The sequence below is a fragment of the Lolium perenne genome, chromosome 4 (genome assembly GCF_019359855.2).
Source record: "Lolium perenne isolate Kyuss_39 chromosome 4, Kyuss_2.0, whole genome shotgun sequence".
NCBI classification, from domain to species: domain Eukaryota; kingdom Viridiplantae; phylum Streptophyta; class Magnoliopsida; order Poales; family Poaceae; genus Lolium; species Lolium perenne.
Window position 1 is genome coordinate 160,754,067 of NC_067247.2, and position 72,089 is coordinate 160,826,155.

A 72,089-nucleotide genomic window follows, 5' to 3' on the forward strand; every position below is an offset into this window, starting at 1 on the left:
GATACTTATATTGTTGAGTTTGTTCATGATGCCTCTGAAAATTATTATGAGAGAGGAAAATATGGTTGTAGAAATTTTCATGTTACTAAAACACCTCTCTATGTGCTGAAATTTTTGAAGCTACACTTGTTTTATCTTCCTATGCTTGTTACTTTGCTCTTCATGAACTTGTTTACTTACAAGATTCCTTTGCATAGGAAGCATGTTAGACTTAAATGTGTTTTGGATTTGCCTCTTGATGCTCTCTTTTGCTTCAACTACTATTTCTTGCGAGTGCATCATTAAAACTGCTGAGCCCATCTTAACGGCTATAAAGAAAGAACTTCTTGGGAGATAACCCATGTGTTATTTTGCTACAGTATTTTGTTTTATATTTGTGTCTTGGAAGTTGTTTACTACTGTAGCAACCTCTCCTTATCTTAGTTTAGTGTTTTATTGTGCCAAGTAAAGTCGTTGATAGAAAAGTTCATACTAGATTTGGATTACTGCGCAGTTTCAGATTTCTTTGCTGTCACGAATTCCGACCTGCCTCTCTGTAGGTAGCTCAGAAAAATATGCCAATTTACGTGCGTGATCCTTAGATATGTACGCAACTTTCATTCAATTTGGGCATTTTCATTTGAGCAAGTCTGGTGCCATTTTAAAATTCGTCAATACGAACTGTTCTGTTTTGACAGATTCTGCCTTTTATTTCGCATTGCCTCTTTTGCTATGTTGGATGAATTTCTTTGATCCATTAATGTCCAGTAGCTTTATGCAATATCCAGAAGTGTTAAGAATGATTGTGTCACCTCTGAACATGTTAATTTTTATTGTGCACTAACCCTCTAATGAGTTGTTTCGAGTTTGGTGTGGAGGAAGTTTTCAAGGGTCAAGAGAGGAGGATGATATACTATGATCAAGAAGAGTGAAAAGTCTAAGCTTGGGGATGCCCCGGTAGTTCACCCCTGCATATATCAAGAAGACTCAAGCGTCTAAGCTTGGGGATGCCCAAGGCATCCCCTTCTTCATCGACAAATTATCAGGTTCCTTCTCTTAAAACTATATTTTTATTCGGTCACATCTTATGTACTTTACTTGGAGCGTCTGTGTGCTTTTGTTTTTGTTTTTGTTTGAATAAATGCTTGTGTGGGAGAGAGACACGCTCCGCTGGTTCGTATGAACACATGTGTTCTTAGCTTTTAATTTTCCTGGCGAAGGTTGAAACTGCTTAGTTAATTGTTATATGGTTGGAATTGGAAAATGCTACATGTAGTAATTGCTATAATGTCTTGGGTAATGTGATACTTGGCAATTGTTGTGCTCATGTTTAAGCTCTTGCATCATATACTTTGCACCTATTAGTGAAGAAATACATAGAGCATGCTAAAATTTGGTTTGCATAATTGGTCTCTCTAAGGTCTAGATAATTTCTAGTAAGGTGTTTGAACAACAAGGAAGACGATGTATAGTCTTATAATGCTTGTAATATGTCTCTTATGTAAGTTTTGCTGTACTAGTTCATACTTGTGTTTGTTTCAAACAACCTTGCTAGCCTAAACCTTGTATCGAGAGGGAATACTTCTCATGCATCCAAATACTTGAGCCAACCACTATGCCATTTGTGTCCACCATACCTACCTACTACATGGTATTTCCTGCCATTCCAAAGTAAATTGCTTGAGTGCTACCTTTAAACAATTCAAAATTTATCACCTCTGATTTGTGTCAATGTTTTATAGCTCATGAGGAAGTATGTGGTGTTTATCTTTCAATCTTGTTGGGCAACTTTCACCAATGGACTAGTGGCTTCATCCGCTTATCCAATAATTTTGCAAAAAGAGCTGGCAATGGGATTCCCAGTCCCAAATTAATTAACAAAAATAGACACTCCTCCATGGTATGTGATTGTTGGACGGCACCCGAAGGATTCGGTTAGCCATGGCTTGTGTAAGCAAAGGTTGGGAGGAGTATCATGATGTCTACGTTCCCCCTCCTTTCCTGTAGACAGTGTTGGGCCTCCAAGAGCAGAGGTTTGTAGAACAGCAGCAAGTTTTCCCTTAAGTGGATCACCCAAGGTTTATCGAACTCAGGGAGGAAGAGGTCAAAGATATCCCTCTCATGCAACCCTGCAACCACAAAGCAAGAAGTCTCTTGTGTCCCCAACACACCAAATAGGTGCACTAGTTCGGCGAAGAGATAGTGAAATACAGGTGGTATAAATATATATGAGCAGTAGCAACGGTGCCAGAAAATAGCTTGCTGGCGTGTAGTTGATGGTGGTAGTATTGCAGCAGTAGTAACGCAGTAAAACAGTAAACAAGCAGTAGTAACGCAGTATTTAGGAACAAGGCCTAGGGATTAGACTTTCACTAGTGGACACTCTCAACATTGATCACATAACAGAACAGATAAATGCATACTCTACACTCTTGTTGGATGATGAACGCATTGCGTAGGATTACACGAACCCTCAATGCCGGAGTTAACAAGCTCCACAATTTGTTCATATTTAAGTAACCTTATAGTGTAAGATAGATCAAAAGACTAAACCAAGTACTAACATAGCATGCACACTGTCACCTTCATGCATATGTAGGAGGAATAGATCACATCAATATTATCATAGCAATAGTTAACTTCGCAATCTACAAGAGATCATGATCATAGCATAAACCAAGTACTAACACGGTGCACACACTGTCACCTTTACACACGTGCAGGAGGAATAGAACTACTTTAATAACATTGCTAGAGTAGCACATAGATAGTAGTGATACAAAACTCATATGAATCTCAATCATGTAAAGCAGCTCATGAGATCATTGTATTGAAGTACATAGGAGAGAGATTAACCACATAGCTACCGGTACAGCCCCGAGCCTCGATGGAGAACTACTCCCTCCTCATGGGAGCAGCAGCGGTGATGAAGATGGCGGTGGAGATGGCAGCGGTGTCGATGGAGGAGCCTTCCGGGGGCACTTCCCCGCTCCGGCAGCGTGCCGGAACAGAGACTCCTGTCCCCCAGATCTTGGCCTCGCGATGGCGGCGGCTCTGGAAGGTTTCTGTGGTTTTCGTCGAACGTATCAGGGTTTTCAATCCAGGGGCTTTAAATAGGCGAAGAGGCGGCGCAGGAGGGTCGAAGGGGCGACGAAACCATAGGGCAGCGCGGCCAGGGCCTGGGCCGCGCCGGCCTATGGTCTGGGGGCCCAGTGCCCCCCCTCTGGTCCTTCCCGGGTGTTCTGGATGCTTCCGGTGAAAATAGGAACTTGGGCGTTGATTTCGTCCGATTCCGAGAATATTTCGTTACTAGGATTTCTGAAACCAAAAACAGCAGAAAACAGGAACTGGCAATTCGGCATCTTGTTAATAGGTTAGTTCCAGAAAATGCACGAATATGACATAAAGTGTGCATAAAACATGTAGATAACATCAATAATGTGGCATGGAACATAAGAAATTATCGATACGTCGGAGACGTATCAACATCCCCAAGCTTAGTTCTGCTCGTCCCGAGCAGGTAAAACGATAACACAGATAATTTCTGGAGTGACATGCCATCATAACCTTGATCGTACTATTTGTAAAGCATATGTAGTGAATGCAGCGATCAAAACAATGTATATGACATGAGTAAACAAGTGAATCATAAAGCAAAGACTTTTCATGAATAGTACTTAAAGACAAGCATCAATAAGTCTTGCATAAGAGTTAACTCATAAAGCAATAATTTAAAGTAAAGACATTGAAGCAACACAAAAGAAGACTAAGTTTCAGCGGTTGCTTTCAACTTGTAACATGTATATCTCATGGATATTGTCAACATAGAGTAATATAATAAGTGCAATAAGCAAATATGTAGGAATCAATGCACAGTTCACACAAGTGTTTGCTTCTTGAGGTGGAGAGAAATAGGTGAACTGACTCAACAATGAAAGTAAAAGAATGGTCCTCCATAGAGGAAAAGCATCGATTGCTATATTTGTGCTAGAGCTTTGATTTTGAAAACATGAAACAATTTTGTCAACGGTAGTAATAAAGCATATGTATCATGTAAATTATATCTTACAAGTTGCAAGCCTCATGCATAGTATACTAATAGTGCCCACACCTTGTCCTAATTAGCTTGGACTACCGGATCATCACAATGCACATGTTTTAACCAAGTGTCACAAAGGGGTACCTCTATGCCGCCTGTACAAAGGTCTAAGGAGAAAGCTTGCATTGGATTTCTCGCTATTGATTATTCTTCAACTTAGACATCCATACCGGGACAACATAGATAACAGATAATGGACTCCTCTTTTATGCATAAGCATGTAACAACAATTAATAATTTTCTCATTTGAGATTGAGGATATATGTCCAAAACTGAAACTTCCACCATGGATCATGGCTTTAGTTAGCGGCCCAATGTTCTTCTCTAACAATATGCATGCTTAACCATAAGGTGGTAGATCTCTCTTACTTCAGACAAGACGGACATGCATAGCAACTCACATGAAATTCAACAATGAATAGTTGATGGCGTCCCCAGTGAACATGGTTATCGCACAACAAGCAACTTAATAAGAGATAAAGTGCATAAGTACATATTCAATACCACAATAGTTTTTAAGCTATTTGTCCCATGAGCTATATATTGCAAAGGTGAATGATGGAATTTTAAAGGTAGCACTCAAGCAATTTACTTTGGAATGGCAGGAAATACCATGTAGTAGGTAGGTATGGTGGACACAAATGGCATAGTGGTTGGCTCAAGTATTTTGGATGCATGAGAAGTATTCCCTCTCGATACAAGGTTTAGGCTAGCAAGGCTTATTTGAAACAAACACAAGGATGAACCGGTGCAGCAAAACTCACATAAAAGACATATTGAAAACATTATAAGACTCTACACCGTCTTCCTTGTTGTTCAAACTCAATACTAGAAATTATCTAGACCTTAGAGAGACCAATTATGCAAACCAAATTTTAGCATGCTCTATGTATTTCTTCATTAATGGGTGCAAAGTATATGATGCAAGAGCTTAAACATGAGCACAACAATTGCCAAGTATCACATTACCCAAGACATTTTAGCAATTACTACATGTATTATTTTCCAATTCCAACCATATAACAATTTAACGAAGCAGTTTCAACCTTCGCCATGAAAATTAAAAGCTAAGAACACATGTGTTCATACGAACCAGCGGAGCGTGTCTCTCTCCCACACAAGCATTTATTCAAACAAGAACAAAAACAAAAACAAACTGACGCTCCAAGAAAAAGCACATAAGATGTGATGGAATAAAAATATAGTTTCAGGGGAGGAACCTGATAATGTTGTCGATGAAGAAGGGGATGCCTTGGGCATCCCCAAGCTTAGACGCTTGAGTCTTCTTGATATATGCAGGGGTGAACCACCGGGGCATCCCCAAGCTTAGAGCTTTCACTCTCCTTGATCATGTTGCATCATACTCCTCTCTTGATCCTTGAAAACTTCCTCCACACCAAACTCGAAACAACTCATTAGAGGGTTAGTGCACAATAAAAATTAACATATTCAGAGGTGACACAATCATTCTTAACACTTCTGGACATTGCATAATGCTACTGGACATTAGTGGATCAAAGAAATTCATCCATCATAGCAAAAGAGGCAATGCGAAATAAAAGGCAGAATCTGTCAAAACAGAACAGTTCGTATTGATGAATTTTAAAATGGCACCAGACTTGCTCAAATGAAAATGCTCAAATTGAATGAAAGTTGCGTACATATCTGAGGATCATGCACGTAAATTGGCTTAATTTTCTGAGCTACCTACAGGGAGGTGGACCCAGATTCGTGACAGCAAAGAAATCTGGAACTGTGCAGTAATCCAAATCTAGTACTTACTTTACTATCAAAGACTTTACTTGGCACAACAAAACACTAAACTAAGATAAGGAGAGGTTGCTACAGTAGTAAACAACTTCCAAGACACAAATATAAAACAAAGTACTGTAGCAAAATAACACATGGGTTATCTCCCAAGAAGTTCTTTCTTTATAGCCATTAAGATGGGCTCAGTAGTTTTAATAATCCATTCGCGGGAAATAGTATTTGAAGCAAAAGAGAGCTTCAAGAGGCAAATTCAAAACAAATTTAAGTCTAACATGCTTCCTATGAAGAGGAATCTTGTACACAAATGAATTCATGAAGAACAAAGTGACAAGCATAAGAGGATAAAACACGAGTAACTTCAAGATTCTCAACATAAAGAGGGGAAACTTAATATTATTAAGATGCATATAACCATATTTCCCTCTCTCATAATAACTTTCAGTAGCATCATTGATGAAATCCACAATATACCCATCACTTAAAACATTCTTATCATGGTTCATATGCATAGAAGTATCATTAATTTTGGCATAAGAAGAGTTATTCTCATTATTAGTAATTGGAGCAAGATTATTATCAAGAATTTGAACATGGTAAACAAGTTGCATATTAAAAGAATTGTTTTTGGTAATCCAATCATGACTATGACAAGTTTCATAAGGATAATTATAACCTATATCATAGCATTCTTTATAATAATCATCAAAGATCGGAGGCACAGTGTCATCATAAGAAATAGAATAGTTATCTTTCACAGTCGGTTTATCTATAACCATACCATCATTGTTATTAGAAGGAGATGTATCAAACACATAATGATCAGTAGCAAAAGGATTTTCAAACACCTCTTCCCCAAGCTTACAGCTTTCTATATTATTATGGGAGGAAGCATGGATAGCATCGACACTATGGCAATTATTATCATCATTTTCAGAATTAGTTTCCCAGTAGATTTGCAATATCAAAAGTAGTGTGTTCATTCAAATCATGATTGCTAATGTATGTAAAGGGCATAGGAAGATCATCGTATTCAGATTCATTATCACAATAATCATTAGGAGCAACATACTTACGGTTACCTAGCGTTATCTCATTCACGCGGGGATACGCCGTTACCTCTTTCTTTTTATTCTCCTTCTTCTTCTTCTCCGTTCCCTTCTTCTTCTTCTTCTCTTCCTTCTCCTCGTTCCCTTCTTTAGGAGGAAGAGGCTTGAAGGGTGGCTCGTCCGCATAACCTGATTTACTTTCAGAAACAATAGAAGAAACTTGGGAGGATCCCTCCTTTTCATTAATTAGTTGAAAACACACAACGGTCCTATCATATTTTGGCAAGGTGTCATCTTCTAAAATATTTTGTATGTAAGTATTTGTATGGCTATTATCAATGCAATAAGAAAAACACCCATGCAGGGACATCATCAATATCAAGATCACTCATATGTAACAAAGAGATTTTTCTCGACAATTCTTCACACCCCAAAAATAAAGTAAGTTCATCATGCTGATTAGGAGTAATTTCATCATCACAATACAAATTTGCAGCACTCATTGGGTTCAAATTATCATTGGAGGAGCATTGAAAATTAAAATGACCCACTTCATGGCAAACTTCACAAATAAAAGGATAGAGGGCACAAACTTTTTTACCAAGATCATCTAGAGCCCTAAACCACTTTCTAGTTTTTTCATTAATATGATGGATGCAATATTCATCTTTGACTTGATTAATTCCGCAAGGCCTATGCATTCCACAAAAATTAACATGCTTATAAGAAATAGCATTTTTAGGAGTTTGAGCATGCTTATTGCAATAATTAACAACAATTTCATTCTTCATGCAAGCCTCTTTAAAAGGTTCATGATACTTATCAAAATTATTTTTAGGCAATTCAAAATGAGAAGCAAAGGCTTTATAAAGATTTGCAGCAACTTGAGAGTCAAGACCATAAGTAGCACTCATATTTCGAAATTTATCGGTATCCATAAAAGCTTCAATGCATTCATAATCATAATTTATACCTGACTCTTTACCTTTGTCGTTCTCCCATCCTTCAGCGTTGTCCTCAATCCGATCAAGAAGATCCCACCTAGCTTCAACCTCTTTGCTTGTGAAAGATCCTTCCGAACACGCGTCCAGATAGTCCTTGTGTTGTCCTGAAAGCCTCGCATAAAAATTATTAACAATAACATTACGGGAGCTCATGAATGGGACATTTGAGCATTAGTGACTTCAATCTCCCCCACGCTTGAGAAATACTCTCTCCATCACGAGGATAAAAGTTATAAATATAATTCCTATCAATATGCACTTCATGAGGAGGATAAAATTTAGAATAAAAGAGAGATGCAATTTCCTCCCAACCAAGAGAATGTCTATTCTCCAACAATTTATACCAATGTGCCGCTTTACCAGACAGCGAAATGGAGAATAGCTTCTTCTTCACTTCATCCATAGAGATACCTGCACACTTGAATAACCCGCATAATTCGTGCAAAAACAGTAAATGATCTCTAGGATGGACAGTTCCATCCCCTTTATAGTGGTTGTCCATAACACGTTCAATAATTTTCATAGGTATTTTATACTGAATACTTTCAGCAGGTGGATTCAAAATATCAGAAGCATCATTAGAGTTATCGCATATGGGAGATAAAGCATTATCAGAACAAATTTTCTCCCCTAAAGATGGGAAGCTAAAAAGATCACAAAAACTAGCTTCCCCAAGCTTAGACTTCTCCATAGCATTAGCAGTAATTGCATTCATACTAATAACATCACTACTAGCATGCAAATAAGGTTCCATAGGTTTTTTAATTTTTGCATCAAACAATTCTAAATCAGGAAAAAGACTAAAAAGCTCACCAATTTTTTTGTTGTTTTCCATTATGCCTAACTAGTGTAAACAAGAAACAAAAAGTTGCAATTGCAGGATCTAAAGGAAATAGCTTCGAGTACTTACAATGGCGGAAAATAGCTTGGTAGCCGAGGTTCGGAGTGTGAGTACCTTTTACCTTTCCTCCCCGGCAACGGCGCCAGAAAAGTGCTTGATGTCTACGTTCCCCCTCCTTTCCTGTAGACAGTGTTGGGCCTCCAAGAGCAGAGGTTTGTAGAACAGCAGCAAGTTTTCCCTTAAGTGGATCACCCAAGGTTTATCGAACTCAGGGAGGAAGAGGTCAAAGATATCCCTCTCATGCAACCCTGCAACCACAAAGCAAGAAGTCTCTTGTGTCCCCAACACACCAAATAGGTGCACTAGTTCGGCGAAGAGATAGTGAAATACAGGTGGTATAAATATATATGAGCAGTAGCAACGGTGCCAGAAAATAGCTTGCTGGCGTGTAGTTGATGGTGGTAGTATTGCAGCAGTAGTAACGCAGTAAAACAGTAAACAAGCAGTAGTAACGCAGTATTTAGGAACAAGGCCTAGGGATTAGACTTTCACTAGTGGACACTCTCAACATTGATCACATAACAGAACAGATAAATGCATACTCTACACTCTTGTTGGATGATGAACGCATTGCGTAGGATTACACGAACCCTCAATGCCGGAGTTAACAAGCTCCACAATTTGTTCATATTTAAGTAACCTTATAGTGTAAGATAGATCAAAAGACTAAACCAAGTACTAACATAGCATGCACACTGTCACCTTCATGCATATGTAGGAGGAATAGATCACATCAATATTATCATAGCAATAGTTAACTTCGCAATCTACAAGAGATCATGATCATAGCATAAACCAAGTACTAACACGGTGCACACACTGTCACCTTTACACACGTGCAGGAGGAATAGAACTACTTTAATAACATTGCTAGAGTAGCACATAGATAGTAGTGATACAAAACTCATATGAATCTCAATCATGTAAAGCAGCTCATGAGATCATTGTATTGAAGTACATAGGAGAGAGATTAACCACATAGCTACCGGTACAGCCCCGAGCCTCGATGGAGAACTACTCCCTCCTCATGGGAGCAGCAGCGGTGATGAAGATGGCGGTGGAGATGGCAGCGGTGTCGATGGAGGAGCCTTCCGGGGGCACTTCCCCGCTCCGGCAGCGTGCCGGAACAGAGACTCCTGTCCCCCAGATCTTGGCCTCGCGATGGCGGCGGCTCTGGAAGGTTTCTGTGGTTTTCGTCGAACGTATCAGGGTTTTCAATCCAGGGGCTTTAAATAGGCGAAGAGGCGGCGCAGGAGGGTCGAAGGGGCGATGAAACCATAGGGCGGCGCGGCCAGGGCCTGGGCCGCGCCGGCCTATGGTCTGGGGGCCCAGTGCCCCCCCTCTGGTCCTTCCCGGGTGTTCTGGATGCTTCCGGTGAAAATAGGAACTTGGGCGTTGATTTCGTCCGATTCCGAGAATATTTCGTTACTAGGATTTACGAAACCAAAAACAGCAGAAACAGAGGCGGCACTTCGGCATCTTGTTAATAGGTTAGTTCCAGAAAATGCACGAATATGACATAAAGTGTGCATAAAACATGTAGATAACATCAATAATGTGGCATGGAACATAAGAAATTATCGATACGTCGGAGACGTATCATATCATCATAATAAAACTAAAATAAAAAGGCACTCCTTCATGGTATGAGATTGTTGGCAGGCACCCGAGGATTCGGTTAGCCATGGTTTGTGAAAGAAAGGTTGGAAGGAGTGCCACACAAAAATAAAATAAAATGGGAGCCGCTCTTTGAAGGTTTGTCTGGCAAGGGGGTTAGAGTACCCACTACCATTCGTTGACAACAACAAACACCTCTCAAAATTTTACTTTTATTGCTCTCTATATGTTTTCAAAATCAAAGCTCTAGCACAAATATAGCAATCGATGCTTTCCTCTTTGAAGGACCATTCTTTTACTTTTATTGTTGAGTCAGTTCACCTATTTCTCTCCACCTCAAGAAGCAAACACTTGTGTGAACTGTGCATTGATTCTTACATACTTGCTTATTGCATTTGTTATATTGCTTTGCATTGACAACTATCCATGAGATATACATGTTACAAGTTGAAAGCAACCGCTGAAACTTAATCTTCCTTTGTGTTGCTTCAATGCCTTTACTTTGAATTATTGCTTTATGAGTTAACTCTTATGCAAGACTCATTGATGCTTGTCTTGAAGTACTATTCATGAAAAGTTTTTGCTATATGATTCAGTTGTTTACTCATGTCATTTACCATTGTTTTGATCGCTGCATTCATTACATATGCTTACAATAGTATGATCAAGTTTATGATGGCATGTCACTCCAGAAATTATCTTTGTTATCGTTTTACCTGCTCGGGACGAGCAGAACTAAGCTTGGGGATGCTGATACGTCTCCGACGTATCGATAATTTCTTATGTTCCATGCCACATTATTGATGATATCTACATGTTTTATGCACACTTTATGTCATATTCGTGCATTTTCTGGAACTAACCTATTAACAAGATGCCGAAGTGCCAGTTCCTGTTTTCTGCTGTTTTTGGTTTCAGAAATCCTAGTAACGAAATATTCTCGGAATCGGACGAAATCAACGCCCAGGTTCCTATTTTTCCCGGAACCATCCAGAACACCCGAGAGCCGCCAGAGGGAAGCCACGGGGCCCCACACCACACCCTGGCGCGGCCAGAGGGGGGCCGCGCCGCCCTATGGTGTGGTGGCCCCAGGCCCCCTCCGAGGCTGCCCTTCCGCCTATTTAAAGCCTCCGTCGCGAAAACCCTATCACGTTCGACGAAACCCACAGAAACCTTCCAGAGCCGCCGCCATCGCGAAGCCAAGATCTGGGGGACAGGAGTCTCTGTTCCGGCACGCCGCCGGAACGGGGAAGTGCCCCCGGAAGGCTTCTCCATCGACACCACCGCCATCTTCATCACCGCTGCTGTCTCCCATGAGGAGGGAGTAGTTCTCCATCGAGGCTCGGGGCTGTACCGGTAGCTATGTGGTTCATCTCTCTCCCATGTACCTCAATACAATAATCTCATGAGCTGCTTTACATGATTGAGATTCATATGAGTTTTGTATCACAATTTATCTATGTGCTACTCTAGTGATGTTATTAAAGTAGTTTTATTCCTCCTGCACGGTGTAATGGTGACAGTGTGTGCATCCGTGTTAGTACTTGGTTTATGCTATGATTGTGATCTCTTGTAGATTATGAAGTTAACTATTGCTATGATAGTATTGATGTGTACTATTCCTCCTACATAAGCATGAAGGTGACAGTGTGCATGCTATGTTAGTACTTGGTTTAGTCGAATTGATCTTTCTTACACTCTAAGGTTATTTAAATATGAACATTGAATTGTGGAGCTTGTTAACTCCGGCATTGAGGGTTCGTGTAATCCTACGCAATGTGTTCATCATCCAACAAGAGTGTAGAGTATGCATTTATCTATTCTGTTATGTGATCAATGTTGAGAGTGTCCACTAGTGAAAGTGTAATCCCTAGGCCTTGTTCCTAAATACTGCTATTACTGCTTGTTTACTGTTTCTTTGCGTTACTCACTGCAATACTACCACCATCAACTACACGCCAGCAAGCTATTTTCTGGCACCGTTGCTACTGCTCATATATATTCATACCACCTGTATTTCACTATCTCTTCGCCGAACTAGTGCACCTATTTGGTGTGTTGGGGACACGAGAGACTTCTTGCTTTGTGGTTGTAGGGTTGCATGAGAGGGATATCTTTGACCTCTTCCTCCCTGAGTTCGATAAACCTTGGGTGATCCACTTAAGGGAAAACTTGCTGCTGTTCTACAAACCTCTGCTCTTGGAGGCCCAACACTGTCTACAGGAAAAGGAGGGGGAAGTAGACATCAATGTCCAAAATTGAAAGTGGTCGGAAAATTCTGAAAAAATCAAAGTAATTCTAATATACCAGAAGACCCCGGGAGCCAGAAGGAGAGCCGGAGGGGGGGGGCTACAGGCCGCCCATACAAGGCCCAGGCGCGGCCATCCCTAGCCCGCGCCTGGGGGTTGTATGGCCGCCTCGTGCACCCCCTCGCGTCGCATCTTCGCCTATAAGACCCTCTGACCTAAAAACTCCGCAACATATCACCCTCCGTCCACGAAAAGTTCCGTAGCCGCTGTCATCGCCGAAACCAAGTTTCAGGGGACAGAAGTCTCTGTTCCGGCACCCTGCCGGGACGGGGAAGTGCCCCCGGAGCCATCGCCATTGACTCCACCGCCTCCACTTCGACTCCATGATGGTTTGTGAGTAGTTCCTGCAGGGACTATGGGTTCTTCGCTGTAGCTAGATGGTACTCTCTCCCATGTGCTTCAATACAATGATCTCATGAGCTTCCTTACATGATTGAGATCCATATGATGTAATCGGTGTTGTATTTGTTGGGATCCGATGGATTGATCATTATGTTCAGTATATCTTATAATTTTGTGAAGTATTTGTTGCTGCAATATTGTTATGTTTAATGTTTGTCACTAGTGCACGAGTGGCATGATCTTAGATCTAGGATCTATAATTATTGCTTAGATTGTATCTACAAATTGTATGCACATGTCTTTGTCCAGAACCCGAGGCCCCAAAGTGATCTCGAATTGGGATAACCAGAGGGGATGGCTTTGATACGAGGATCACATGTTTTCTCCAAGTGTTAAAGCTTTGCTCCGGTGCTCTATTAAAAGGAGTACCTTAATTACCAGTAGTTTCCCTTGAGGCCCCGCTGCAAACGGGCTGGTAGGATAAAAGATGTTATGCAAGTTTCTTATTGTGAGCACATATGACTATATATGGAAAACATGCCTACGATATTAATAGACTGAATATTTTGTCTTAATGCTAAATTAATTTCTGTCAATTGCCCAGCTGTAATTTGTTCACCCAACACTTGTTATCTCGAGAGTTACCACTAGTGTAGATCGCCGGGAACCCCGGTCCTTTACTTCATCATCATTGCTTTTCAATCAACTGCGCGCTGGGATATTTTCCAGTGCCATCGCCTCTGTGCTACTGCTACTGCTGTGTTACTATTGCTCTCATATTACTGCCGCATCACATTTCCCTATCAACACGCCATCAAAGTAGTACCAACTATTTTTTGGCGCCGCATCATATTACCACTGCTTTCACATCACCCTGTTGCTAGTGCTTTTCCAGGTGCAGCTGAATTGACAACTTCGCTGTCAAGGATTATAAGTATTCTTTGGCTCCCCTTGTGTCGAATCAATAAATTTGGGTTTTACTTCCCTCGAAGACTATTGCGATCCCCTATACTTGTGGGTCATCAGCGGGCAACCTTGGCCGACCCTAGCTCCTATATAAAGTGGGGAGAGGGCAGGGAGTCGCACACATCCTTTCCCAAACCCTAGCCTCCCCTCTCTCCCTCATCTTTCCTCCTGCGCCGGCTTGGCGAAGCCCTGCAGGAATTCTCCTCCATAACCACCACCACGCCGTCGTGCTGCTGGGATTCCGAGGGGATCTACTAAATCCGCTGCCCCACTGGAACGGAGAGAGGGCATGATCATCGACATCGTACGTGTGACCGAGTACGGAAGTGTTGCCCGATCGCAACACTGGAAAGGACTGCAACACGGACCGGAGTTCGTCAAGTGTAGATCTACATCAACCATGAGATCTGATCTTGTTTATACTTGGGATCTACGAGGGTTAGTTTCTCATCTATCTCATTGCATAGATCTCATAGATTGGATATTGGCTTTTTCATAGATTGGATCTTGGTTTTATTCGTTCTTGTAGTAACTTTTTTTTGTTTTCTATGCTATGAACCCTACAGTGGTATCAGAGCCGTGTTTATGTGTAGATCTGTTGCACGAGTAGAACACAATGGTTTTGTGGGTGTTGATGCTTTTGTTGTCATTTTCTTTTCGTGTACTTTGCATCTTGCGGGATGGTGGGATGAAGCGGCCCGGACTAACCTTACATGTCCGCGCACATGAAACCTGCTCCACGCTTGACGTGCAACTTGCATAGCACAAGTGGCATTGCGGGCAACATAGTAAGATCCAATTTACAATCTGCAATTGACAACAATTGTATCAACATAGTGGTTCTTTTTTGTAGGTAAGAACGGTTCTTATTTTAAATCCCCAAGCCACGTAAAATATGCAAAGAAAATTAAAGGCGTATAACTTGTTTTTGCAGGGGGCATGTGATGTGATATGGCCATTATGTAATTATGTTTATATTTTATGTATGAGATGATACTTATTGTAATATGGAAACCGACACGAGCCTAATGGTTGTATTTATTGTTTCATGACATGCGTGTCTATCACCATGTAATAGCTTTATTTCATTATTATGAGTTAGTAGTTGTAATAGTTGCTATGGATGGTGGACAACAACGAAGCGGTGTCATGGACCTTGACGCAATGCTCGTGATGATGGAGATCATGCTCATGTGCTTTGGAGATGGAGATCAAAGGCACAAGAAGAAAAGGCCATATCATATCACATTATCCATGCATGTGATGTTTATCCTTTTATGCATCTTATTTTGCTTAGATCGCGATGGTAGCATTATAAGATGATCCATCACATTAATATCAAGATAATAAAGTGTTCTCCCTTCGTATGCAATGTTGCAAAAGTTCGTCATTTTGAAGCATCGTGTGATGATCGGATGTGATAGACTCTACGTTCACATTCAACGGGTGTAAGACATGTTGCACACACGGAAATACTTGGGTTTGTTTGACGAGCCTATCATGTACATACATGGCCTCGGAACATGGGAAATTGGAAGGTTGAACACGACATATGGATGATATGATCAACATGTTGATGTTCACCATTGAAGCTACATCATCTCACGTGATGATCGGACTTGATGTAGTGAATTTGGATCGTGTGCCACTAAACAACTATGAGGGATGTTGAATTAATTGGGAGTTGATTAGTAATTTGATTAAAACTTGAACTAATTATCCTCAACATAGTCTAAATTGTATTTGAATTAAATTTTGTAGAATTGGCATCCTTTTTCTACCTTGCGCTAGGCTCGTAATTGAGATAGAAACACTGCTGACAAGTAACTTTACGGACTGGCAATGGTTTCAATTAGTATCTAAAATTATGTTATCTCCATGAAACTTGTTTTTCAAATCGTTTGAAAATTAAGGAGCTGAAAAGTTTGTTTTTAGAAATAAACGATGTGTGAGATATATGTGATATCTAAGGCCTTATTACAAGATGATAGAATATAATTTAGTGAGACTACATAAACTCATAAGTTTTACGAGAATGTACGAAGGTTGAAGACGCTAGGCATCCTGATCCTCCAACTAGTTGGGCACTAATGTTATTCACATATGCACATATGAGCCATAGTGGCTTCATCATGAATTTGTCATGATTTGATGGATAATAATATGAGTAAAATTGTTCATCACATTAAAAGATTATTAATAGTGAAATCTGGAACACTTGTCATGTGATGATTGATATGCGTACAGCACGCGTCCGTTGGGAACCCCAAGAGGAAGGTGTGATGCGTACAGCGGCAAGTTTTCCCTCAGTAAGAAACCAAGGTTTATCAAACCAGTAGGAGCCAAGAAGCACGTTGAAGGTTGATGGCGGCGAAGTGTAGTGCGGCGCAACACCAGGGATTCCGGCGCCAACGTGGAACCTGCACAACACAACCAAGATACTTTGTCCCAACGTAACAGTGAGGTTGTCAATCTCACCGGCTTGCTGTAACAAAGGATTAGATGTATAGTGTGGATGATGATTGTCGTTGCAGAAAACAGTAGAACGAGTATTGCAGTTGATTGTATTCGATGTAAAAGAATGGACCGGGGTCCGCAGTTTACTAGTGGTGTCTCTCCGATAAGAATAAGCATGTTGGGTGAACAAATTACAGTTGGGCAATTGACAAATAAAGAGGGCATGACCATGCACATACATGTTATGATGAGTATTGTGAGATTTAATTGGGCATTACGACAAAGTACATAGACCGCTATCCAGCATGCATCTATGCCTAAAAAGTCCACCTTCAGGTTATCATCCGAACCCCCTCCAGTATTAAGTTGCGAACAACAGACAATTGCATTAAGTATGGTGCGTAATGTAATCAACGAATATATCCTTAGACATAGCATTGGTGTTTTATCCCTAGTGGCAACAGCACATCCACAACCTTAGAGGTTTCTGTCACTCCCCCAGATTTAATGGAGACATGAACCCACTATCGAGCATAAATACTCCCTCTTGGAGTTACAAGCAAAAACTTGGCCAGAGCCTCTACTAGCAACGGAGAGCATGCAAGATCATAGACAACACATAGATGATATTGATAATCAACATAACATAGCATTCACTTATTCATCAGATCCCAACAAACACAACATGTAGCATTACAGATAGATGATCTTGATCATGTTAGACAGCTCACAAGATCCAACAATGATAGCACAATTAGGAGAAGACAACCATCTAGCTACTGCTATGGACCCATAGTCCAGGGGTGAACTACTCACTCATCACTCTGGAGGCGACCATGGCGGTGAAGAGTCCTCCGGGAGATGATTCCCCTCTCCGGCAGGGTGCCGGAGGCGATCTCCTGAATCCCCCGAGATGGGATTGGCGGCGGCGTCTCTGGAAGGTTTTCCGTATCGTGGCTCTCGGTACTGGAGTTATTCTCGACGAAGGCTTAAGTAGGCGGAAGGGTAGGTCAGGGGGCGCCACGAGGGGCCCACACCACAGGCCGGCGTGGCCAGGGCTTGGGCCGCGCCGCCCTGGTGTGGCGTCGCCTCGTCGCCCCACTTCGTATCTCCCCCGGTGCTCTGGAAGCTTCGTGGAAAAATAAGATCCTGGGAGTTGATTTCGTCCGATTCCGAGAATATTTCCTTACTAGGATTTCTGAAACCAAAAACAGCAGAAAACAGCAACTGGCTCTTCGGCATCTCGTTAATAGGTTAGTGCCGGAAAATGCATAAATATGACATAAAGTATGTATAAAACATGTTGATATCATCAATAAAGTAGCATGGAACATAAGAAATTATCGATACGTTGGAGACGTATCAGCATCCCCAAGCTTAGTTCCTGCTCGTCCCGAGTAGGTAAACGATAACAAAGATAATTTCTGAAGTGACATGCCATCATAATCTTGATCATACTATTGTAAGCACATGTAATGAATGCAGCGATTCGAAGCAATGGTAATGCAATGAGTAAACAATTGAATCATATAGCAAAGACTTTTCATGAATAGTACTTTCAAGACAAGCATCAATAAGTCTTGCATAAGAGTTAACTCATAAAGCAATAAATTCATAGTAGAGGTATTGAAGCAACACAAAGGAAGATTAAGTTTCATCGGTTGCTTTCAACTTGTAATATGTATATCTCATGGATATTGTCAATGTAAAGTAATATAACAAGTGCAATATGCAAGTATGTAGGAATCAATGCACAGTTCACACAAGTGTTTGTTTCTTGAGATGGGAGAGAAATTGGTGAAATGACTCAACATAAAAGTAGAAGAAAGGCCCTTCGCAGAGGGAAGCATTGATTGCTATATTTGTGCTAGAGCTTTGATTTCGAAAACAAGAAACAATTTTGTCAACGGTAGTAATAAAGCATATGTATCATGTAAATTATATCCTACAAGTTGCAAGCCTCATGCATAGTATACTAATAGTGCCCGCACCTTGTCCTAATTAGCTCGGATTACCTGGATTATCACCGCAATACATATGTTTTAACCAAGTATCACAAAGGGGTACCTCTATGCCGCCTGTACAAAGGTCTAAGGAGAAAGTTCGCATTGAATTTATCGCTTTTGATTATTCTCAACTTAGACATCCATACCGGGACAACATAGACAACAGATAATGGACTCCTCTTTAATGCATAAGCATTCAACAACAATTAATATTCTCATAAGAGATTGAGGATTGTTGTCCAAAACTGAAACTTCCACCATGGATCATGGCTTTAGTTAGCGGCCCAATGTTCTTCTCTAACAATATGCATGCTCAAACCATTCAACTCATGGTAAATCGTCCTTACTTCAGACAAGACGAACATGCATAGCAACTCACATGATATTCAACAAAGAGTAGTTGATGGCGTCCCCAGGAACATGGTTATCGCTCAACAAGCAACTTATAAGAGATAAAATGCATAAGTACATATTCAATACCACAATAGTTTTTAGGCTATTTGTCCCATGAGTTATATATTGCAAAGATGAAGGATAGAAATTTAAAGGTAGCACTCAAGCAATTTACTTTGGAATGGCGGAGAAATACCATGTAGTAGGTAGGTATGGTGGACACAAATGGCATAGTGTTTGGCTCAAGGATTTTGGATGCATGAGAAGTATTCCCTCTCAATACAAGGCTTAGGCTAGCAAGGTTATTTGAAACAAACACAAGTATGAACTGGTACAGCAAAACTCACATAAAAGACATATTGTAAGCATTATAAGACTCTACACCGTCTTCCTTGTTGTTCGACCCTTACTAGAAAATATCTAGACCTTAAAGAGACCAATCATGCAAACCAAATTTTAGCAAGCTCTATGTATTTCTTCACTAATAGGTGTAAAGTATATGATGCAAGAGCTTAAACATGAGCACAACAATTGCCAAGTATCACATTATTCAAGACATTCTACCAATTACCACATGTAGCATTTCCCGTTTCCAACCATATAACAGTTTAACGAAGCAGATTCAACCTTCGCCATGAACATTATGAGTAAAGCCTAAGGACATATTTGTCCATATGCAACAGCGGAGCGTGTCTCTCTCCCACACAATGAATGCTAGGATCCATTTTATTCAAACAAAACAAAAACAAAAGCAAACAGACGCTCCAAGCAAAGTACATAAGATGTGATGGAATAAAAATATAGTTTCACTAGAGGAACCTGATAATGTTGTCGATGAAGAAGGGGATGCCTTGGGCATCCCCAAGCTTAGACGCTTGAGTCTTCTTGATATATGCAGGGGTGAACCACCGGGGCATCCCCAAGCTTAGAGCTTTCACTCTCCTTGATCATGTTGTAAATAAAGTAAAGCTAGCAACTAATTATTTTGTGTTTTCTTTTAGTGCAGCAAACAAAGTACTAAATAAAGTAAAGCAAGACAAAAACAAAGTAAAGAGATTGGAGGTGGAGACTCCCCTTGCAACGTGTCTTGATCTCCCCGGCAACGGCGCCAGAAAACGGTCTTGATACGCGTACAACACGCGTCCGTTGGGAACCCCAAGAGGAAGGTATGATGCGTACAACGATAAGTTTTCCCTCAGTAAGAAACCAAGGTTTATCGAACCAGTAGGAGCCAAGAAGCACGTTGAAGGTTGATGGCGGCGGAGTGTAGTGCGGCGCAACACCAGGGATTCCGGCGCCAACGTGGAACCTGCACAACACAACCAATATACTTTGTCCCAACGTAACAGTGAGGTTCTCAATCTCACCGGCTTGCTGTAACAAAGGATTAGATGTATAGTGTGGATGATGATTGTTGCAGAAAACAGTAGAACAAGTATTGCAGTTGATTGTATTCGATGTAAAAGAATGGACCGGGGTCCGCAGTTCACTAGTGGTGTCTCTCCGATAAGAATAAGCATGTTGGGTGAACAAATTACAGTTGGGCAATTGACAAATAAAGAGGGCATGACCATGCACATACATGTTATGATGAGTATTGTGAGATTTAATTGGGCATTACGACAAAGTACATAGACCGCTATCCAGCATGCATCTATGCCTAAAAAGTCCACCTTCAGGTTATCATCTTTACCCCCTCCAGTATTAAGTGGCGAACAACAGACAAATGCATTAAGTATGGTGCGTAATGTAATCAACGAATATATCCTTAGACATAGCATTGATGTTTTATCCCTAGTGGCAACAGCACATCCACAACCTTAGAGGTTTCTGTCACTCTCCCAGATTTAATGGAGACATGAACCCACTATCGAGCATAAATACTCCCTCTTGGAGTTACAAGCAAAAACTTGGCCAGAGCCTCTACTAGCAACGGAGAGCATGCAAGATCTAAACAACACATAGATGATATTGATAATCAACATAACATAGCATTCACTTATTCATCAGATCCCAACAAACACAACATGTAGCATTACAGATAGATGATCTTGATCATGTTAGGTGATGACCCACAAGTATAGGGGGTGTATCGTAGTATCTTCGATAAGTAAGAATGTCGATCCCAACGAGGAGCAGAAGGTGTTGACAAGCAGTTTCGATGAAGGATTCACTGTAAATGCTCACAGACAAGTATTCAGGGGGTTTAGATGTAGCAGATGAATAAAGTACGAGTAAGTAAAGTGCGAGAGTAACAATTGCAGCGAGTGGCCCAATCCTTTTTAGCACAAAGGACAACCCGGTTTGTTTACTTATAATGACCAAACGTTCTCGAGGACACACGGGATTTTAGTCTAGTGCTTTCGCTACATACGGCTAATTAATCTTCATTGTTTTGATAAGTGTTGTGTGGGTGAACCTGTGCTAATGTACCGCCCTTCCTAGGACTAATACATACTTGTGATTATACCCCTTGCAAGCATCCGCAACTACAAGAAAGTAATTAAGATAAATCTAACCACAGCCTTAAACTCTGAGATCCTGCTATCCCTCCTGCATCGATATACCAACGGGGGCTTAGGTTTCTGTCACTCCGGCAACCCCGCAATTGGCAAACAAGTACAAGATGCATTCCCCTAGGCCCATAAAGGTGAAGTGTCGTGTAGTCGACGTTCACACGACACCACTAGAAGAATAGCACCACAACTTAAATATCATAACATTGAATATTACTCAACCATACTTCACTACTAACATTTAGACTTCACCCATGTCCTCAAGAACTAAACGAACTACTCACGAGACATCATATGGAACATGATCAGAGGTGATATGATGATGAATAACAATCTGAACATAAACCTTGGTTCAACGGTTTCACTCAATAGCATCAATAACTAGTAGAAATCAACACCGGGAGAGTTTCCCCTATCAAACAATCAAGATCAAACCCAAATTGTTACAGCGGTGATGATGTGCAGCGGTGGAGACGGCGGTGATGATGATGAAGATGATGATGATGGTGATGGAGATGATGTCCAACTTGATGGCGGTGACAATGGCGTCGATTTCCCCCTCCGGGAGGGAATTTCCCCGGCGGATCTCAGCCCGCCGGAGAGCTCTTTTCTCTCTGGTGTTCTCCGCCCCGCAGAGGCGGCTGTAACTCTTCGCGAGGTACCCTCTGGAGTTTAGGTTTTCGGGACGAACGCGTACGCGAAGAAAAGGAGGCGAGAGGGGGCTGTGGGCCCCCTCCTCACAGGGCGGCGCTGCCAGGCCTTGGGCCGCGCCGGCCTATGGGGTGGGCCCACCTTGGGTCCCCTCGGCTCCCCCTTCTGGCTCCCTTCGTCATCTGGAAAAATAGGATTTTTGATATAATTTCCATCAACTGTTGATCTTCCGAAATATTGCATTCTGACGGCGCTTTTTCCAGCAGAATCCTGGCTCCGGTGCTCGATCCTCCAATAATCATGAAACATGCAAAATAGATGAAATAACATAAGTATTATGTCCAAATATGAAATATATCAATGAATAACAGCAAATTATGATATAAAATAGTGATGCAAATTGGACGTATCAACTCCCCCCAAGCTTAGACTTCGCTTGTCCCCAAGCGAAACTGAACTCGGTAAACAGGACCACATGTTTATGGAGTGATGAATCGATAAATAAAATACGGACAAGAAGCATCATATTCATTCACACAAGACATTCTAGTAAACAACTTCCTCATATAACTCAACTTGAAACAAGTATAAGGTAATCACAAATAAAGGTGCATAAGAAATCATAGTTGGTGATGGCAAACTTCGTTCTTGGTCAGAGAACAATTAACAGGTTATTCTTATCTATCGAGCAGCGCTCTCATGTTAAAGTTTATATGGCACAACTTGCATACTCAATCATAATAGTCTCCTCATGATCATTGATAACTTGCAAAGCTATATTCATTTAGATAAAACTTGTACTAAACAAGTAAGAGTAAAAGACATGATGAAACAAATCACAATATAATGGTCTGATCACAACTACTCAAATGCTTGCTTGAGATGGAGGGAAATAGGTTTACTGACTCAACATAAAGTAAAAGACAGACCCTTCGCAGAGGGAAGCAGGGATTAAATCATGTGCTAGAGCTTTTTCAGTTTTGAAATCATATAAAGAGAATGAAAGTAACATTTTGAGAGGTGTTTGTTGTTGTCAACGACTGGTAGCGGGTACTCTAACCCCCTTGCCAGACAAACCTTCAAAGAGCGGCTCCCATTTTATTTTTATTTTGTGTGGCACTCCTTCCAACCTTTCTTTCACAAACCATGGCTAACCGAATTCTCGGGTGCCTGCCAACAATCTCATACCATGAAGGAGTGCCTTTTTATTTTAGTTTTATTATGATGACACTCCCCCCAACCTTTGCTTACACAAGCCATGGCTAACCGAATCCTTCGGGTGCCGTCCATCAATCACATACCATGGAGGAGTGTCTATTTAGATTAATTAATTTGGGATTGGGAATCCCATTGCCAGCTCTTTTTGCAAAATTATTGGATAAGCGGATGAAGCCACTAGTCCATTGGTGAAAGTTGCCCAACAAGATTGAAAGATAAAACACCACATACTTCCTCATGAGCTATAAAACATTGACACAAATAAGAGATAGTAAATTTTGAATTGTTTAAAGGTAGCACATGAAGTATTTACTTGGAATGGCAGGAAATACCATGTAATAGGTAGTTATGGTGGACACAAATGACATAGGTTTGGGTTAAGGTTTGGATGCACGAGAAGTATTCCCTCTCAGTACAGGTCTTTGGCTAGCAAGGTTAATTAGCAAGCATAAGAGTTGAAGGAAACAAACAAATATACATGTGATAGAAATAATCATGCATCTTCCTTGTAAGCGCAAACAGTTTTAACTTTAGAATAATAAGCTATGAGCTAACAAGAAAGAAAGACAATGAAACAACTACATGTATTCCTCTTTTCTACTTAAACTTCAAAGTGTTGTTGCTATTGACCAATGCTAAGTTTGCCAAAACCAAATAGATTCATTAAATGCTCCCAAAGTGATACCAATACTAATAACAAGATCAATCATATAATAAGGATTGCAAACTAAAACAAGATGTGCAACATGTAAATGATAAGACTTCTCATTAATATTCCATAACGATAACTCACACCAAGGGATACATAGACAACTAACTAAAGGAGAGATACTTCCAAACTGCAACCCATCTTATATGATAACTTCCCTACTCATGATATGACACTACTTGACAGTAAAAAGTAAAAGATAGTGATGATGTGATACCGCGGCACTCCCCCAAGCTTGGAACAAACCAAGGGGATGCCAATACCGATGATGAATTACTCCTTCAGCGATGGTGGTGATGAACTCCTCCCGCGCTTCTTACAGATCTCCTTCAGCTTCAGTTTCTCAGCTTGGCAATTCTGCACTAAGACTCGAAGAGATTCATTGTTATCTGAAGTTGGCGGTGGCGACCTTGTGATGGGAATCGAGTAATATTCCAGCATTCTACGGAGACGGTAATTCTCCTCCTGGAGTATCTCCACTTCTCTTCTTAGAGCCCGATGTCGATCACAAAACTCATCGGTAGTCCGTAGAGCTTCTTCCAACACAGGGAAAGAGTCGAGGCTAAGAGCGGGTGGTAAGGATCCCTGCAAGTTATGAGAGAAAGAACGTCGAGTGTCAACAGATCCCACCAAGATTTGCTTACTCCCAACGGCTTGTTGCTCTTGTTTTGACGACATCCTCTTCACTTCTTCTTCCGAAAACCCCTTGACCTTGTTGTTGGAGGCCATGGTGCTCCTAGATTGAAAATAGATCCTGGCAGAAACAGCTCGAAACAAAACACGTCGAGAAAGCGATATACAGACCTCCAGGGGTCCGGGGGATTATATAGCAAAAAATTTCACGACAAAAGGAAAGTACCAGGTCGAACCAGAGTCGGAAAGAGGCGACGAGGCGGCCAGCCTATGAGGGCACGCCCTCGTGCGTCTCCTCCACTCCGTTTCGATCTCGTAATTTTTCATATTTTCCAAAAACAGCAAAAATATTGTTCGGAAAGTAAATTGCGAACTTTTTATTACCAGTACTGTTACCTATTCAAAGTCGAGTTACGCAGATCGTCGCTTGACCTTTGATGAAAGCCTCCGGTGTTTCCACTCGAATAACATCAACATCTACATTGTAAGAATCACCTGAGATATAATGCTTGAGTCTTTGTCCATTCACCACTTGCGTGGCATTGCCTTGGAGAGAGCTAATTTTAATTGCTCCTGAACGATACACCTCCTCAACAACATATGGTCCTTCCCATTTCGAGAGTAATTTCCTTGCAAAGAATCTGAGACGAGACCGATATAATAGGACTTTATCCCCAATATTAAATTCTCTTTTGATAATCCTTCTATCATGCCATTTCTTAACTTTCTCCTTAAAGAGTTTAGCATTTTCATAAGCTTCACTTCTCCATTCATCTAGAGAACTCAATTGCAGCAACCTCTTATTACCGGCAAGTTTAGGATCTTTATTTAATTCTCTAACAGCCCAATAAGCTTTGTGCTCTAGTTCTAAAGGTAAATGACAGGCTTTTCCATAGACCATTTTATAAGGTGACATTCCCATGGGATTTTTATAAGCAGTTCTATAAGCCCATAGTGCATCCTTCAATTTACTAGCCCAATTCTTTCTAGTTTTATTAACAGTCTTTTCCAAGATAGATTTAATCTCTCTATTTGATAATTCTACTTGCCCACTAGTTTGAGGATGATAAGCGGAAGCAATTCTATGATTAATACCATATTTAGCAAGAGTTTTTCTAAAACCACCATGAATAAAATGAGAACCTCCATCAGTCATAATATATCTAGGAACTCGAAATCTAGGAAAAATAATATCTAAAAGCATTCTTAAAGAGGTCTCACCATCAGCACTTTTTGTAGGTATGGCTTCCACCCATTTAGTAACATAATCAACAGCAACGAGTATATGAGTGTTACCTTCCGAAGAGGGAAAAGGTCCCATGAAGTCAAATCCCCAACAATCAAACAGTTCAATAACAAGAGTATAATTCATAGGCATTTCATTGCGTCTAGAGATATTACCAACCCTTTGACATTCATCACAAGATAAAATAAACTTCCTTGCATCTTTGAAGAGAGTTGGCCAATAAAAACCTGATTGTAGAACCTTTTGCGCGGTTCTATCTCCGGCGTGATGTCCCCCATAAGCACTACCATGACATTTACTCAATATCTCTTGCTGTTCATATTCGGGAACACATCTTCGCAGAATACCATCTACTCCTTCTTTATATAAGTGTGGGTCATCCCAAAAATAATGTCTCAAGTCATAAAAGAATTTCCTCCTTTGCTGAGCTGAAAAGGTTGGAGGCAGGTACTTGGAAACAATAAAGTTAGCATAATCAGCATACCAAGGACTGTCTCGCGAGCTCACCTTTATTACAGCCAATTGTTCATTTGGAAAACTATCATTAACAGGAACAGGATCATAAGCAATATTTTCCAATCTAGACAAATTATCAGCAACAGGATTATCAGCACCTTTCCTATCTACAATATGTAAATCAAATTCTTGCAACAGAAGTACCCATCTAATAAGCCTTGGCTTAGCATCTTTCTTTTGCATAAGGTATCTGATTGCAGCATGATCAGTATGAATAGTAACTTTTTAATCAACAATATAAGATCTAAACTTATCACAAGCAAAGACTACAGCTAACAATTCTTTTTCAGTAGTAGCATAATTTCTTTGAGAAGCATCAAGAGTTTTACTAGCATAATGAATGACATTCAATTTTTTATTTACTCGCTGTCCAAGAACAGCGCCTACAGCAAAATCACTAGCATCACACATAATTTCAAATGGTAAATTCCAATCAGGAGGTTCAACTATAGGAGCAGTTGTTAAGGCTTTCTTTAGAGTTTCAAAAGCTTCCTTACAATCATCATCAAAAACAAAAGGTACATCTTTTTGAAGAAGATTAGTAAGAGGCTTTGAAATCTTGGAGAAATCTTTAATAAACCTCCTATAAAACCCAGCATGACCAAGAACACTACGAATACCTTTAACATCCCTAGGATAGGGCATCTTCTCAATTGCTTCAACTTTAGCTCTATCAACTTCAATACCTCTCTCGGAAATTTTATGTCCCAATACAATTCCTTCATTAACCATAAAGTGGCATTTCTCCCAATTAAGAACAAGGTTAGTTTCTTCACATCTCTGCAAAACTTTATCGAGGTTCCGCAAGCAATTATCAAAAGAATTCCCATAGATAGAAAAATCGTCCATGAATACCTCTACAATACTCTCGCAAAAGCCATGAAAAATAGCAGACATGCATCTTTGAAAAGTAGCAGGAGCATTACATAAACCAAAAGGCATACGTCTATAAGCATAAGTTCCATAGGGACAAGTGAAAGTGGTTTTCTCTTGATCCTTAGTTTTAACAGCAATTTGTGAAAACCCAGAATAACCATCAAGAAAGCAAAAATGAGTATTTTTAGATAACCTTTCTAACATTTGATCAATAAAAGGCAAAGGGTAATGATCTTTCTTAGTAACCTTATTAACTTTTCGATAATCAATGCACATTCTATACCCTACAACTACTCTTTGAGGTATGAGCTCATCATTATCATTAGGCACAACAGTCATTCCTCCTTTCTTAGGAACACAATGCACAGGACTAACCCATCTACTATCAGCAATAGGATATATAATACCAGCTTCAAGAAGTCTTAATACCTCATTTCTTACCACATCCTTCATCTTAGGAATTAGACGACGCTGAGGTTCAACAACAGGCTTCGCATCATCTTCCATATTAATGGCGTGTTGGCAAATAGAGGGAGAAATCCCCTTCAAGTCATCAAGAGTGTAGCCAATAGCTCCTCGGTGCTTCTTCAGTATTTCCAATAGCCTTTCTTCTTCAAACTCTGTAAGCTTAGAACTAATAATAACAGGATATATTTTCTTATCATCAATATGAGCATATTTAAGATTATCAGGCAATGGTTTTAAATCAAAGACAGGATCTTCCTTTGGTGGTGGTGTTGTACCCAGATCTTCCACCGGTAAATCATGCTTAATAATAGGTTGACGAAGGAAAATTTCATCAAGCTCATCTCTTTCTTCCCTAAAAACTTCACTCTCGCTATTCTCCAAATGTTGCTGCAAAGGATTATTAGGAGCAAGAACAATAGATGCACACTGTTCAACTTTAAAATCATTATTAGCCAAATCAGCTTTATAAGGAGTTTTGGTAAATTTAGAGATGTTAAACTCATAAGATTCACCAGCAAATTTAGTCAAAATTTTCTCTTTCTTGCAATCTATAATAGCTCCACAAGTATTTAGAAAAGGTCTACCAAAAATGATAGGACAATATTTACTAGCAGCAGAACCAAGTACCAAAAAGTCAGCAGGATATTTAATCTTACCGCATAGGACTTCCACATCTCGAACAATACCAATTGGAGAAATAGTTTCTCTATTAGCCAGCCGAATAACCACATCAATATCTTCAAGTTCACAAGAACCAATTTCGTGCATAATCTCCGTGTAAAGCTCATAAGGAATAGCACTAATACTTGCACCAATATCACATAAACCATAATAACAATGATCACCAATTCTAACAGATAGCATAGGAACACTAGCTTGCTTGGACTTATTAGGATGTGAAACAATATTAGAAGCATCTTCACAGAAAATAATATGACCATCCTCCACATTTTCAGTCACAAGATCTTTAACTATTGCAACAGCAGGTTCAACTTTTATTTGTTCTTCAGGTTCTATAGGTTTCTTTTCACTTTTATGAACCACACTATTTATAACAGAGTACTCCTTCATTTTAGCAGGGAAAGGAGTTTTTTCAATATAAGCTTCAGGAATAACATGATCAACAGTTTCAACTACAACACATTTATTAATAGATGAATCAATTTTATCTTTATACGGTTCATGATACTTATCAAAATTCTTCTTAGGCAATTCATAATGAGAGGCAAAAGCTTTATAAATATTTGCTGCAACTTGAGAATCAAGACCATAAGTAGCACTCATATTACGAAATTTATCAGTATCCATAAAAGCTTCAATGCATTTATAATCATAATTTATATCTGATTCTCTATCTTTGTCGTTCTCCCATCCTTCAGTATTTTCCTGGATCCGATTGAGAAGGTCCCTTTTAAACTCTTCCTTGTTGCGCGTGAATGATCCAGAACAAGAAGTATCCAGCAAGGTCTTGTCTTCAAAAGAAAGTCTTGCATAGAAATTATCAATAATAACATTACCAGGAAGCTCATGAATGGGGCATTTGAGCATTAAAGACTTCAATCTCCCCCACGCTTGGGCAATACTCTCTCCATCATGAGGCCAAAAATTATATATGCGGTTCCGATCCTTGTGAATTTCACTTGGAGGATAGAACTTAGAATAAAACCGGGGCACAATATCATTCCATTCAAGAGAATCCCCATTATCCAGTAATTTATACCAATGCGCCGCTTTACCAGACAGCGATATAGAGAATAGTTTCTTCCTCACTTCATCCATAGCAATACCTGCACACTTGAATAAACCGCATAATTCATGTAAGAACAGTAAATGATCTCCAGGGTGGACAGTTCCATCACCTATATAACGGTTATCCACTACACGTTCAATAATTTTCATAGGTATTTTGTATGGTATCTCTTCCTCACCTGGCGCCTCATCCACTACCTTTGCAGTAGTAGCAGATTTTCCAAATAAAAACTCAAGAGAAGATCTCTCCATAATAAATTATGGCAGCAGGCAGAAATAAAATCAGCACAAACAGTACGAGTTTCCCTTACCAATTCCACTTACCAATAGCGCTTCACTCCCCGGCAACGGAGCCAGAAAATAGTCTTGATGACCCACAAGTATAGGGGGTGTATCGTAGTATCTTCGATAAGTAAGAATGTCGATCCCAACGAGGAGCAGAAGGTGTTGACAAGCAGTTTCGATGAAGGATTCACTGTAAATGCTCACAGACAAGTATTCAGGGGGTTTAGATGTAGCAGATGAATAAAGTACGAGTAAGTAAAGTGCGAGAGTAACAATTGCAGCGAGTGGCCCAATCCTTTTTAGCACAAAGGACAAGCCGGTTTGTTTACTTATAATGGCCAAACGTTCTCGAGGACACACGGGATTTTAGTCTAGTGCTTTCGCTACATACGGCTAATTAATCTTCATTGTTTTGATAAGTGTTGTGTGGGTGAACCTGTGCTAATGTACCGCCCTTCCTAGGACTAATACATACTTGTGATTATACCCCTTGCAAGCATCCGCAACTACAAGAAAGTAATTAAGATAAATCTAACCACAGCCTTAAACTCTGAGATCCTGCTATCCCTCCTGCATCGATATACCAACGGGGGCTTAGGTTTCTGTCACTCCGGCAACCCCGCAATTGGCAAACAAGTACAAGATGCATTCCCCTAGGCCCATAAAGGTGAAGTGTCGTGTAGTCGACATTCACACGACACCACTAAAAGAATAACACCACAACTTAAATATCATAACATTGAATATTACTCAACCATACTTCACTACTAACATTTAGACTTCACCCATGTCCTCAAGAACTAAACGAACTACTCACGAGACATCATATGGAACATGATCAGAGGTGATATGATGATGAATAACAATCTGAACATAAACCTTGGTTCAACGGTTTCACTCAATAGCATCAATAACTAGTAGAAATCAACACCGGGAGAGTTTCCCCTATCAAACAATCAAGATCAAACCCAAACTGTTACAGCGGTGACGATGTGCAGTGGTGGAGACGGCGGTGATGATGATGAAGATGATGATGATGGTGATGGAGATGATGTCCAACGTGATGGCGGTGATGATGGCATCGATTTCCCCCTCCGGGAGGGAATTTCTCCGGCGGATCTCAGCCCGCCGGAGAGCTCTTTTCTCTCTGGTGTTCTCCGCCCCGCAGAGGCGGCTGTAACTCTTCGCGAGGTACCCTCTGGAGCTTAGGTTTTTGGGACGAAGGCGTACGCGAAGAAAAGGAGGCGAGAGGGGGCTGTGGGCCCCCTCCTCACAGGGCGGCGCGGCCAGGCCTTGGGCCGCGCCGGTCTATGGGGTGGGCCCACCTTGGGTCCCCTCGGCTCCCCCTTCTGGCTCCCTTCGTCATCTGGAAAAATAGGATTTTTGATATAATTTCCATCAACTGTTGATCTTCCTAAATATTGCATTCTGACGGCACTTTTTCCAGCAGAATCCTGGCTCCGGTGCTCGATCCTCCAATAATCATGAAACATGCAAAATAGATGAAATAACATAAGTATTATGTCCAAATATGAAATATATCAATGAATAACAGCAAATTATGATATAAAATAGTGATGCAAATTGGACGTATCATTAGGCAGCTCACAAGATCCAACAATGATAGCACAATTAGGAGAAGACGACCATCTAGCTACTGCTATGGACCCATAGTCCAGGGGTGAACTACTCACTCATCACTCCGGAGGCGACCATGGCGGTGAAGAGTCCTCCGGGAGATGATTCCCCTCTCCGGCAGGGTGCCGGAGGCGATCTCCTGAATCCCCCGAGATGGGATTGGCGGCGGCGGCGTCTCTGGAAGGTTTTCCGTATCGTGGCTCTCGGTACTGGAGTTATTCTCGACGAAGGCTTAAGTAGGCGGAAGGGTAGGTCAGGGGGCGCCACGAGGGGCCCACACCACAGGCCGACGCGGCCAGGGCTTGGGCCGCGCCGCCCTGGTGTGGCGTCGCCTCGTCGCCCCACTTCGTATCTCCCCCGGTGCTCTGGAAGCTTCGTGGAAAATAAGATCCTGGGCGTTGATTTCGTCCAATTCCGAGAATATTTCCTTACAAGGATTTCTGAAACCAAAAACAGCAGAAAACAACAACTGGCTCTTCGGCATCTCGTTAATAGGTTAGTGCCGGAAAATGCATAAATATGACATAAAGTATGTATAAAACATGTAGATATCATCAATAAAGGAGCATGGAACATAAGAAATTATTGATACGTTGGAGACGTATCAATGATCAACTTCAAAGTACGGAACTCAAGGGTGTTGGTATTTGACTAACATGCCTAGAAGTTTATACCGGTGAAAATTGGCACGACTATTAGTGAGTGTTTTTTTAAATAAGTGAAAAAGAACCGAAAGAGAAACTATAAAATATTTTGGCAGAAAGAAAGAAAAGAATAAAAATTCTAGCTCAGGTGTATATAGATGATATACATGTTATGAATCTTTGATTGGTCACACAATGGAATTCTGGGGTATTTGTACCATATTGGTTGGTATGAGGTGTCATACAATACAATGCAATTCAAGAATACAATGGCTTTAGTGACTAACAAGGAATGTGGTAACAATGCACGTCTAGAACAGAATAAAGTGTTATTATGTTTGTCGTTGGCATTCTACCTAGCCCTTGAGATTTATTCTAAAAAACTTAATAATTGTTATTTTGTTCTAGTCCAATGAAAGCAATGAGTTGTTCAAATTATGATCGTAATCCATGTACGATGGTAAGTTATTATAAATCCTAATGGTGAAACACACATGCATAACACTGACGCTAAAATGCCATGAAGCAAATGATTTGAATTCCACTTATTTGTGGAACCGCTGTTTAGGTCATGTTAGAAAGAAACGCATGAAGAAACTCCATGCAAATGGAATTTTGGACTCATTTGATATTGAATCATTTGATACTTGACAATCTTTTCTAAGGAGAATGAGTAAAACACCGTTCATAGGCCAAAAGTTGAACGGGAAACTAGCTTAGTGAAAACATACATGATGGTGTATATGGTTCACTGAGCATAGTTGTGTGCGGAAGATTCTTCTACTTCATAAAACGTCCAACAATGAATCAAGAAGATATATGCACATATATTTGGTTGATAAGAAAGGAGTCCGAAAATCTTTGAATAGGTTCAAAGAAGTTCAATACGAAGTAGAAATCATCGTAACAAGAAAGTCAAATATCTATGATTGGATCATAGTGGAGATATTTAAGTTACGGGTTTAGCGAACATGTAGGAGTTGCAAAAAAATTTCTACAACTTGCGTGTTGCAGAACACCATAGATATGATGGAGTGTCCGAGAGATGTAATCCAAGTCTGAATGATGAAATTAAATACTACCATTATAATTTTGTGAATTACGCTTTAGTGACTATCGCTTTACACTGAAAAGAGTGTCATCATAAATCCGTCGAAATGACACCATAATACCCCTTTCTTAAATTTTGGTATGCGTTGCATAAGTAAATGAGTTTACAACCAAAATCAGATGAATATCTTTGTTGGTTTTCCTAGAGAACAAATTGGGAATTCTTTTCACTATGAAGTCAAAAACAAAAGTGTTTGTCGATGTTTGTGGCTTCTTTCCAAGAACATGTTTCTCACGAAATATTTGAGTGGGAGGACCATGGAACTTGACAAGGTTAATGTACCTGAGCAGGATGAGCAAAGTAGCGCAGCGTTGGAAATGCTTCCGGAAGCGGCCACGATGCTGATGGCTCCCATGTCTACAAAGTGTGATAGCCATGGAGACCGAAATACTTAATGACCGTTGTAGGCATGGTTGACTTTGTGATCAAATAAATGATTTGTGGACAAAGGATTGATTTTGAACAACTTTAAAAATAACTGCATACAAAGAAGCTATGATGGACCCTGACTCCATTAAATGTAAGTGCCATAAAATCCAAGATAGTATCTATAACCAAGCTTGGAGCTTAGTAAACCTTTTGAAGGAATAAATAATTTTTGAAAGTAAATGGATCTATAAAATTAATGGACTGAATGTAATATCCTTGAACAAGCTCAACTTGTCGAAAAGTCGTTTACGATAAATTTTAAAGACTTGACTACGATAAGTTTAGATCTTCCGTAGAGATGCTTATAGTCTATGCGGATTATTCTAATAATTGCTACATATTTCTTTTATGAGATATGTTAGTAGGATGACATAAATACATTCCTTAATAGAAGTGTGTATTAAATGTGTATACAAGATACAACCGAGAGTTTTGCTAGTCCGTAAAATGCTAGATAGGTATACAAACTTCACTGGATGAAGTGAGTATCACGTAGTTGGAATCTTCACCGAATGAAATAATCAAAGATTTTTGATTTCATCAGAAATGATGAATATGTTTGCATTTGCTTGAAATTTAGTGGAAGTGCTGAGACATATTTACAATACTTTATGTGAATGACATATCGTTGATAATGAATGATGTATTTTGTACTTGATGTGATTAAAAGGTTTCATTGGAAATTAATTTCATTGAAAGGATATGGACTAAGAGCATATTTAGCGTCAAGATCTATGAAGATAGATTGATGCGCATAATAAGATTAAGTCAAAGTACATAAAATAAATATTAAAGTAGTTCAATATGGAAACATGAAGATGGTGCTCTTTTCCGTGTGGAGGTTAAACAAGACATGAGTGTATTTGATACTCAATGAGTTAAAACACATGAGTGATTTTAGATTACGAATAATATGTATACAATCAGATATCATGTTCTCTAAAGTGTTACGAGCATATACCAGAGTGATTCATATGATGATCATTGAACAACAGTGAGAATATCCCTGGGTGCTTTCAAAGAGCCGAGGATATATATAATTTTGTATGCGGTAATGCCAAACAAATCATTGTAAGATGTTGCATCGATATTAGTTTAGTCACATATAAAAATGAATTTCAATCTCAAATATGCTAAGTGTTCATTAAAAGGTAGCACAATAGGCTAGAAGAAGCCTATGCTATATTTAGATGAGCTCTAAATATTGTGACAGATTCTACAAACGAAGACAGAGTATATCATTGTTTTGACAATGTCCAATGGTGTTTGAGTCAAGAAGTTCTTTAGAACTTGGTGTAGTTCCGGTAGTGTCATAACTATGAATCTATATTATGTGTGACAATATTGGTAACATATTTCCGACCGTGGAATTAAGGTTCCACCAGAAGGCCAAACATATACAATTAATGCTGACTCATTTGAAAAATGAGTGATGCGTGGAGACGCAAATAAATTACAAAATACATACGTTTCTGGGCGTGTCAGATTCATTGACTGAAACCTCTCCCATGAGCAAAACATGATAAGCACTAGAAGGCCACGGTGTTAGATCTTTACAAATGTAAACTAGATTATTGACTCTAGTGCAAGTGGAAGACTGTTAGAGATATGCCCGAGAGGCAATATTAAAGTGGTTATTGTTATATCTTAGTGTTCATGATAAATATTTACATCCCATTCTAGAATTGTACTAAGTGGAAACATTGATACATGTGTGTTTTGTAAACAAACCAGAGTCCCTAGTAAGCCTCTCGTTTAAACTAGCTTGTTGATTAATTAATGACCAAGATTTCCCGATCATGAACATTGGAATTTGTGAATAACAAGATCATGTCATTAGGAGAATGATATGATGGACACGCGTCCATAGTAAGCATAGCAATATGATCAAGTCATTAAAGTTCATTTTGCTGTAGCTTTCAAATACATAGTAATCTAATCCTTCGACCATGAGATCATGTTGATCACCAATACCGGAGGGATGCTTTGATGACATCAAACACCACTTTATAACTGGGTGGTTATAAAGATGGCATTGGGTATTCTGAAAATATGAGTTGAAGCGCATGGATCAAGAGTGGGATTTGTCCATCCAAATGACGGATATATATACTCTGGGCCCTCTCGGTGTAATGTCATCCAATTAGCTTGCAAGCATGTGACTAGGTCACAAGGGATGTCATATCACGGTACGCGTAAAGAGTACTTATCGGTAACGATGTTGAAATAGGTCTGGAGATACCGATGATTGAATCTCGGATAAGTAAAGTATCGCGCGATGATGTCTACTCACACTTCTTTTCCTGTAGATAGTGTTGGGTCTCCAAGAGCAGAGGTTTGTAGAACAGCAGTAAGTTTCCCTTAAGTGGATCACCCAAGGTTTATCGAACTCAGGGAGGAAGAGGTCAAAGATATCCCTCTCAAGCAACCCTGCAATCACGATACAAGAAGTCTCATGTGTCCCCAACACACCTTTAATACACTTGTCAGATGTATAGGTGCACTAGTTCGGCGAAGAGATAGTGAGATGCAAGTAATATGGATGAGTATGAGTGGTAATAGCAATCTGAATAAAATATGGCAGCGAGTAAACATGCAACAAAACAGTAAACAAACGGAGATTCGATGTGTGGAAACAAGGCTTAGGGATCCTGCTTTCACTAGTGGACACTCTCAACATTGATCACATAATAAAACCACTCTACACTCTCTTGTTGGATGATGAACACCACTAATTGTGTAGGGCTACAAGAACACCTCAATGCCGGAGTTAACAAGCTCCACAACATTCGATGTTCATATTTAAATAACCTTAGAGTGCATGATAGACCAACGCAATTATACCAAGTACTAACATAGCATGCACACTGTCACCATCATACTATGAAAGGAGGAATAGATCACATCAATACCATCATAGTAATAGTTAACTTCATAATCTACAAGAGATCACAATCATAAACTACGCCAAGTACTACATGATGCACACACTGTCACCATTACATCATGGAGGAGGAATAGAGTACTTTAATAACATCACTAGAGTAGCACATAGATTAATAGTGATACAAAGCTCATCATATGAATCTCAATCATGTAAGGCAGCTCATGAGATCATTGTATTGAAGTACATGGGAGAGAGATTAACCACATAGCTACCGGTACAGCCCTTAGCCTCGAGAGAGAACTACTCCCTCCTCATGGGAGACAGCAGCGGTGATGAAGATGGCGGTGGTGTCGATGGAGATGCCTTCCGGGGGCACTTCCCCGTCTCGGTGGCGTGCCGGAATAGAGACTTCTGTCCCCCAGATCTTGGCTTCGCGATGGCGGCGGCTCTGGAAGGTTTCTCGTACCGTGGCTTATTCGTATCGAAGATTTAGGTCAGGGGGCTTCTTATAGGCGAAGAGGCGGAGTCGGAAGGCTGACGGGGGTGCCACACAATAGGGGGGGGGCGCCCCCTTGGGCCGCGCCGGCCACCTGTGTGGTGGGCCTGTGGCTCTCCTCTGGTCCCTCTCGGGTGTTCTGGAAGCTTCGTGGAATTATAAGATGCTGGGCGTTGATTTCGTCCAATTCCGAGAATATTTCCTTACTAGGATTTCTGAAATCAAAAACAGCAGAAAACAGGAACTGGCACTTCGGCATCTCGTCAATAGGTTAGTTCCGGAAAACGCATAAAATCATCATAAAGTGTGAACAAAACATGTAGGTATTGTCATAAAACAAGCATGGAACATCAGAAATTATCGATACGTTGGAGACGTATCAGCATCCCCAAGCTTAGTTCCTACTCGTCCTCGAGTAGGTAAACGATAACAAAGATAATTTCTGAAGTGACATGCTACCAACATAATCTTGATCCAATAATGATGTAAAGCATATGAACTGAGATCAAATCACTCAAAGCAAATGTCTATATTGATATAAGAGATGATAATGCAAGAGTTAAACAAGCTAGAAGTTTTCATGAACTATTGCTTCAAAGACATGAAACCGTACAAAGTTCATTAAAGATGTGTTAAGTATTCAGCGTAGAAGTTCTATCCTTCATTCCAAGCATCAAGTAAATTTTCACAACATAAGAAGGATTTAGTCAAGTAAACATAAACATGAACGTCATGAATCAACTGTTTCGAAGTCTACTCAACCGGTGAGCACAAGCATTTGGTATTAGCACCAGGATGTTATGGCATAAAGAACGTTAATGGGGGTTTGGAAAGCCAAATGGAAGAAAGTCTTACAAAGCTATAAGTGATCATTAGACAAGAGGAAGTCTTATGATCGAAGCTATGCAAGGAGTAGTGATTGCCATGCAACGGATGCACATAGAGCTATATGTGTATGAAAGCTCTTTAATGGAACTAGTGGGGGTGCATCCAACTTGGTTGCTCATGAAGACCTAGAGCACTTTTGAGGAAGCTCATCATTGGAATATACAACCCAAGTTCTATAGTGTAAATTCCCCACATAGTTATACTAGTAAAACATGAAAACTCTCTCATATGGAGTGTAGGTGCTAAACATGAGCACAAATGATGACTATGAATAATGCAGGTGCTAAAACATGAACACAAGTGTGGATAAAAGATAGTAATGCTGCCCCCTTTTTCTTTATTCTCTTTTTTTTCTTTTTCTTTTTCTTTTGTATTTTTTTCTTTCTTTTCTTTTTCTCTTTTTGATGGCCTCCATGGCTCTTTTCACTTTTAGGGGCAACATCCTAATATGACAACACACTTTTTGGTACAAATAACTCATAATGAATGAAACATGATGTATAAAATTGTATGCCTCTGCCAGTGTAGCAGGATGTGCAATGATCTAGCGTAACATGGGTAAACCACACATCAGCTGTATAGAATCATGCAAAGCAATATATAAATAATGAATGACAACATGGCATGTAATGTAAAATGGAAGTTGCATGGCAATATATCTCGGAACAGCTATGGAAATGCTGTGGTAGGTAGGTATGGTGGCTGTTTTGAGGAGATGTATGGGCTTATGTGTAGGAGAACAAGAGAAAGTCCTCCCACGGGTTTGGATGTACTGGCGAAGTATGCACAATTCTCAATGTGAGCAAAAGGAAATGCGCAGTACCGAAGATGCTAGCAAATTTGGATGGTGGAAGTGCCAAAAACCGTAGCTTAACATTAGTCAAAAAGAACTCACAAGCTTATTGCAAACATCTAGCAGGTTCAACATTAAGAGCATGATTAAAATTTACTCCAAGGAGGGCCGTTCACGGTGGTACAAGTACCCCGCTAGCTCCCTCGACCTTCAGCACAACTTAGTTATTACGATGAACTCTCAGACATGGAAAGCTATCAAGTCCAACTACACCTTCAACTATTTAAATAGAGTTTGTAGTATGGCACAAGCTTAAAGACAACAATCCACTACTGATTTTAACTTATTTATCCAGCAAGCCTCACCATCTAAATACCTCAAAACGTTTGCAAAGAATCAAGTTATGAAAGCTCAATGATCTACAAGATTATGCAAGTATTTCATTATACCACTACCACATGCAACATTTTCTGTTTCCAACCTTCGCCATGAACATTAAAAGCTAAGAACACATGTGTTCATATGAACCAGCGGAGCGTGTCTCTCTCCCACACAAGGATGAACTTATTCAAACAAAACAAAAATAAAAACAAACAGACGCTCCAAGTAAAGTACATGAGATGTGACGGAATAAAAATATAGTTTCAATAGAAGAAACCTGATAAGTTGTTGATGAAGAAGGGGATGCCTTGGGCATCCCCAAGCTTAGAGGCTCGAGTCTTCTTCAAATATGCAGGGATGAACCACGGGGGCATCCCCAAGCTTAGACTTTTCACTCTTCTTAATCATATATCATCCTCCTCTCTTGACCCTTGAAAACTTCCTCCACACCAAACTCAAAACAACTCATTAGAGGGTTGGTGCATAATCAAAATTCACATGTTCAGAGGTGACACAATCATTTTTAACACTTATGGACATTGCCCAAAGCTACTGGAAGTTAATGGAACAAAGAAATCCATCCAACACAGTAAAAGAGGCAATGCGAAATAAAAGGCAGAATCTGTCAAAACAGAACAGTCCGTAAAGACGATTTTTTTAGAGGCACCAGACTTGCTCAGATGAAAATGCTCAAATTGAATGAAAGTTGCGTACATATCTGAGGATCACGCACGTAAATTGGCAGATTTTTCTGAGTTACCTAAAGAGAACACTGCCCAAATTCGTGACAGACAGAAATCTGTTACTGCGCAGTAATCCAAATCTAGTATCAACCTTACTATCAAAGACTTTACTTGGCACAACAATGCAATAAAGTAAGATAAGGAGAGGTTGCTACAGTAGTAACAACTTCCAAGACACAACAAAACAGTAGCAAAAATAAAAAAAACATGGGTTATCTCCCAAGAAGTGCTTTCTTTATAGCCATTAAGATGGGCTCAGCAATTTTAATGATGCTCACATGAAAATAGAGAATGAAGCAAAAGGAGCATCAAGAAGCAAATTTCAAAACACATTTAAGTATAACCCACTTCCTATGAAAAGGAATCTTGTAAATAAACAAGTTCATGAAGAGCAAAGTGACAAGCATAGGAAGATAAAACAAGTGTAGCTTCCAAAATTTCAGCATATAGAGAGGTGTTTTAGTAACATGAAAATTTCTACAACCATATTTTCCTCTCTCATAAATATTTTCAGTAGCATCATGAACAAACTCAACAATATAACTATCACATAAAGCATTCTTATCATGAGTCTCATGCATAAAATTATTACTACTCCCAACATAAGCATAATCATTCTTATTAATTGTAGTGGGAGAAAATTCAACAAAGTAGCTATCATTATTATTCTCATCATCAAATGTAGGAGGCATATTGTAATCATAATTAGATTTACTCTCCATAGTAGGTGGCACCAAAAGACCACTATCATTATAATCATCATAAATAGGAGGCAAAGTATCATCAAAGAAAATTTTCTCCTCCATGCTTGGGGGACTAAAAATATCATGCTCATCAAAGCCAGCTTCCCCAAGCTTAGAATTTTTCATATCATTAGCAACAATGGTGTTCAAAGCGTTCATACTAATATGTTCCATAGGTTTTTTAATTTTCGCAGCAAACAATCCATGTCTTAACTCAGGAAATAGATTAAAAAGCTCCATGTTGCTTTCCATTATGCCTAACTAGTGAAATAAAAACAAGAAACAAAAAGATGCAACTGCAGGATCTAAAGGAAATAGCTTCGAGCACTTACAGCGGCACCAGAAATTAACTTAGTTACCTGGGACCGGAGTGTGAGTGCCTTTTACCTTTCCTCCCCGGCAACGACGCCAGAAAATAGCTTGATGTCTACTCACACTTCTTTTCCTGTAGACAGTGTTGGGCCTCCAAGAGCAAAGGTTTGTAGAACAGCAGCAAGTTTCCCTTAAGTGGATCACCCAAGGTTTATCGAACTCAGGGAGGAAGAGGTCAAAGATATCCCTCTCAAGCAACCCTGCAATCATGATACAAGAAGTCTCTTGTGTCCCCAACACACCTAATACACTTGTCAGATGTATAGGTGCACTAGTTCAGCGAAGAGATAGTGAGATGCAAGTAATATGGATGAGTATGAGTGGTAATAGCAATCTGAATAAAATATGGCAGCGAGTAAACATGCAACAAAACAGTAAACAAACGGAGATTCGATGTGTGGAAACCAGGCCTAGGGATCCTGCTTTCACTAGTGGACACTCTCAACATTGATCACATAATAAAACCACTCTACACTCTCTTGTTGGATGATGAACACCACTAATTGTGTAGGGCTACAAGAGCACCTCAATGCCGGAGTTAACAAGCTCCACACCATTCGATGTTCATATTTAAATAACCTTAGAGTGCATGATAGACCAACGCAATTATACCAAGTACTAACATAGCATGCACACTGTCACCATCATACTACGAAAGGAGGAATAGATCACATCAATACCATCATAGTAATAGTTAACTTCATAATCTACAAGAGATCACAATCATAAACTACGCCAAGTACTACATGATGCACACACTGTCACCATTACATCATGGAGGAGGAATAGATTACTTTAATAACATCACTAGAGTAGCACATAGATTAATAGTGATACAAAGCTCATCATATGAATCTCAATCATGTAAGGCAGCTCATGAGATCATTGTATTGAAGTACATGGGAGAGAGATTAACCACATAGCTACCGGTACAACCCTTAGCCTCGAGAGAGAACTACTCCCTCCTCATGGGAGACAGCAGCGGTGATGAAGATGGCGGTGGTGTCGATGGAGATGCCTTCCGGGGGCACTTCCCCGTCCCGGCGGCGTGCCAGAACAGAGAATTCTGTCCCCCAGATCTTGGCTTCGCGATGGCGGCGGCTCTGGAAGGTTTCTCGTACCGTGGCTTATTCGTATCGAAGATTTAGGTCAGGGGGCTTCTTATAGGCGAAGAGGCGGAGTCGGAAAGCTGACGGGGGCGCCACACAATAGGGGGGCGTGCCCCCCTTGGGCCGCGCCGGCCACCTGTGTGGTGGGCATGTGGCTCTCCTCTGATCCCTCTCGGGTGTTCTGGAAGCTTCGTGGAATTATAAGATGCTGGACGTTGATTTCGTCCAATTCCGAGAATATTTCCTTACTAAGATTTCTGAAACCAAAAACAGCAGAAAACAGGAACTGTCACTTCGGCATCTCGTCAATAGGTTAGTTCCGGAAAACGCATAAAATCATCATAAAGTGTGAACAAAACATGTAGGTATTGTCATAAAACAAGCATGGAACATCAGAAATTATCGATACGTTGGAGACGTATCACGCGACAAAGGGAATCAATATCATATGTTCATGGTTCTTTCTATCACAAAGTCATTGTTGAATATGTGGGAGCCATTATGTATCTGCAGGTCCCGCTATTGGTTATTTCTCGGACAGGTGTCTCGATCATGTCTGCATAGTTCGTGAACCGTAGGATGACACACTTAAGGTTCGATGTTGTTTAAGTAGATATGGAATATGAGATGGAAACTGAATGTTGTTCGGAGTATCAGATTGGATCCAAGACATCACGAGGAGGTTCGGAATGCTCCGGAGAATAAGATTCATATAAGGGAAGTTGATTTTAGGGTTCCGAAAAAGTTTGGGATTTTTTCGTTATCGTATCAGGAATCTTCTAGATGGTTCCGAGGGTCCCATGGTGGGGCCCACCTGTCCCGGAAGGATCACATGGGATAAATGGGTGGTGCACCATGCCCACATGTGCTAGGGATGCAGCCCACCATGGCTCATGCGCCCCCTAAAGGGATAAGGCCAAATCCCTATAATTAAGGGGGGGGGGGGGGGGAACTTGGGAGGCAAGTCTCCCCCTTGGCTGCCGGCCCTAGATGAGTTCGGGGGCCACCTTGCTGACCCTAGCCCCTATATAAAGTGAGGAGAGGGCAGGGGTTCGCACATATCCTTCCCCAAACCCTAGCCGCCCTTCTCTTCCTCCTATTTCCTCCCGCGCATGCTTGGCAAAGCCCTGCAGGAGTTCTCCTCCACCACCACCACACCATCGTGTTACTGGGATTCCAAGGGGATCTACTACATCCGCTGCCCCGCTTGAACGGGGAGAGGCCGTCATCATCGACACCGTACGTGTGACCGAGTACGGAAGTGCTGCCCGATCGCAACACTGGAAAGGACTGCAACACGAACAGTAGTTCGTCAAGTGTACATCTACATCAACCATGAGATCTGATCTCGTTAATAATTTGGATCTATGAGGGTTAGTTTCTCCTCTATCTCGTTGCATAGATCTCATAGATTGGGTCTTGGCTTTTACATAGATTGAATCTTGGTTTTATTTGTTCTTGGGGTAGAATTTTTGTTTTCTATGCTACGAATCCAACAAGAAGGTAGCCCTAGTGCAACATTTACCAAGAACCTGCTGGTAGCCGACCGGAGCAACATCAGCTCCCACTTGATCCACCTTAGCCCAAACCCCCGCTGTCGAAGGATACTAAGGAGTAAGGGCCAAACCACGTTGCCGAAAGCACTAGCGATGTCAAGTATGAGGAGCAACTTCCGCTGGTGCAGAGAGATGGCGGCTTGTCTAACGAGGACGAAGTTGTCTCGTATACACCAACCCGTAATGAAGGCGCTTTGCGACTTGTGGATCAACTCCAGCATTACTTGTGGATCAACTCCAGCATTAGTGGCGAAAGGCGTCGCGCGAGGATCTTGGCCAGCAGCTTGGCGAAGCTATCTCCACTGCCAATTCTTTTTTGGGTAACAATGTGATAAAGACGTTGTTTAGCCTGTCAAAGGACTGATCCTTCATGTGAAAGATGGGGACTGCTATACGTCGATCTAGTCGGCTCGTGTGGGGTGCCGCGCACCCTAGTGTCTAAGTCGAGTAGGCTTGGCCGCGGCCCATTAGGATCAGGTATGATTCTTTTCCTTTTGTCTTCTGTTTCTAATCTGTTACTAATATTTTCTTTTTCAAAATCTATTTTATATCTATTTTTAGATTTTTCAAAATATGAATATTTTTGATTTTGAATAGTTTTAAAATAAACATTTTTATATTTTGAACATATTTGCAAAATTATTGTTTTTAAAAATGTGAAAAGTTTTATAATTTGAACAATTTTAAAACTCAATTTTTTAGATTGAGATAGTTTTAAAATCTGAACGGATTTTTAAAATCTAAATAATTCGAAAAAACCAAAATTTGAACAAATTTTAAGTAATTTTTTTGGACCGACCAAATTTCAAATTTGATTTTTTTTTAGGTTTGAACAATTTTCGAATTAGGACAATTTTAGATTTGAGTTTTCCCAAATTTGAACAATTTTCAAATCTGAAATTTTTTAAATTGCAATTTTTAAATTAGATATCTTTTTATCATTTGTTTGAATTTTATCTTTTTCAAATCCTATAACAAAAAAACAGAAAAGAAACAGAAAAAAAATAAAAAAAATCTAACAGAAAAATGATTCACCCTAACTGGGCTGCCCCGTACCACGCGTGGGGTGTGCGGCGCGCTGTATGCGCCGGCATGGGCGGTTTATAGGAACGGCCGTGAAAGACGGCGTGCAGTGCAGAGCAGCCAGGACGTCCTCCTTAACCACAGCCCGGCAGCATTTGAAGAATCCATCTGGACTAGGTGATTTATTGTTGGTAAATACGTGCTCCGATATGAAAAGAAACAACGGACTAGCATCTGGCCGTTCGTTGGTGGCGAAGCATCGAACGTCTCGTGGCTAGGCTATATAATGGCCTACACCACACCATCGCTAGAGGGCTAATGTCGCCGCCGCCATTACTGCCAACCCTGCCTGGTCTACGCTCGCCTTTGCCGCTGTATCCAGCCCTCCTGACGCTGCTCGAGCTTCTTCCTGGGCGTTCATCGATGCTGCATGGTCCGTGGCTCAGACCTTGAGCAGTGCCCCTCCAGGCCGACAGGGCAGAGGAGCGAACACCAATAGTCGCATCGGCGCACAGGGGCGGAGCAGCCCGGAGCGTATGGCATTAGCGCGAGGAAGCACGGCGCGTATGGCATCAACGCGTGCGGTCGGCGCGTTTCATGGTTCTCGTCTGCGAGCTCGGGGCTCTCGACCTCGACCAACGCATCGAGCGTAGAGGCTCTTCCTTCTCCACCGAAATTGTCCCTTCATGTCATGCTGGACGCCGCTGCTTCTATCGCTGGCCGCATGCTTCTACCTCTGGCCTCATGCTTCTTCCCCCGAATCTCTTTTTCTGCATTCTTCTAGGAGCGTTCCAACATAAAAATTATTGTGCTTCTGATGGATCATCTGTATGCTTCTTGCAATCAAGAGATTGATTTGTGCTTTGAAAAATCATATGTTGCTTCACCTCTCAGGCCATGGATTTGTACTAATGTCACATGTATGCTTCCTAGTACCAATTTAATTGCTCTTGAAAGCCGAAAATAAATCAGTGTATCATCCTAAATTACAAAACTACCGCTGTGATAATGCCAGGCTTCTTACATAAAAGAATTTTCCTTCACATTTAGCATAAACACTCCATCGATACTTCCGTAAAAGAAGCAATTCCTATGAAGAAGAAAGGCAGGAGAGATTAGAGCTATACATGGACGTGTATCACGGGAGGCAGGAGAGATTAGAGCTATACATGGACGTGTATCACGGGAGGAGTTACCAAAAATAAAGGAAAGAGAAATTAGCGGGATCAGTTGCGGAGATGTGTTTCTATGAAGCATGCAATCGTTCCGAAATCACGGAAAGAGCCCAGCGGGCCTACTTGAAAATCGCACGGTTAAGGTGCCCAAACTTCGTCCTGGCCAAACTGGGCATCCAGCCCACCCAGATCAACATGCTGAAGCCCAAACGAAGAGAGATCCAGATCATGCTCCGTGACACGCGCCTGTCCAAGAAGGTCTGACGAAGAAATCTATCGCCGCCTCCTCCACTTCACTGATCTTCCTCACAATACGCATGACGTTCTCTGATCTTCTATATTTATAATCAGTCTTGGAGGATAACATTATTGATCGATCCATCCTATTCTACACTTCAGATCGTTGAAGTCCAACTTTGTATCTCCCAACAAACCGCCCGTTTGTCTTGATTCGTCTCCCTTTGCATAGTGAAACCTCGTCTGCTAGCTAGCTAGGTACACAATCAAGTTAGAGGAATTTAAGTAGATATCGTCGCAACTCAAAAGTCACGAACTCTACATTTTACAATCATGCATATACTATAGTGTAGTATAGTGTCGCGGAAGTCAAAGTGCCATTTTTTTGCACGTAAATCACTGTAAAATATCAGATGAGTTTGGTAATGCGCCGTGCGACCAGCAAGCCTTGGAAAACCAACTCCACCTATGGTTTATGGTCTAGGTCTTATTTATCCGTGCACTGCTTGTCATTGGCTCATTTCAAAAAATTGCACAAGTTGGTCCATGTTCCTACTTTATCACATTCTGTAATTATCGATCGACTCTATGAGCCCCCCCCCCCCCCCCCCCCCCAAGTAAGGAACAAAGAAGTAACGTATTGGGTAGTAATTCAGATTTATCATACATAATTTCTCAACGAGGTCGATAGCCCATGAATGTCGCGATAACTCGGCGAGGTCGGTAGCTCCTTCGTTTGTGGCAGCTCCTGAGGGTGCAGATGTCGGACGCCGGTGATCTCGGACTGTGTCGTTCATCTCTAGTCACTGTGATTTCCGACTGGATCGTTGATCTCCGGTCACAGTATTTTCCGATTGCGTTGTTGATCTCCAACGCCAGTTACAACATGGTGCTCCTAGTGGGCAGTTCCATGTTGTCACGAGAGAGATGAGATCGAGAATGCGAGACGTATGAGCCATAAGTAAGAGAGAGAAGAAGAGCTATCAAAATGTACATGCAGAGCTGTTATCACCAGATTTTGGACAAATCCAGAGGTGGGCCGTAAGAGAGATGGGCTTGGAAGACTACACGTGGAAGATTTCTGAAGCGGCCTTGCACGGAGAATTTGGGCTAGGTTGCCCGTGTATCTTTAATTATAGTAGATTGTATCTTAGATCAAGATTAGAGTTTGTATCGTGCACGGTGGGATATTCCCACGTTAGAAAGTCCCCTGGACTATAAATATGTATCTAGGGTTTATGGAATAAACAACAACACAACGTTCACCCCAAAACAAACCAATCTCGGCGCATCGCCAACTCCTTCGTCTCGAGGGTTTCAATCAGGTAAGCGACATGCTGCCTAGATCGCATCTTGCGATCTAGGCAGCACAAGCTCCACGTTGTTCATGCGTTGCCCGTACTGAAGCGTCTTTGATGGCGGGCAACGTAGTTATCATAGATGTGTTAGGGTTAGCATAGTTCTCCGTATAACATGCTTACGTAGTGCAACCCTTGCATGTCTAGCCGCCCACACACCTATCTCGGGTGTGGGGCGGCACCTGCTTGTTCATTATTTAGTAGATCTGATCCGTTACGATTGCTCCTTGCTCTGCAAGGATTAGTTTAATATCTGCAATAGTTAGGCCTTACAAAGGGGGGGAGGATCCAGCGGCACGTAGGGTGGCGTTCGCAAGTCCTAAACAGGATGTTCCGAGGATCAACGCCATGTTGGTTTTTTGGCCTTGTTTAGGATCGGCTTACGAGCACCGTGCGTGGCCGCGAGGCCCAACCTGGAGTAGGATGATCCGATTATGCGGTGAAAACCCTAAATCGTCGTAGATCTCATTAGCTTTATTTTGATCAAGCAGGATCACCAAGTATTCGTGCACCCCGTACGAATCATGGGTGGATCGGCTCTTTGAGCCGATTCACAGGATAACCTGAGAGCCGATCGAGGCTCTTATTTAATGTTTACGTGTATGCCATGCGGGAACTAAGCGAGGCATCCCCATCACCTTCGACCGGGTATAGGTCAGGTGGCACGCCCTGCACTTCGCATCGCCGCGTGTGACCGAGAGAAGAGCATTGCGGGCCGTCGCTCGGAGGGGTCTCGGCCAGCCGCAGCTCTAGGCTCTTCCCGGCTCTACCCGTGTTGACAGCCGCTGCCCGCCGGTGGGTTTTGGCGATCAACACATTACGCACGCCCGGTGGGACAATCGTCTACATCAACCACATCGCCATCTACATCCGAGATGGCGGCGGACGGCACGCCGGTCACCTACGAGGAGTTACTGCCGAGCTCAAGAAGAAATACGACGAGATCAAGGTCACCCTCGAAGCCGACCTCATCGGCTCTTTCAGGAGAACCCGTACCCATGGCATCGGATGGAAGGGATTCTCACCACAAGGTGCACTCGATGGGATAGATCTCTCGCCCCGTCGAGGAACGCACCGGGGCCTACGGCAGGAGATCAACTACTTGGTGGCTCACTCGCTACACCGCCACTCGAAAACTTGGTCAACGTGTTGGAGCGTCTCGCTCTGCGCGTGATCCAGGAGATCATGAGCCACCGGTACTCGCCGTCGGGACCAGCTCTCGGGACGTATCAAGGAGAGTTGCCACTCCAGGTCCCGTCCACCGCTGCCATATGCGTTGGCAGCACCAGCTGAAGTGCCGGCTACACCGGCATTCGTCGTCTACAAGATCGGTGGTGACCCTAGTGACTACCGGTTCTTGGCTGAGGCGCCTAAGGAGATCCCTCAAGGATACGCGTGCACGTATGTGCCGGATTGTGGCAACCGGCCACTCTCAAACCAGGCCACAACGTCGGGGACTCCGGCGCAAAAAGGAGGAACGTCGGCAACGAGCTTGAGAAGCAGACGTGGCTAGCTAAGTACGCCACCCCGACGAAACTCCGAGCCCAGCTCCTGCGGTTGGCTCGAGCTGGAAAAGCAAACATGGCTGGCTAAGTACGCCACCCCGGCGAATCTTCGAGTGCATCTCCTGCGCAGCCAAAGACAGCGGATCAGATCAGTACCATGCGAGAGACCAGTTCGGCATGTTGCCGAAAAGAAGGGCAATCGGCTATTCCAAGCCGTACCTCGACGAGTACGAGATGATCCCGCTGCCACCTAAATATCGGCTTCACGACTTCTCCAAATTCGGTGGATCGGATGGCTCCGGCTCCATCGAGCACATCGGCCGATATTTGGCGCAACTAGGACCGGCTTCGGTGTCGGATCAGCTACGCGTGAGGCTCTTTTCACAGTCCCTCACGGGATCGGCTTTTGGATGGTATACCTCTTTGCCGACAAACTCCATCCAGTCTTGGAAGCAATTGGAAGAACAGTTCCATATGCAATACCATTCGAAGCTTCCGAGTCTAGCATTGCCGATCTAGCACAACTACGTCGAAAGCGCGGAGAAACGGTGACAGAGTACATCCGGCGCTTCAGGAATCTTAGGAACCGATGTTATTCGGTTCGTATAAGCTGAAAAGGAAGCGATCGAGTTGGCGTAGCTGGCCTTGCAACACAGCTCAAGGACATGGCCTCCCAAGCAGATTATCCCTCGGCGGCGCACATGGTTCGAAACTATCGGCATATGAACAGCGCCACCCGGACTGTACCAAGACAAGTTCAAGCGTGCAGATAGTCATGGTCGATACAGAGGAAGGTGAAGTGCTGCGGGAGACCAAGAAGTAGCGATGGCTGAGTGGACTCGGGGAGGGACCCCGTGTCCTGCAAATGGGTAAAGCCACCGGGGGCCGCCCAGGGGATTTGATTTTGACGTGACCAAGACTGAACAAATCTTCGACCCCCTGCTCAAGGAGAAACAGTTGACGATTCCTGAAGGTCTCAAGTTCCCCACGGCGCAAGAGCTAAACGGAAAGCCGTACTGCAAATTCCACAACTCGCTTTCCCATGCCACCAACGACTGCAGGGTGTGGCGTCAGCACATCCAAGCGGCGATAGAGAAGGGGCGTTTAATTTTCAACCAGTACGCCATGAAGGTAGACACCCAGCCCTTCCCCGCCGTTAACATGGTAGAAGTCATCTACCACGAGGGTTGCCGACCAGGTCCCACGTTCAGCATCAACATGGTAGGACTTGGGAACCACTCTGGCAAAGATGGAGATGAGGGCAGCTGCTCTCATAGCAAGGACACAGAGGAGGCCGCTCCACGCGATCGGCTCCATCATGATGGCAAGCGCTACGTCACAGAGAGAGAAGTGAAGAACATAAGATATCAACGACCTCTCTCTGATCACCTCCTCAACAAATATGTGAGTCAGTATGACCAACGCCGACGGTCCAACTATGATGATGAAGGAGATCGTCTGGCTAGAAAAGCCAGAAGACATCGTCGGCAGGATCGCGATGAGGAGGAGCACGAGCGCCGTGCCACAGACAAGTCAAGGGAGCAAGATGACAACGCCAGACACTGGGACTGCCCTTTCTTCAGATACTGCTGGGATTCAGGAATGAGCCGATTGCCCACAATCGGCAATTGCCCAGAATGCAACGAGAAGAAAAAGGAGGCAGCCAACGTGTCTGTGTTTGAGCGCTTAGGGCCTCTCCCACCACCAAGCAAACGCGCTGAGTCACTTCGTTGGGCAGATCTCGAGGATTCCGAAGACGAGGGACTAGAAGAAGAAGAAGACAGGTACCACCGTCCAAGGTGGTGCCCTGACGGACTCAGCCGTTCACAAAAACGCAGGGTTCAGCGGTTGCGCGGCCTGGAGGAAGCCGAAAGGTTATACCTGCATACGCTAAGGAAGGCACGGCCTGATGCGCTGCAAAGATTCAGCGAGCCCTGGATGAGGAGGGTCGTCCACGGAGAATGGAGTGGCGTCCCAAGCAAAAGAAAGCCGATGATGAAACATCGGCTGGCACAAACATGGTGCTTGTCTTGCCGACAGAGCTTAGTGCTCCACGATTATACGATGCACTCAAGGTGGATGACAGCGGGCGCATCAAGTCAGAGGTTGGGTTGGTTTTATCCAGCCTAACCGAGTAGCAAGATTAAAACAATGAGCAAACCGGGTGAGGCTGATCCTTGTGATCGGCCCCAAAAAATTTATGGAGGAACATTACAAAACCTTCATCGAACAAGCAATGTGGAGGCCGATTCCAGCAATCGGCTAAAATTATCTTCTGCACATATTCTGTTTGTGGTCAGCAACGATCTACTGGGCAGCGGCCACGTCGGCGAGATGAAAGTCAGCATGAATCTTTGCGAAGCCGACGTACAAGTGCAGTGCCCTGACTAACCATGAAAGCCGATATCTGCAGTCATTTGGCAGATTCGGCTCGGGGGGCATATAGTCAGATGAACATGTGCAGGTAACACGTGCAGACATGCGTGCAGTGGAACATTGGGGGCCGATTGAGAAAGATCGGCCAAATAAAATTTTTTTTTTTTTCAGCCGATGCAGGGGCATCGACTTCAGAACTAAGAAGCGAAGCTAGACCGGCTGTTTATATGCTCAAAGTTCACATCGATATCGACGGTCAGTGCAGGGGAGGAGCCGATTTGACCTGCAAGACGCGAAGTAGACTGAAGAAACTCGGGGGGCAGCTCACCCTGAAGGTTCTCTGCTTTGGGAAGCCGATTTTGTTGAAATCGGCTAACTCTGCATAGGCGGCACATTCGGCTGATCCATTACTATTCTCGCTTCGACTCAGACTCGGGGGGCAGCTGGCCTGGTGGCTGCTCTGTTTTTGGAAAACCGATTGGAGGCGCATCGACTGGCCCTGCATTGTGATCTCCTCTGAATCAGGATTGGAGGCCGTCGGTTTTTTTTGTTTGGACCGTCCTGTCGCTGCAAGAGAAGGAGAGGGACTAGATTCTCAAAATAGCCGATGGGTAGTCATCGGCTAAGGAATTGCGAAAAATTATGGTCAGATACCAAATCGCAGCCTGAAATTGAGAAGTTCTTGGCCTACGGGCTAATCGACATGAGAGTCCGGCTTCATGGGCGTCCAAAAGAGAAAAAAAAAATCGATACATTGCTATCGGTCTTGACATGACAGGCGGAAGGAATGAAATTGGGGCAATTGAAGGATGAATCAGAAGAACAATTTCATTAATTCAGAGGAGCGGCTTTACAAGAAAGAGCCGATGGCTCTCAAAAGAGGGATTTAGTGCCTAGCGCACTGCTACTACTAGTCCTATTCTACTAGTCGTCGCTGTCCTCGTCGTCACCGCCGTCGATGTCATCGGTGCTGCTCCCAGGGAGCTCCTCGTCGCTGCTGCCCCAGCCCGTGGCCGGAGCCTCTTCCTCCTCGTCATCATCATCGTCCTCGCTATCCGCCCAGGAGTGGAAGCGCTTGGTTGGCGGGTACCCGGCGGAAGAGGAAGATTCATCTTCCTCCTCCTCTTCTTCTTCTTCGTCGTCATCTTCATCCTCGCTGTCCGCCCACATGCGGGAGCGCTTCTTCGGCGGGAGCTTGGCGGAGGGGAAGGTCTTGGCCTTCGCTACTTCTCCTTCTTTCTTCTCATTATCGGAGGAGAGGGGGTTCACCTCGGAATGAGGCTTGTCCTCGTTCTTCTTCGGCGAGAATGGGGGGAAGAGGTTTGAGAAGGAGGAGGAAGAGGAAGACATAGCTGAGGAAGAAGAGGGTTTTTTGGCTGCCGATGGCTGGAACAGAGGAAGGGGATGAAGAAAGCTAATCGATCGGCACAGTTAAATAATGAGGAGCCTGGTGGAAATTTATTGTCATTACAGTTTCCAAGGAGATGACGCCAGAGCTATCGAATTTTGCAGAGAAGCTGAGAAGACGGGGCATAATGATAACGGATACTGCAACAGCTCTGCTCTGCCACGACATGACCCGACGAAGGAAAGTATAATGATTTTGGAAAAATTATTTCCAAAACCAGGGGGGCATGTGTTATCACCAGATTTTGGACAAATCCAGAGGTGGGCCGTAAGAGAGATGGGCTTGGAAGACTACACGTGGAAGATTTCTGAAGCGGCCTTGCACGGAGAATTTGGGCTAGGTTGCCCGTGTATCTTTAATTATAGTAGATTGTATCTTAGATCAAGATTAGAGTTTGTATCGTGCACGGTGGGATATTCCCACGTTAGAAAGTCCCCTGGACTATAAATATGTATCTAGGGTTTATGGAATAAACAACAACACAACGTTCACCCCAAAACAAACCAATCTCGGCGCATCGCCAACTCCTTCGTCTCGAGGGTTTCAATCAGGTAAGCGACATGCTGCCTAGATCGCATCTTGCGATCTAGGCAGCACAAGCTCCACGTTGTTCATGCGTTGCCCGTACTGAAGCGTCTTTGATGGCGGGCAACGTAGTTATCATAGATGTGTTAGGGTTAGCATAGTTCTCCGTATAACATGCTTACGTAGTGCAACCCTTGCATGTCTAGCCGCCCTCACACCTATCTCAGGTGTGGGGGAGGCACCCTGCTTGTTCATTATTTAGTAGATCTGATCCGTTACGATTGCTCCTTGCTCTGCAAGGATTAGTTTAATATCTGCAATAGTTAGGCCTTACAAAGGGGGGGAGGATCCAGCGGCACGTAGGGTGGCGTTCGCAAGTCCTAAACAGGATGTTCCGAGGATCAACGCCATGTTGGTTTTTTGGCCTTGTTTAGGATCGGCTTACGAGCACCGTGCGTGGCCGCGAGGCCCAACCTGGAGTAGGATGATCCGATTATGCGGTGAAAACCCTAAATCGTCGTAGATCTCATTAGCTTTATTTTGATCAAGCAGGATCACCAAGTATTCGTGCACCCCGTACGAATCATGGGTGGATCGGCTCTTTGAGCCGATTCACAGGATAACCTGAGAGCCGATCGAGGCTCTTATTTAATGTTTACGTGTATGCCATGCAGGAACTAAGCGAGGCATCCCCATCACCTTCCTGACCAGGTATAGGTCAGGTGGCACGCCCTTGCACTTCGCATCGCCGCGTGTGACCAGAAGAGCATTGCGGGCCGTCGCTCGGAGGGGTCTCAGCTAGCCGCAGCTCTAGGCTCTTCCCGGCTCTACCTGTGTTGACAGGCCGCTGCCCGCCGGTGGGTTTTGGCAGTCAACAAGAGCTGGTATAGATTTTGGGGGTCCTGGGGTCACACAATACCAAGGACCCCTTGTTCATAGTGGCAGAGCCACCCTAGGGCGAGGGGGGGCACGACCCCCCTACTCCAGAAAATTACTTGAAATTATATATTTATGCTAAATTTTAAATGTTACTCGAAGTTTAAACATGGTTGGTGTTCTTGGATCCCTCAACAATCTCCTTCAAGCTCCACCACTTAGTCACACACAGAAGACTTTGAAAAAATATTAGTATTTCGTAAGAGAAATATTTGGATAATGCTATAACAAAGTAAATAATTTGTACTTTTGAAAGATCCATGGTCTTCAAAATCTTGGCGAAAACATTTGAAGCTATTTATTTCTATTGATCGAGCAAACTATACACCATGATTCTTATTTCGAGCAATAGCTACTTGTGTACATATGTATATACATATACTCTAGAATCTATCATATAAACAAATTATGAGGGTTGGTGTTGTTCTGCACATACGACCAGAGAGAATGATACCACCGAGGAAATTCAGAAATGTTGAAATATGTTTTTTTTAAGGAATCAGAGTAGAAGAGGCTTGCAGCTTGGGCTATCCATATTTTGTAAAAATATTCTAAACTCTACATTCTAAAGATTAAATGTTGGAATAATTTATGGGTAAAAGCAATCGGAGTAGATGCACGGTAAGCTGCAGCTTGATTTCTAGAATTACTGCAAAATGAACGGCCTAAAAAGTATAAGTGAGAATTATTGCAAAAGACCATGCACTGCAAATCATAACAAAAATATAAGTGCTCGCTACTGGTCCGCTCCTGGCTCGTCCCCACGGGCGAGTCAGGGCGAAACCCTATTCCCTCCTCCGCCCAGACCCCTTCCGTCCCCTTCTCCGCCGGCGGCGGCGGGAGCCGCTGGGCAAAGCCCGCGCGGTGCCGCCGGCGGCGGGCATCTCCACCAACCGCAGGTCTGTAGGGGCGCGGGTAAACCCGACGGTGGCGGCAGGAGCTCCATGGCTGCCCAGCGACGGCGACGGCGCTGGGAAAGGCGGTGACGGCGCTGAAGATGGCGGCGACGGCGCTGGGTTGACGGCGACGGTGCTGGGCGGCCGGAGTTGGCGCCGTGGCGGCGCGGGTCGGCTGGCCCAGATCTAGGCCCTTCGGGCCCGATCCGGGGAAGGCGGGCCCCGGCCGTTCTGGGCACCTGCGCCCGGGTGCGGTCACCCACCTGCTCCTCGCCCGTCCTCCTCGGCTTCGAGCGCAGGGTGCTGCTGCTCTGGCCGGGTTGAGCTTAGCCTAACGCCATCTTGGCGTGGTGGCTCGGGGCGCCCGTGCGGCGCTGGCGGTGCGGTTGGCGGTGCTGGGTGGCCGGCGATGCCTCTCTGAGGTGGTTGCGCGCAGACCTGCTAGCGAGTCCTCCCTTGGTTGGGTCAGCGCGTGAGCTCTGGGCGAAGAGCGGACCGTGCTTGCGGTGGTGAGGTACCATGCTCCGGGCGAAAGCCCTGCCTTTCGGGGCCGGTGACGGCGACGCCTGAGGGCGCCGTTTCCTATGTGGCGTCATCGAGGAGTTCCGGCATCTCCCTCGCCTAGGGTCTCAGGTTCCGGGTGAAAACCTTAGATTTGACATGCCAAATCGGGTGACGGCGGCGTCTTTGACGTCGTACCCTCCATGGAGGCGTCGTCTTTGGAGCTTTGAGTTCAGGCCGTAGTCCTTCCTCGTGGATCTCTGTGCTGGCCAAATGGGAGACGTCTTGCGATGCAGGTGTCGCGCTAGCCTCTTGAGCGGTATCGCGGTGGCTTGCGCGACGAGGATCTTCCTCGGACAGCGTAAGCAAGCCTCTGGATGTGCAGTGGTGGGCTGGCCTCTGTGCTTGATGGCGGGCTGCTGAAGACTGCATGCTTTCACGTCTGGTGAGGTTGCTGGGAGCTAGCCGCTGCGCCGACGGCGTCCCCGGATCTGGGCTGAGGCCGGAGCAGCAATGCTCCCCGCTGAGCCATGGTGGGCTCGCGGGATCCGGGTGGTACGCGTCTTAGCTGCGGATGGCAGGTTCTTGGTGATTTCTTTGATGCACAAGCACAACGACTTTCACTGCCATGGGTTCTGTTTAGCGGAGGAGCTCTCTCTGTAGCATCTTAGAGAAGCACTCGACGGATTTCGGCACTTTGTCGTAGTCTCGTTTTGAGTGTTGGGTGTGTGTGTGGGTGTCTCGGCCTTGTCTTAGGCTTGTAATGTAAACTCCTTTTTCTATCAAGGAATCGAAGCGCAAAGCTTTTTGCATCTTGGCGAAAAAGAATTATTGCAAAATGTACGGCCTACAAAGTATAAGTGTATTAAGTACGCAAACAAATCTTTGACGGGGTCAGGGCGAGTGCCCCTCTGTCCCGCCCTGTGGGCTGGCCCTTTGTACATGTAAATATTGGAAACTACAGGGTGAGGAAGATGTACAATGTCCAGAATGATGGAGGCAAAACAGGCAAGCACGAAATCTTTTTTCCTTTGGAACACCTTTGACCATTGGATAAGGCATACTCAAAACAGGTGAATCGCCGCGTTGCCGATCAGTCACTCGTTTGCTAGCTCCTTGGAATTCTTCTCCTCCATTATATGTACGAAAACTATCATTGGCTGTCTATTGTGCTAATGATCCTTGGATCCTCGGAAACAATAGACACTCACAAAAAAAAAACAGAAACAGATCACTAGTGTAACCACAGCGATCGACAGTCAACACATAGAATCTCCAGCGAACTACCGAGGCATATATTGTCGTTGATTTTTTCAAGCTGTACGCGTGGTCAGAGAAGTACAGCCCAATGCACTGCAGCAGCAGTTTGATACTTGAGCAGAGTTGCTTACTGGACGGTCGTTGAATTGCCAGAACAAGTCCGGCCAACGGCCATGGACCTGTTACATGCGCATGTCGATCGTATTGTCGGCAATGGTATATTTTAAGATAATGCGTGCCGCTTGGAGGTGGCGTTTTGGTTCATATGAGCAAATGCTCCTATTATACAAAATAATTAAAAAAATAATTTTAAAAATGTCAAAAAATTCTGACATAATTTTTTTGGTGTACATCGTGACATTTTTGTTAGTGCACAAATTTTTATGGAGAAACAATATTTTATGTGGCGTGTACAAAAAAGACAAAAATATGTCATGTACGTAGTCGTGTTATAGCATCAAAATTTGTCTTTTTTACAGGAGCCACAATTTTTTTTAGTTTCTTTTAAAAACTTGTGCACGAACATAAAATATGTAGATGTACATGAAAAATTTTACTTTAGAATTTTTTGACATTTTAAAATATAGATTCACATAGTGGGAGCAAATGCTCCTATGAGCTAATGTGAATATCCCGTGCCGCTTCGCGTAGTATATGTGTATAGTATAGAGGCTTGCTCGAGTTTGGTGATGCTAGCTTGCATGCGTGAAGGACCGCAGCATTTTAGGCCTGCCGAACCTCCCTCCGGCGATTGCGCGGTTCGGACGGATCCAAAAGTCGCAATTCCCATTCAGCAGCAACCGGCATTGAATTTCTTTTGACTGGAGTCTAACCTTAAAGCACCAGAACAGAAACTCCACTTGCATTTGTTTTGCCAGATTTAGGTCAGGTACGTTTTCTGAAATGGAGGTCCTCCAGCCTTCACGTTAAAATGATACACACAACTTTTACATTATTCAATAAAACATGACAAACTAATAACTGAACAAACAAAATCCACGTTTTTAGCGGGAGTTGCGGCTTCCCTCCAAACTTTGTGATGGGCAACAACTATGTGAGCCGGCGAGCTACACAGGCAGATACTATCATACAAGGGTATTACCGGAAGACACCGGCATTACCTATTTTCGGAAACATCCAAAATAGCGGTCATAAATAATATCATCTGAGATTTTTCAAACAAATTTAGTAATTTATTTAAAATTTATGAAAAAATTAAATTTGAGAAAATTACATAATTACAGGTATATTTCGTCTGGTATGAATTTTTTAATTGTAACCAAATAATCAAATTTCGACGAGATTTCGAAAATCTCGGCCGAGAAAAAAGAACCCTCGGTAACATTGCATTGTTGGTCTAGGGCGCACAACTTGGACGTATCTTTTAGCCGACAGCGCGTGGACGTAACGGAAGCAAGTGATCAGCGCGCGGCTTTTCAATTCTTGTCATGTCACGCCCGGTGGGTGTCGATCACTAACGCATGTTAAGTTGCTAGTATAAAAGTACAGAATACGATTGAGATTGTGCCGTGCTTCAATGCATCGGCCAGGGACTCTTTATATACAGCTCAAACGAGCTAGGGTTTACATGTAGTTAGGATTACAACAACTAACTGAAGATATGTATCTATCTGTTTAGGAGGAGAGGATAGGATCGTATCTATACACCGTCGCTAACCTCTTTTAACAGCCCCTCTCGATCCAAACTCGTACTAGCTAAACACAACTCGAACTTCAGGCGATCAAACATATCTCGACCAAGTGCCTTAGTGAAAATATCTGCTAGCTGATCTCGAGAGGAGATGAAACGAACTTTCAGTGTACCGGCAGCAACCTTTTCTCGGACGAAATGAAAATCAATCTCTATATGTTTCATTCGTGCATGAAACATAGGATTTGCTGCGAGGAACGTAGCTCCAAGGTTGTCACACCACAAAGTCGGAGCTTGAGCTTGAAACACTCCTAGTTCTCTGAGAACTGACTGTAACCACGTCACCTCGGCTGTCCCATTAGCTATGGCCTTGTACTCTGCTTCCGTACTGGATCGACTGACAGTGGGTTGCTTTCGAGAGCTCCATGACACCAAATTTGGTCCGTAAAATACTGCATAGCCACCCGTAGACCGGCGATCGTCAGGGCAGCCAGCCCAATCAGCATCTGTATAGACGCTCAGCTCGGTTGACAATGATCTCTGAATTTGCAGCCCATGATCCAGTGTTCCTTTCACGTATCTCAGTATACGTTTTACAGCTGACCAGTGCACATCTGTCGGAGTGGCTAGGAACTGGCATACTCGATTCACAACAAACGCAATATCTGGCCTGGTCAAGCAGAGATACTGCAGACTACCAACTGTGCTACGATAGCTGAAAGCCAAGTCATCTGACAGTAATATTCCTGAGGTTTTGCTGAGCCTTTCAGAAGATGACATTGGTGTGGCTATGTCTCTACAATTATGCATATTTACGCGCTTAAGCAGATCTGCTGCATACTTGGCTTGAGTAAGCGCTATGCCACTATCCGTGCGTGTCACTTCAATGCCGGAAAATAAGATAGATCTCCCAAATCCTTAACAGCAAAGGATTCTCGAAGCTTCTTCATCAGATTACTGACAACTTGCTGAGAAGATCCTGTGATGATAATATCATCTACGTAGATCAACATGTAGATTGTTACTTCTTTCTTACCAAAGACAAAAAGAGAAGTGTCGGCCTGGGATGGAACGAAACCCAGAGACTGCAACTTCGAACTTAGCTTCGAGTACCACGCTCTTGGAGACTTCAGTCCATACAGAGATTTTTGAAGACGACAGACACGATTCGGATAATTCTTGTCAACATACCCTGGAGGCTGATACATGTATACCTCCTCCTGAATATCGCCGTGGAGGAACGCATTCTGAATGTCAATCTGACAGAGAGTCCATCCCCGGGACACGGCGATAGACAAAATCAGCCTGACAGTGGTCGGCTTGACGACCGGAGAAAAGGTGTCTGTGTAATCAATCCCTGGACGCTGTGTGAACCCCTTAGCGACAAGCCTGGCCTTGTGACGATCGACGGTGCCATCTGCGTTGTGTTTGAGCTTGAAAACCCACTTGCATCCGACAATGCTACGACCAGGGGGAGGATCAACGAGGCGCCAGGTATTGTTGATGCAGAGAGCGCGAAACTCATCATCCATCGCGGATTTCCAGGCAGGGGTCTCCAGAGCATCGACATGAGAGGTAGGTTCAGCTGCAAAGGCTCTCTTCTTGGTGTCATACCGGATGATGCCATCAAACAGACGCACAAGTTTGACAGGACGGCGGGCGGGAAGAGCTGGAGCAGAATCCGCAGCAGACGAACCAGACGGAGCCGGGGACAGTGCAGGCGACGACGCAGAGTCGGCTGGTTGGTGATGCTGATCTTGGGCTGGCCCATGAGCAGTAGGTGACGGAGTGCGCGGTGGAGAACCGTCGGAGTCATGGGCCTCAGCTTCGTGCGGCCCACCATGGGCTACATGGGGGTCGCCTGCTGTCAACACCCGGATTTTTAAGTCCAGATGCCTATTATGCCATTCATCGCAATCCCAGGAATGTTGTTTTTGCGAGACATAATAGATTGATATCACAACACATCATTCATTACATACCATAATCGTCTTACAAATAAAGGATCACATGATCCAGTCTCATTACAATAATAGAAGTTCTATTTATTCATTACATAACACATAGCGGAAGCGAAAGTAGCGTAGTAGTAGTCCATCTATTCCACAGGCAACTGTTGACGTCAGGAGTGATCCTAGTTGTCGTAGGCGTCCTGCTGTCCTTCTTCCGGGTTCTGGTACTCCTCTTCATAGTCTGGCCATTTGAATAGCCAGGGACACAGCCATGAGTACTTTAAAGTACTCGCAAACTAATACTAAGGTAAAATACTATCAACTATAGTAAGGGGTTCTAAGCTCTAGTTTCATTTGCATAAAGCCAGTTTTATTTCATAAACACTTTAATAAACCAAAAACTCTTTTCAATTAACTAACTCAAGTGGGAACATTAGTGTCATTCCCACAACTCAGTTGTGATTCAAAGTCAAAGTCACCTTTAAATTCAAAATCACAAGTCACAATTCATATTTTTAGAAAAGTTCTGATGACGGAACAGTATGGCCTTTCCAACTGTCCATAACCGCGGACGCGGCTATTCGAATAGGTTTAAACTCTGCAGAGGGTGTACACTTGTGCCACAACAATTGCAATAGTTCGTCAGGGGTAACTGGCCCTGATTTATCGTACGCAGTACGCGAACTACCAATCCTAACCTTTCATTTACATATTCTAGTATAGGCACCTCTCCCCATGAGCTTGGCCTCCCGGTGAAAACCGCAGTCAACCCGGGAACTGCACAGGGCTTGGGCCGAACATTCACCTCATTTCACGTCATTTCACATCAATTCACCAGTACGGAGGCAGCCTCAAGCATAACCCCTATGACGCTTGTTCAGAGGGAACCCATACTAAAATACATAAGTTTCCAGCTAAGCCTTACCCAGATTCAGGTATTGTGGGGGTACTTGTAAAATTGGAATGGTATCGCATCCGAACCCAACCATCAGTGTTTTAGTAAAATTCACCAAGTCCTTCACCAGTCATATTCACCTTCAAAATCTCTCAATAGAATGACTCATCATTCCAAGGTTTTCAAAGTCATTTCAAAACACAAGTTCCCAACTAGAGTAGTCACTTTTAATATTGAGCACTAGCAACTAGTCATGAGGGGTGCTAAGTATCTTGGAGCTTGCTAGGCTAAGTGTGATGCTCTTGTACTACTCTATAATTCAACCAAGTGAATCATAAATCAAAAAGTAACTTCGATAAATAAAATCAAGTAAAACTTGTAAGGTAAAAACTTGGGATAGGTTCATAAAGTAAAATGTAATGGTGCCTTGCTCTAGTAGAGCTTTGCACAAGGGAACCTTGCAAGAGTGTTAGCTTGCCTTGATTAGTGATGTGATCAAAGTTTTCTTGCTCTTCCTCTTGGTAGAAGACCTCTTCCTCTTGATAGTCTCCGGTACTAGCGTCTATAAACGAATACGAGGATACAATCACCAAACAACACTTAAGTAGTCTTAATTTGCCTTAATGGCTCACACAATGAATCTTAGCATCACTACTTACATTTATTCACAAATTATGCTAGGGTTTCTTTATTTAATATTAGGAAAATAATTTCCTCTCATTGAAAATTGAACTTAGGGTTTCTCTTTGGTTTGGAGAAATAATTTCCTCTCATTGAATTCTTCTTAAGATTTAATTTTTCTCATGAATAATATATGACCTAGGTTGACCAAAGTCAACCTCTTCATACTTATCATTTGAGAAAATGATTTAAATGAGGTTTCATACCTCATGCATTTTAATACTAACATGATAGCGATTTAATGCCACCAGATAATTCAATATGAGATTATTAGACCATGGTCACTACCTCATGTTGAATTACTTGAGAACAAGATTTAAATGAGAGGAATACCTCTCATATGATTTAACACATAGTTGTAACTAATTTAGTAAAAACTATTATTGAGGTGATGCAATATTCTCAAATAACCAGGGATGATCCCATGTTGACCAAGGTCAACACTTCACACTTAGTATTTGAGAAAAGGGATTTAAATGAGATTCATCATCTCATGTGTTTTAAATAACTAGTGAAATTTAAATACTATGTTGGTTTAAATTCTACAAGTGAGCAATTATGAGCCTAAGCATTTAAAGGTCAACACATTACTTCATATCACTTGAGAAAGAATTTAAATGAGGTGCTACACCTCATTGGTTTAAATTCCTAAAATTTGACATAGTTTAAATGGGCTAGTATTGACTACATAGCCAATATTTTGATTCTAGCCCATGATCATGTACAGAACATATATCATATTTTTACATAGTAAATTAGAGTTTGTTAAATGTGAATTATTGAAATTGGATTCAATTCAAAATTCACAATGGTTGATTTTTAAGATTTATTTGAATACAGAAAAGTATCTGTTTTGTTATTTTTGCTATTCAATAACTACACCACATATGAGGTTGAATCCAGTGGGGTTAGTTAGGGCAAAACATAAGCTTTCCAGAACATTTGGATTTGCTAAATTTGAGTTTGTAGAATTTGAACTATTCAATTTATAGGACAAACCAGTATTGAATTTAAACCACAAAAGAATTAAACGAATTTGAATTCTGGGCTTTAGGCGGGAAGGTAAACGGGCCAAACTGAGGAAAACAGCGCTGGGCTGGCCCGGTAACGCTTCAGCGCGCCGCGGGCCAACTGACAGGGTGGGGTCTGCGTGTCAGTCTCACTTTAACACCGAATCGGTACCTGGCAACGTGCGCCGTTAGATTAGAACCCGATCGCACGGTTGGGGTTCGTCTTCTTCTCCGGCGAGAGGAGGGCGTGCTGGCGACCGAGGTTGGGGGTCGGGGAGCGTCCTGGGCTGCCGGCGGTCGAGGGAGAGGGGCGAGGCGACGTTGTCGAGGGTGTAGAGGCCCCTGGTACCGCGGCGAGGCTCGGGGTGGCTCCAGGCGAAGCAGATGATCTGCGGGGCTCCGGCGGGAACAAGCTGGCGATTGGAGCTTCTCCGGCGAGGTAATGTAAAATTGGTGGGAGCAGAAGGGGCAAGGATGAGAGAGGAGCAGATGGTGTGAAGAATCGTGGCTCCGATCTCTCCTATTTATAGCGGGGTGAGAGGGCCGGGGATGCGGCGAAGGGTTCGACGACGGCAATGGCGCTACGGGCTGTGAAAGGGCAAGGCGTGGTGCGCATCTTGTAGGCGACGCCTAGGCGAGGCTCTGGGTGTAGCTGGCGCGTCCAGGGCGTGATGGAATGGCTCGGGAGCTTCTGCGACGAGGACGGTACCGGGCGGCAGGATTCCGATCATGGCGACGGCGACAAGGCTTGGGCGAGCTAGCAAGCATGTCCAGAGGGTAGCTGTGGTCGTGATGATCATTCGTGCCAAGTGGGAGAGGGAGAGGAGGACTAGAGCGACGGGTCGACGGCGTGCTCTGGCGCGTCCAGAGTGGTGCTGGTGCACGCTCACCGCGTGCCTGGCATGCCACGGCATGGTACTGGGCGTGCGCGTTCTGGACCGTAGCGTGTGTCTCCTGGCTTAGGGCTCGTATCAGCAGGTTCATTGAGGAGCAGGCTAGCTAGTTGACATGGTACAAGGGGCCAGAGAGAGATGGAGAGGATGAATGGCATGGTGGCCGGCATGGGTACGGCATGAGCTTTCTCTCCCCTTTTCTCACTTTAATCAACCAAGGCAGTACATGTAGAGATGCAGGGGAGGTAGGGGAGTGATGATCACCTCTGACCATGCAAGGTTTAGTCGAAAATCCAGTGTGTAATAGCATGTGTTGTCCAAACCAGAAATTGCCCACAAGGTGTTCGGAGAAATGGCCGCAAGAACATTTTTGTCGAATTTTTGGAAATCTTTTTGGTATATCTCAAATATATTAATTATAGGTTAGTTTGGTGGTGGTGGGGTTCAATTTGGAAAAGGATTGCAAATTTTCAAAAGTGAGGTGATCTTCTTCTCTCTCTCGGGTTCCATCTTTGCACACTTATTCTGGTCAACCTAGTCAACTTCAGTAGTGATGGTCAACATGAAAGTTGTTGACCTTGACATGGTCTTGGATGACATGGTCATAGTTAGGGATGTAAATGGTACGGATAATTTCCGCTCCGAATCCGCATCCGTATCCGTTTTCGAGGATATGGTATGCATTTTTAGAAATCCGCCGGATATTGATACGGATGCGGATAGTGATAAAGCGGATATCCGACGGATACGGTAGAGGATATGGTATTGATACTATCCGACGGATACGGATTATCCGCCATTTTTTGCGGATTATCCGAGGTCCACAAAGAGGATAATCCGAAAAAACTAGTCCAACCCTAAACATTTAGATAATATAGTTAGTTCATCGGCCAAAATATGTATTCTATTAGCAGGCAATTTGCTTTGCTGTAGGAACAAGTGTGTACATTTAGCTATAGTCTATAATTACAAACATATTTTACATAAAAAACCATACTTCTATTTTTTTATATTTTTTTATATGCATATTTTCTTAATAATCCGCATCCGATCCGAGTCCGGTCCGAATCCGCTTCATATCCGTAATCCGATATAATCCGCATCCGAATCCGCATCCGACCATTATCCGCTCCGATCCGAATCCGTTACAAAAATATGGTAAAGGATATGGTAAGAGCAATATCCGATCCGATCCGATCCGTTTACATCCCTAGTCATAGTTGACCAAGTTTGGTTTAGGAAGATTCAAATGCAGGGGGGTAAAGTAGTGAAGATTTTATAAATGGGTCATATGACCATTATCATATGTATGTCAAACTTTGAAATTTCCTTTGATTTGAATCTGGTTTCTTTTATGCATTTGTGTTTGTTTTTGTTATATAAGAGTTTTAGAAACCATAGAGCAAGCAATGGTGGCCTCATATGAAGATTTGCAAAATTGCCCTTAGTGTATGTGAGAGAAATGGGGATTTTCTCCCTAATTGATTTCCCTCCAATTGATTTGACTTTTATTGACTCAAAAGTGATTCTTATTTGTTTAGAAACATTTTAAGACCATTGAAACCAATTCAAAGGGTCTTGTTCAAGGATTTGCAAAAATGGCCATAACACATAAGAGGTGATGTGTCACTTTTCACTATTCTTGTAAATTGTTGATCTTGCTTTAATTGGGCATGGGTTAGGGTCAATTTAGGGTTATATGAAGTTTAGAAATGGTTGCACACCATTTGGTCAAGGTTTAAAGTCATAGGGCAAGAATTGGGTATTATGGCTATGTGTCACATATGCCTCTATGCATAGGTTGCATTTGAATTTTAATTTGACTTGGCTTGACTCAAATGGTGTTGTTGAGTGTTGAAATGGTATATAGGAGTGATCCCACCATTCACAACATGTATTTGGGTCAAGAATTTTAAATTCACAAATTTGCTATTTTACTCTCATATGCCTCTATGGCATTTTTAGTTTCTTTTTAATTTCTTTGGAAAACACTTGGATTTGGTTTGATAAGCCTTAGGTAAGGTGTATGAAGGTTTTCCAAACCTCTAAGCAAAGTAGAAAGGCTTAGGGTAAAGTTTTATAAATATAGCCATAGGCACATATGCCTTTTTCTTATTTATTTTCCTTTTATTTTATTTTAACTAGGATTGTGAAAAGAGGGGTGAGGTTTAGGGTTTAAGATTATTTCAAACTAATATAACAAGCAATCATGGCAATAGCACAAGAATTAAGCAAGGTCACTATGGATCATACTTAATTTAATAAAAGTTTTTGTTGGTTCCAAAATTTGGAACTAGTGAAATTCATTTGTTTTATTTTGAAATTCTTGGGATGTTACAAACCCTTCCCCCTTAAACAAATCTCGTCCCGAGATTTTAAGAAAAGTTAGGTTCCTAAGAGAGATTGAGCATTTTATTAACAGGAAGACATACTTGGCATGGTCTGGGGTGCTTCCTGAGCTTCGATGGGCGATCATGTGGTAGAGACGGCCGTTGTTGTTGTTACGGTTCCTTCTACCTCGACGGCAGCTGTTGCTGAGCAGGTGCAGCGGTATTGGCGGAAATCCTGGCAAGCTTTTTGGGGCACTCATTGGAGAAGTGACCCACAACTCCACATTCATAGCAGTTGACGGTGGACTTGTCTTTGGGAATGATGGGGGTAGCATTGCTTCCAGTCCTTGGGGCAGTATTGGGGTTGTTGTTGTTTCCATTGTTGTTGCTGTTGTTGGGGTGGTTGTTGTTGTTGTGGTTGTTGTTGTTGTGGTTGATGTTGTTGTTGTTGCCTCCGGGCTTCGGGGGTCCTCCGTTGTTGTTGTGGTGGTTGGGGCGATAACTCTGAGCAGGGGGTTTGTTGTATCTTGGGTTGAATCCTCCCGAGGAGTTATTGCGGTATTTCTGGGCATGGTGGGGTCCATTCTGGTTCATCATCATGCGCTTGCGGTTCTCATTGGCCTGATGCAGCTTCCCTTCCATCTGGATGGCTGAGTCCACGAGGGCTTCTAAGTCAGCGAACGGAATGTTCACTAACACGGTTTGCATCTCGTCATGCAGTCCGTTCAGAAATCTTTCCTTTCTCTTCTCATTGGTGTCGGTCTCATCCGGGGCGTACCTTGACAGAGTGAGAAACCTGTCGCGGTATTCCACCATGGACATTCTTCCTTGCTTGAGTTCACGGAACTCGTCTCTCATCTTCTTGATCAATCCTTGAGGCACATGGTATTTGCTAAACTTCAGCTTGAAGTCTTCCCAGGTCATCATCTGTCCCGCATTCATTGCACGGGCACTTGTCCACCAGGCTCTGGCAGGTCCTGACAGGTAGTGGGTGGCGAACAGTACTTTTTCTGCGGCTTCTACTCCCGCAACTTCGAGGTTGTTCTCCATGGTCTGGAGCCAGTCATCAGCATCAAGGGGCTCTTCAGTCTTGTTGAACATCGGTGGTTGGTGTGCTGAAAGTTCTTCAGCTTCGATCCAGGGTGATCGTGGTTTCCGTGGCCTTGATTGTTCTGAGCTATCTGTTGCAGTGCGGTAATGTTGGCTTGACGTTCAGCTCTCTCGACTTCTCGGTCTGCCATCATTGTCTGTAGCAGTTGCATCATGGCATCCTGAGTGGCGTTGCGGGTTGGTGGGGCCATCTAAACATTGATGTAGAGGATAAGATAAGAGGGAAATTTCTATGGTTTGTTTTGTTAAAGTTTAGAAAGTTCATAAATTGAAAACTTGAGTAGTGTTGCGGGGGTAAAAACCAACAACACTTTTTCATTCATACCAAGCATCACACATTACAAAGCTAACACACCGTTGGTTTGAAGAACCATTCATCGCTCTACGATACAAGGGGTTCCTGATACAACTCACACATACGAAAGTGCTTTAAAATAAACTACTCTTCCGGGGGGAATACTTCGTCTTCACGGGTGATGTGCTTGGCGAGAGGCGAGGGCGTTGTCCAAATCCCTGCGGGTTTTGTACTTCCTGAAGTCCTGGTGTGCTACATAGTGGTTCATCTCCGGGGGTGGGGGCATTGTCATCGGTCTTCCCATGGAGTCATGTCTTGGGTAGTAGATGAAACGAGTGTTCTTGATCTTGTCCGCATTTTGTCCACACAGACGGGAAATGGCTTCCTGCATAGCTTTGACAAGTCCTTCCTTCCAAGTGTTTCCCGTTACGGAAAACCAGATGGTTTCCCATACCGGGGCATCAAGCCTTCTTCTTAGATCAGTAGAAACGTCCCACCGAGGTGGTTCTCCTAACTGAGCTTTGAGGGGTATTCCGAAGAATTCAGGATACGGGTGGCCTAGATATTCCACCAGTTGTTTCAAATCCTTTTCGAATCGCAGTTCTCCTCCGGGACCAAGCTGATAGGACTCCCATTGGTACTTCATCTGTGAGCAATTAGGATAAGTAAGTTAGAGAAGTGTGTCAAAATTTTATGTAGTAGTATAAGAGGAAATAGAGCATAACTTTCTTATTTTGAAGAAGATCTCAAGGATAAGAGTGAGAATAAGTTTTTCACAAATATCCAATTCTTTGGTTTTGAAACAAAGTTTTGCAGACGTCCATTCTAACTAGGGTCTCCTAAGGTCAACAATGGCTCTGATACCAACTTGTCAACACCCGGATTTTTAAGTCCAGATGCCTATTATGCCATTCATCGCAATCCCAGGAATGTTGTTTTTGCGAGACATAATAGATTGATATCACAACACATCATTCATTACATACCATAATCGTCTTACAAATAAAGGATCACATGATCCAGTCTCATTACAATAATAGAAGTTCTATTTATTCATTACATAACACATAGCGGAAGCGAAAGTAGCGTAGTAGTAGTCCATCTATTCCACAGGCAACTGTTGACGTCAGGAGTGATCCTAGTTGTCGTAGGCGTCCTGCTGTCCTTCTTCCGGGTTCTGGTACTCCTCTTCATAGTCTGGCCATTTGAATAGCCAGGGACACAGCCATGAGTACTTTAAAGTACTCGCAAACTAATACTAAGGTAAAATACTATCAACTATAGTAAGGGGTTCTAAGCTCTAGTTTCATTTGCATAAAGCCAGTTTTATTTCATAAACACTTTAATAAACCAAAAACTCTTTTCAATTAACTAACTCAAGTGGGAACATTAGTGTCATTCCCACAACTCAGTTGTGATTCAAAGTCAAAGTCACCTTTCAATTCAAAATCACAAGTCACCATTCATATTTTTAGAAAAGTTCTGATGACGGAACAGTATGGCCTTTCCAACTGTCCATAACCGCGGACGCGGCTATTCGAATAGGTTTAAACTCTGCAGAGGGTGTACACTTGTGCCACAACAATTGCAATAGTTCGTCAGGGGTAACTGGCCCTGATTTATCGTACGCAGTACGCGAACTACCAATCCTAACCTTTCATTTACATATTCTAGTATAGGCACCTCTCCCCATGAGCTTGGCCTCCCGGTGAAAACCGCAGTCAACCCGGGAACTGCACAGGGCTTGGGCCGAACATTCACCTCATTTCACGTCATTTCACATCAATTCACCAGTACGGAGGCAGCCTCAAGCATAACCCCTATGACGCTTGTTCAGAGGGAACCCATACTAAAATACATAAGTTTCCAGCTAAGCCTTACCCAGATTCAGGTATTGTGGGGGTACTTGTAAAATTGGAATGGTATCGCATCCGAACCCAACCATCAGTGTTTTAGTAAAATTCACCAAGTCCTTCACCAGTCATATTCACCTTCAAAATCTCTCAATAGAATGACTCATCATTCCAAGGTTTTCAAAGTCATTTCAAAACACAAGTTCCCAACTAGAGTAGTCACTTTTAATATTGAGCACTAGCAACTAGTCATGAGGGGTGCTAAGTATCTTGGAGCTTGCTAGGCTAAGTGTGATGCTCTTGTACTACTCTATAATTCAACCAAGTGAATCATAAATCAAAAAGTAACTTCGATAAATAAAATCAAGTAAAACTTGTAAGGTAAAAACTTGGGATAGGTTCATAAAGTAAAATGTAATGGTGCCTTGCTCTAGTAGAGCTTTGCACAAGGGAACCTTGCAAGAGTGTTAGCTTGCCTTGATTGGTGATGTGATCAAAGTTTTCTTGCTCTTCCTCTTGGTAGAAGACCTCTTCCTCTTGATAGTCTCCGGTACTAGCGTCTATAAACGAATACGAGGATACAATCACCAAACAACACTTAAGTAGTCTTAATTTGCCTTAATGGCTCACACAATGAATCTTAGCATCACTACTTACATTTATTCACAAATTATGCTAGGGTTTCTTTATTTAATATTAGGAAAATAATTTCCTCTCATTGAAAATTGAACTTAGGGTTTCTCTTTGGTTTGGAGAAATAATTTCCTCTCATTGAATTCTTCTTAAGATTTAATTTTTCTCGTGAATAATATATGACCTAGGTTGACCAAAGTCAACCTCTTCATACTTATCATTTGAGAAAATGATTTAAATGAGGTTTCATACCTCATGCATTTTAATACTAACATGATAGCGATTTAATGCCACCAGATAATTCAATATGAGATTATTAGACCATGGTCACTACCTCATGTTGAATTACTTGAGAACAAGATTTAAATGAGAGGAATACCTCTCATATGATTTAACACATAGTTGTAACTAATTTAGTAAAAACTATTATTGAGGTGATGCAATATTCTCAAATAACCAGGGATGATCCCATGTTGACCAAGGTCAACACTTCACACTTAGTATTTGAGAAAAGGGATTTAAATGAGATTCATCATCTCATGTGTTTTAAATAACTAGTGCAATTTAAATACTATGTTGGTTTAAATTCTACAAGTGAGCAAGTATGAGCCTAAGCATTTAAAGGTCAACACATTACTTCATATCACTTGAGAAAGAATTTAAATGAGGTGCTACACCTCATTGGTTTAAATTCCTAAAATTTGAGATAGTTTAAATGGGCTAGTATTGACTACATAGCCAATATTTTGATTCTAGCCCATGATCATGTACAGCACATATATCATATTTTTACATAGTAAATTAGAGTTTGTTAAATGTGAATTATTGAAATTGGATTCAATTCAAAATTCACAATGGTTGATTTTTAAGATTTATTTGAATACAGAAAAGTATCTGTTTTGTTATTTTTGCTATTCAATAACTACACCACATATGAGGTTGAATCCAGTGGGGTTAGTTAGGGCAAAACATAAGCTTTCCAGAACATTTGGATTTGCTAAATTTGAGTTTGTAGAATTTGAACTATTCAATTTATAGGACAAACCAGTATTGAATTTAAACCACAAAAGAATTAAACGAATTTGAATTCTGGGCTTTAGGCGGGAAGGTAAACGGGCCAAACTGAGGAAAACAGCGCTGGGCTGGCCCGGTAACGCTTCAGCGCGCCGCGGGCCAACTGACAGGGTGGGGCCTGCGTGTCAGTCTCACTTTAACACCGAATCGGTACCTGGCAACGTGCGCCGTTAGATTAGAACCCGATCGCACGGTTGGGGTTCGTCTTCTTCTCCGGCGAGAGGAGGGCGTGCTGGCGACGGAGGTTGGGGGTCGGGGAGCGTCCTGGGCTGCCGGCGGTCGAGGGAGAGGGGCGAGGCGACGTTGTCGAGGGTGTAGAGGCCCCTGGTACCGCGGCGAGGCTCGGGGTGGCTCCAGGCGAAGCAGATGATCTGCGGGGCTCCGGCGGGAACGAGCTGGCGATTGGAGCTTCTCCGGCGAGGTAATGTAAAATTGGTGGGAGCAGAAGGGGCAAGGATGAGAGAGGAGCAGATGGTGTGAAGAATCGTGGCTCCGATCTCTCCTATTTATAGCGGGGTGAGAGGGCCGGGGATGCGGCGAAGGGTTCGACGACGGCAATGGCGCTACGGGCTGTGAAAGGGCAAGGCGTGGTGCGCATCTTGTAGGCGACGCCTAGGCGAGGCTCTGGGTCTAGCTGGCGCGTCTAGGGCGTGATGGAATGGCTCGGGAGCTTCTGCGACGAGGACGGTACCGGGCGGCAGGATTCCGATCATGGCGACGGCGACAAGGCTTGGGCGAGCTAGCGAGCATGTCCAGAGGGTAGCTGTGGTCGTGATGATCATTCGTGCCAAGTGGGAGAGGGAGAGGAGGACTAGAGCGACTGGTCGACGGCGTGCTCTGGCGCATCCAGAGTGGTGCTGGTGCACGCTCACCGCGTGCCTGGCATGCCACGGCATGGTACTGGGCGTGCGCGTTCTGGACCGTAGCGTGTGTCTCCTGGCTTAGGGCTCGTATCAGCAGGTTCAT